General features: G+C 43.3%; 1 protein-coding gene across 1 annotated transcript; it reads right to left on the reverse strand.

The window, feature by feature from the left end:
* Positions 1-15697: 15697 nt before the first annotated feature.
* LOC134457567 (uncharacterized) lies at positions 15698-52710 on the reverse strand. Its single transcript, XM_063209576.1, has 7 exons — positions 52696-52710; positions 52374-52612; positions 52128-52245; positions 17907-17972; positions 17590-17786; positions 17327-17486; positions 15698-16263 (listed from the first exon to the last, which is right to left on the reverse strand). Exons 2-7 carry the CDS (start codon positions 52449-52451, stop codon positions 16148-16150), a joined length of 735 nt encoding a protein of 244 aa, XP_063065646.1. The 5' UTR covers positions 52452-52612; positions 52696-52710; the 3' UTR covers positions 15698-16147.
* Positions 52711-72089: the final 19379 nt, after the last annotated feature.

A 72089-nucleotide genomic window follows, 5' to 3' on the forward strand; every position in this document is an offset into this window, starting at 1 on the left:
AGAATGATATGTGTACCGATTTTCATGCTGTTACTACCAAGTATCAAGAAGATTCATTAATATGGGTAGGCCATATTGGATTTGGCGGCCATCTTGAAAATGCTAAATTTTTCGCAACGCCTCCAATGCTAATATTAATCAGCATATCAAGAAGGATATGTGTACCGATTTTCATGCTTTTACTACCAAGTGTCAGATAGATTCATTAATATGGGTCGGCCATACTGGTTTTGGCGGCCATCTTGAAAACAATGCATTTTTTGCTACATCTCCAATGCTAATATTAATCAGCATATCAAGAAGGATATGTGTACCGATTTTCATGGTTTTACTACCAAATATCAGGTAGATTCATTAATATGGGTTGGCCATATTGGATTTGGCGGCCATCTTGAAAACGAAGCATTTTTCGCGACGCCTCCAACGCTAACATTAATCAGCATATCAAGAGGGATATGTGTACCGATTTTCATGCTTTTACTCAAAAGTGCACGATAAGGCCCTTTTGTGTGTCCCATCCGCCGAACTAACTCATATACAATTCATCCAGACAATTAGCTGTGGAACTCAGACTGTGAACACTGTGAAAACCAATTTCAGTCTCTTGCCATAGCTGATGTTTGTGAATCTGGCAAAATGGTGAGGGTTTTGGGAAGAATGTGTGTGGTCTTTAAACACTTTCATCTATGACTGGGGCACTCTTGAACAATGCCGAAGGAACATTTCACTCCTAATAAGCATCATCGTCAGTTATTGAGGTAGAATTTATATATTTCTCTACAGTTGTTAATGTCACACCTCCCTAAGAGATGGTCAAGGTGTGAGTTCTGTGATTCTATCTCAAAAAGGCTTCTCTAAACCGTTGCAATCCAATGACTCCCACTCACCAAGGCTATTCTGCCACAGCATATCAAGAGGGAATTTGGCTATTGTAATGCAGGCATGTAGTGCCATGTCGGCAGTTGTCCTCTCTGGATGAGTGAGAATGGACCGGCTCAGCACAGTGGATGATTCTTTGGTCAAATTTGCTTGAAGACAGTGCAAATTGTCCAGAGTTGCTGAAGTGTTCTTGATAGAGCAGATGTTAAGACTATACATGTGTTTAAGCACATCTCAAATGTTGACTACACAAAGCTGACTGTGAGAAAACAATGCCTTTGGCAGTGAAATTCTGCCAATTGAAAATGTTCAATTCAATTCTGTCTAGCTATAGTCGATAGCAATCAATAGTTCTCTGAAATATTATAGCCTAGTGTTAAAAAGAAATGAAAGGTTTGGTACTTTTAACCGTTTTAATGCCAATGTTATTTGGTGAAAATGCTTGATGTGAGCGATTCTTCCAGTATTCAACACGCATTGCTTGCGCTATATGGGCCAAAACATACCAAGGTGGAACAGAACGGTCACGGGACGAACGCGGTCTTTCTGCTTAGTTTCAGCCGGCGTGTTTTTCTCTGCCTTTCACACTGACAGCGTCGGCATGCGCGGCTAGTCCTATTCAAAATCCTCCCCACAGCCAAAGCTAGCATGCTACTCTGCCATGCCGGCGTGGAAAATACGCTCAAGTTCTATTTTCCAAATGCGGCGCGGCGCCGGCTCCCGCGCCGCTGACGCAAGACTACCGCCGGTTGGTGTGTAAGGACAGATAAGTTTCAATGTATTTTCACCGACGCCGGTAAAAAACGCTGCCGTTCCGCGACGCTTTACCGCCCTAGTGTGTAAGACCCCTAAGGGCCAAAACATACCAAGGCGGAACGGAACGGTCGCAGGACGGACGCGGCCTTTCTGCTTAGTTTTGGCAGGCGTGCTTTTCTATGCCTTGCACACTGACAGCGTCGGCGTGCGCGGCCAGTCCTGTTCAAAACCCTCCCCACAGCTAAAGCTAGCGTGCTACTTTGCCATTCATTTGAATGAGACACCGCCGGTTGCTGGCGTGAAAAATACGCTTGAGTTCTATTTCCCAAATGCAGCGCGGCGCGGAGCCGGCTCCCGCGCCGCTGACGCCCGACTACCGCCGGTTGGTGTGTAAGGACAGATAGGTTTCAATGTATTTTCACCGACACCGGTAAAACACGTGGCCGTTCCGCGACGCTTTACCGCCTTGGTGTGTAAGACCCCTAAGGATGCAGCACACACCCCAGGGAGGCAGGGTTGCCAGATGAGCCTGATGATTTTCAGTTCAAAAAAATACACAAAATCCCGCCCCAGTCAATTGATTACTATGGGCGGGTTTTTCTGCTAAATGCCATTTTTACCCTCACACGGCCATCCTAAGCAGCCCAATCTGGCAACACTGCAGGGAGGACAAAACTACCTACTAAGTCAAGAAATAACTTGGATCGCTCCTCACCTTTACTTGATTTTCTGGCCAAATCCATGGATAACAACACCCAAGACCATTAATCCATTAATTAAATCCATTATGAGGTGTCCCTCAGGTGCACTTTCTGACCCTGAAGAACAACGGCGGACTAGCGATTCCTTCACTAGGCACAGTCAGTCAAGGACGGTATGATTTCAGTCTTTGAAAATTAAAGTTACTACTAATTACTGTTCTCTGTTCTGTATAGTGTCTACGCACTGTGTAAAGTACTATAAATGTATTTTTGTTGTAAGGTGCTGAGAGCTGCATAGAGGGTCATCCGCCAAGCTCCATCAACACATACTGAGATTGTCAACTCTCCTACTCCTCGTCCGTGGGGAAATCGGAACGGAGGATGTGTTCATGCTGGGGGACCACATTGAGGACACACAGTTCGGGATTGACAACTATTCCTCGGATTTGCTGTCACTGGTCCTATCTGGGTGTCTTAAATCAGGATGCATCACATTGCTAAAATGGCCTCTATTGAATTCTAGAAAGGCAGCACAAGGACGAAGCTTTGTAAAGCAGTCCTTTCACAATCCTGTGTGTGTCCAGTTTTAGCAAATTAGCGACTTTTTGATGTCCCTGGCGACTTTTTAAAACGTGCATTTTCAGTGACAAATTCATTGTTTTCAACATGATTTTGACTCGGCGCCACCGTCAGAGCCGTTTCCCATGGATAAGCAGGGCTGCAGATTAGTAATGTCGTTTTGAACGAGTCTTTGAAGTGAACGAAGCGAACTAGTTCCCCGCCTCTCATTCACTTCGTTCATTGGTGAATCACCAGTCTCTGTCACTACTGTCAGTCAGTAGCAGAAGTGGTCGTCCAATGAGCATTTTAATCTGCGCAAAGGGGCGCCACTTTATCTCTAAATGTGATAGCTTAATACTATCAGAGCTTTTACACATATTAGTCCATAATTTAGAGCTCAGTAGCTCACCTAGTCCACAGTTCACAGCTCTGAACGAGCTGGCTGACGGTACCCATCCATTTGTCAGTTTGACGCAAGCCGTACCAACGCATTCAATTCATTTTCAATGAAATGCGGCATATCGTCGTTACCGGACTCGCAATGCATGTTGGGATTCCGGCACGGCGAGCGTGGGTCCGGTGGCACGTCAAAAAGTTGAGCTCTCCTGAAAGTTATGCAAATTAGCAGCGGCTGACGGACTGCGTTACCCAATGACTGTTGGCACATGAAGATGTCCCATGATACCTGTGGTCATCACGAAGGTGCATTTTCCCTCCGTCAAAGTAGATTTTTGACATCTATCGAACTTTTGGATGTACAAAATATAGACTACAAGCATTTATGTTGCATGTGCTTATGATGCCTGGGTTTAAATGATTATGTTCGATTTCGACCATAAGCATAACAACACCAGGCCAAGCTGTGTGTGAAAAAAACACATGTGCCGAGTTCGGTAAGAGCATTTTGAACTGTAATTTAGGGGATAGTTGGTTTGCTATATTGATAAAAACGGTTAGAAATGTAGATTGATGTACTTCCTGTATAAAAGTCCCGGGCCACGCGAGGTGTAGTAGCAGTGTGTCAACACTGGGACATCCAGTACGTTGAGCTGCTATAACGTAACGCTATAGTGGATTTCTAGCCTGAGCTCTGTCGGCACCTTATCTGTCGCTTTGGGGTCCTAGCTCAGTTGCCCTGGTAACAACTGTAAACAAAAGGCTGCAGTTAAAGTGGTAGTTCGCTATTTTAGACATTAAGCCCTGTTTGTGTGACTTCTGGGGTGAAGTAGAGATGTTCTCATCACAATTTTGACATTTGGTGCTGAACGGAGCATTTGGGTATCCAAGACTGCAGCCCCCCCACCTTTACATTGACTCCAATAGAGCACTCAAGCAATCGATTATAAAATGGCATTAAACTTTTGTTTGAGAAGACATGGAACTCACCGTGTGGTCAGTGGTAGACAGCGATAAATTGACCCGAAAATTGCAGCGAAACATGCCTTCTAACTGTTGTTTAGCATTTGGCGGACCTATTTTTCCCCAGACGCCGTTGAATAGCAGTAGACATCCAGCCAGTAGGTAGCGATAGTGTGTTGTTTATGTAGCCATCAAGGAGCGAGGTAGAACGGCTATCTTTGAGCGGGACTGGCTACAAAAACTACAGCTTGCATACAAACCATAGATAGTAACGTAAACAAACGCACCCCCATTTCCGGTCGCGCGGAGTAATACTAGTCAAACCAATACAATCAATGAAGACGGACAATAATGAATATATCTTCTCTGGAAGCGTATTTCGCGGTGATTTTCGAGCCAACGTATCGCTGCCCACCTCTGACCACTCGGTGAGTTTCATGTCTCTGCAAACGAAAGTTTAATGCCATTTTATGATTGATTGCTTGAGTGCTTCATTGGAGTCAATGTAAAGGTGGGGGGGCTGCAGTCTTGAATACCCAAATGCTCCGTTCAGCACCAAATGTCAAAATTGTGATGAGAACATCTCTACTTCACCCCAGAAGTCACACAAACAAGGCTTAATGTCTAAAATAGCGAACTACCACTTTAACTGCTCCGCTCCCTGACAGGATTTTTTCCTTCATTCATTCATTGAGGAGGATATACCTGCAGAATATAAGGTAACTGGGATATGATATATACACACACACACACACACATATAGTCTAGAGGATATGTCGAAAAGATGTTCACTTCCGGAAGAAAGCACGAAAATTGGTATATAGGGGGTTTTGGGGATGCTGATTCCAATTAGAAGCGGTTCCACGCTCACAAACTAAGGGATCTACTTCAAAAACACGAAATCCAAGATGGCCGCCATCGTAAAAACCTGTATTTGTTTTGAGCCATAACTTTGGATCTGGTTGTTATATGAGCATGATCTTGGTGTCAAAATGTAGGTTTTGTGGCCCAATAATTTCATTTAAAGGCAATATAAGCCTCTAACTAAAGTTATGACAAAGATATAGGGTGCAACAATTGCAGCAATCACATTGACGCATTTGTGTGAACTGTGCTGATTTAAGAAAGCGAGGCATGATGGTTTATGTTAGGCTTGGTGTATCTTATTCTAAGGTACTAGGGATTTGTAAGTATGTATTCATCTGGACTCAAATACAGTGTTGCCAATTTGGCGACTTTGTCGCTAGATTTAGCGACTTTTGGACCTGGCGACAAAAAAACACATCTGGCGACTTTGGCCACTTTTTGGTGAATCTGGCTACTAAAAACGCCCATGCGATCTATACCAAAACGTAAAAATACGTTTTTGCATTTAAATATCATATTTTGAACCTACACCCTTCAATGGACAATATATGTGATTTTGGTAGCTCTGTGATGGACATAAATGACAACATTTGCAGTCAAAAGTTGTTTGATTGTTATGATGTTTGAGTGTTATGATTTGGATATTTTAATTTAACTTACCAAGATGTCTGGATGCCAACCCATGTCGCCTACCGTAGACTATCTGTAATAGGCTCCTAATAATCGTGCTGCCTGCATTGATTTCCCTAGTACGGTCACTGTAGCATGTGTTGTCTCTGACTTCACGCAGACTTCACAGAGACCATTATATCGTGCCTGGAGTATCTTGAACTTTCTGGACTTGCTAGACCTTTACCAGATCCTTGGATCCAAATGGCACCCGAGATGTGATTGGAGTAATGCGCTCCGATTTGGACGTTTGATCGCCAAAAAGATACGTTTCTGTGTCTTCCTGTATGTGAGAAGCCAGGGGAGGTAGATGGACACTCCCAACTGAGATCGCTCCCGGACGTGTAGTCCACTAGCTCCGTTATATGGCGGTGGGATCGATAGTCTGGCTAGTGGGAGCGAGCCGACCGGGGAGCGTCCTGCGTTGGGAGCGACAATCAGGGAATCGAAGCCAGAAGCTAGCATGGCTACATATCATATGGATCGGATGGGCTAGGCTACATCTAAGCATCATATCATTTGGATTTGTTGTCAATGTTGGGCTATTATTTCGGGAGTCATCGGGAGCTATTTTAGCAAATGTCTCACCCTCTGCATGTGTGCAAAGAGTTTGTGTTCTGTCCACGTGAAAAACGGGGACTTCAAAGGGCATCGATTGCCGGTGTCGTAGTGTGACAGAGCAGGAGGTGTGCTGCCGTATTCGTGAATCGTGCTATGTTGTTGTTTCCCTAGTACGATCGGTTGCGTGTATTGTGTCTGACTTCACGCAATAGGTAAACACAGAGACCATTGTATATCGTGCCAGGAGTATCCTGAACTTTCTGGGCTTGCTACCTTTACCAGATCCTTGGATCAAAATGGCACCCGAATTGTAATTGGAGTAATGCGCTCCGATTTGGAAGTTTGATCGCCAACCAGATAAGTTTATTTGATTATTCACCCCCATGTTGAACTGTCTTCCTGTATGTGAAAAGCCAGAAGCTAGCATAGATGGCTACATATGGATCGGATGGGCTACATCTAAGCATCATATCATTGGGATTTGTTGTCAATGTTGGGCTATTATTTCGGGAGTCATCGGGAACTATTTTAGCAAATGTCCGACCTTCTGCATGTGTGCAAAGAGTTTGTGTTCAGTCTGTGTGAAAAACGTGGATTTCGAAGGGCTTTGATTGCCGGTGTCGTAGTGGTATAGAGGATTCCCTGATTGACGCTCCCAACCCAGGACGCTCCCCTTTCATCTCGCTCCCACTAGCCAGACTATCGGTACCACCGCCATATGACGGAGCTAGTTATGTTGTTGATGTTAGTTTTTTGTTTCTAACCCTAACCCTAACCTTAACCCTAAACCTAAACCTAACCCTAAATTGCTTATAAATATAATCGGGTGGGACTACACGTCCGGGAGTGATAGAAACACCTGGGACTGCACGTCCGGGAGCGATCTCAGTTGGGAGTCTCCATCCCCCACCGGTATAGAGCAGGAGGTGTGTCTTGACGAGCAGGAAGATGCGTGTCAGAGCTAACCTTGCACCAAATTGTGATTAAAACCAACTCGTCCCCTTTCAAACTCGTCACCAGTGTTGCCAAGTCCGCTTATTGGGCTTCTTTTTTTTGAGCAGTCGCTTTTAATTTTATAAAGTCGCGGGTTGCGGTTTTTTTGGACTTGTTCTTTTCAGGGTTGGGCTTGCTGTTTTCTCCTGCTCTGGTGGTGATTTGAATGTGTTTCTCAATGGCAACTTGTTTTTTCTCACTCATCCTTACAAGTGACCCTACTACAATATTGTTAACTCCCACTTTCTGTGGTCACTTGTGGGGATTTTAGCTGCCACGCAGATCCCCACAAAGAGCAAGGTCTTCCCTGACCAGGCACGCGACTGACAACCCACCCTTTCTGTCGCTTCTTTTGGGCTTGTTTTCACGACGCCCCTCAGTCGCTTCTTTTGGGCTTGTTTTTAGGACGTCAGTCGCTTATTTGTCGTAGAAAATCTGGCAACACTGCTCGTCACATTCTGAAGAAGCGCACCCTTCACAAAAACCTCAATATCTCCGATTGTAGCTGAATTCCATGGATACACCATGGTTCCCACACGTCCTGGAAAACCTGGAAATTTAGAGATGTGTTTTCAAGTCCTTGAAAGTCCTGGAAATTCACCAAATGTCCTGGAAAAAAAATATTTGTCCTGGATTTTGTTTCCTTTAACTTTTTCCCGATTTTGTTTGTGGTATAATTTTTACTCTTCTCCGAGTCTAGACATGACGATTCAATTTATATCCACCTATTGAATACATTATTACACACAGTTTGGTCAGGTTGCCATCTTTGATTGCACTTATACACAGTCATATTCTTTGACTCAGTGTTGCCAAAAGTCGCTAGTTGGATTGCTGAAAAGTCGCTAGCTGATATCATGGCGTTATATATCTCTCGAAAACCTGCTTACGGTCATAATAGGCCTACAAATAGGCAGTGCTAGCACCTCCTTACAAAAAATTGTAAAATGCATTGGGTCAGGTGTAGTCCGAGGACATTGCTTAAAGACACTGTGTTCATGGTCAGTGGGTGCAACGCCATAATGGATAAAATCTGAACTCTGTAACTTCGCAAAATTGGTCAAGAGAGGAGATCCAGTTGTCAGTGTTTAATGTAATCCCTCCTATCACTAGTCTCCTTAGTACTAACTGCAGAAGAAGAAAGTGACTCTGCATTGTGTGTCGCTGTGTATGTCCAAATTGTGGGTCCGACGGACAAAATATCTGTCCTGTATTATCCAAAAATAGTCCTGGAAATGTCCTGGAAATATCCTGGAAAATGATTTTTGAAAAAGAGTGGGAACCCTGATACCCGCTTCGGTTTAGCGTGGGTTTACTCGGCAATAAAAGCTCGTAGAGACACACCGTTTTCACCTACTAAGAGGGCAGCGTCTCCACTTTCAAACGAGTCATAACATATTTCAGTGGCCCTATCACATAATACACTCTGAGTCTACAAAAAACGTCAAAAAAGGGCTTAGAACACTGGTATTCTACGACATAATTCCGTGAGCACAGCCGGTATTCAATGTGTTAAGTGACAAAATCATTGTTTTTCAACATAACTGCAGCTCTGCGTAGCCGTGCACACATCTTTTCTAGAGATTTGCGCTGCGTGCATGATGCTGTGATGTCATACGTAACGTCATCTGGCGACTTCTAGCGACTTTTTTTTCAATCAAGCCATATTCTGTTCACTCATAAAATTACAAAAAAAGTTATTTCTGGAAGAAAATAAATCAATAATAATAATACGACTGCATTTCCGGAGAGACAATGCTTGTGGCTTATGCACACACACACAGAGCTGTTGTATACACACACAGAAACACGAGGGAAAGAGATAGAGGTCTGAGTGTGTGTGTGTGTGTGTGTTTGTCTCTCTGTGCGAGAGAGAGAGAGAGAGAGAGAGAGAGAGAGAGGTGTGTGTGCGTGTGTGCATGTATGGATATGCTTCAGGTGCAATTCAGCAATGGGGAGAGGTAAGGGTGGGATTCGAACCTGCAACCCTCTGACAGACCAACACCCTACTCAGTAGGCCACTGCCACTGACTGTATAGAGTGGCCGCAGCAGCATATTAGGCCACGGTTGCCCAGGTGACAGCAGAGGTCTAAAGTTCTACAAGGCTGCATGTGTGTGTGTGTGTGTGTGTGTGTGTGTGTGTGTGTGTATGAATGAAGATTCTAAAGGTGACAGTTTGGCAGTCAATAGCTGAGTAATATGTGCAGCCTTATTTTTACGCTGTCATATCTCCAAAAGTTTTGCAAGTTGTTAGATGATATTGACACACAAAAGGCACAACCCTGCTCTTCATGTCAAAGCTAAGATCACTTTTCTAGGCCAAATGGTTCAGTAAAAAAAAAAGACATATTCAGGCCTATGCGCTGAGCTGTTCACACATTTGTTTCTAAGTGAATGAGGTCACATCATAGGGATTTTAAAACTGTTCTCTCTGAAACATTTTTAAGAGTTGGCTTATGATCTTCACACAGTTTGTATTCAGAGCCAAGACCTCTCTGACAATGCCTTTACCTAGTCGATACCTAGTTAAAAAACCCAGGACAAGTCACCTCTCACTCTAACTGCCACAGTTTGTGACATCATCTTGACCATTCTACCATTCATTTCAATGAGGGGGAAAACAGAGAGAAGACTGAGGAAAAAAAGTCTGGTGAACAAATGAAAGGGGGTAGGCCAGCGAAAAATACACCACCCTGGGCCCTTTTCGAGCCGTTCGTTTTGGCACTCGAACCGTGTCTCTATCTCGAACGCTGCAACGATTCAAAGCCGCCATACTAATGAATGGCGATTCCCATAGGCCGAGCTGAATGGAAAAATGTAGAATTATAATAAACTCTTGATGAACAATTAGTATGCTTTCCCGCAAGCATACTAAATAAACTGTTGGAGAACAATTAGTATGCTTGCTGGGGGCAAGCAGAGGCCTTTGGCAAGCATACTAAATAATACTATAGGACTATTTCATACATGGTAGACACACTCATCTGCTGTTATGAGGACATCTCTGTCATCTGGGAACTGTCCATTTGTTACCAGCGTAGTTATCTGCATTTGCCAGAAATGCCTGCCAATCTGGTAACAAATGAACAGTTCCCAGATTTGGACTACACTACCAAAGATGCAGTTTCCAAAGATGTATTCCAACTAGAGGTGAAGTGCAGCTGTACTAGTATTTGTTCAAATAGACCTGCCAGATCTCGGTGCAAGTGCGTGGAGGCAGAGTTAAAGTGCACAGTCACACGTCTGTGTAAGTGCACATGCAATTTCTAAGACTGACCACTGACTGTTTTTGCATCTGTCATAGTTATTGTAGAGTGGATTATTAAGTGTTAGCCCTATGGTCTTCTGTTTGCTTTTTGAATGCAAGAAAAAAATGATATTTCCCATAGTATTCATCATCATCGTCATCATTATTATTATTAGTGATTTACTTTCTTCCAGATATAAAGTTATGAATAAAATGATGGACTGACTGAAAAAAAAGCTGGTACTCATGATCCTAAATTCATTAACTCAAAGATGCAAGTTGGGTGCTAAATATCACATAGGCTTTATGCAGCCATATTTGTGTATCGGTATCCTACGTATCTGTGTGCTTCAGGGATATTCTGAACAAATCAAGTAAAGTGATAACCCAGGCTTTATTTACAATAACTTGTAACAATAAGTTATGTTTCATTGCAACTTTGAGGGCATTTCCACCTTTTATCTTAAAAAAGCCCGGATTTAGCTGTCCATTGGCTAAAAGTGTGTTTATTACATAGTGTGTCGTTAATCTGGTAACCAAATATTTAGCTCACCGGTTTCTCCTCTTCATGCTGAATCCATACATATCTCATATATTAAATTTGGTTTAACTAATCAAAAGTAATAACAGTTTATATATTTTAGAGCGCCCCCCGCAGGCCATTTTGTTATCTGTGTGTTTGACACTCGAACTCAAATTGTTCTATAGACCCTAAACTTCAACTTGGAAGTGAAAACAAAACTTTAACACCAGTTTGAAATGACTGAGCCTAATACGACCCCACTAAAAGGATCTACAAGTATAAAAATATAGCTATTGCAATAGAGCTCTTCAGCGTTGACGTCAACTTGTATGCGGCGTTTGGACTACCGGTTCCATGGCGATTTTTTACATTGCAAAACGCCATAGAGATTCAGGTTTGGCAAAAATATAAGTTGCATGCCAACAACGAACATTAGCGTGTCCCCGCATCCCTTTCTCATTAGTGGAACGGATCGTATCATCATATTGGTGTATTCACATGTTAAATCATGACGATTTTAATTCAATATTGCTAACCCCTTTCTGATCATTAAAACTTCCGAACTACATACTTTCCTTTGGTTGCCATGGGTACAACCCTCCGCACGTACATGCCGGCGCCGCTTCTGTAGTCGCCAAAAGTTTCCGGGTTTAGCATATGGACGCAACATCGTATTTATGTCGAAGTTTGACACAAAATGATCAACCATGTCATACCTACAGCCTATTTTTAACACCCTCGACCGTTTGCGGGGGTTCGCTAAGCGCGTGCTTGCACTCGGAGCTTATTTGAAACTGGCCCCTATGCATTCCCAATGGAAGCCGGAAGCCGATAGGAACCAGGAAGTCCTTAAATGCTAACATGAAAGACTACAATCTACTACATGCTTCCGCGTTACTGAAGAACTCTATTGCGGCCATCTTCAATTTCTCAACTTTGAGGTGAATCCTTAATATTTTGAAGCTCAAATGGCTTACTCATGACTTCAGCGATAACCAAAACCTATAATTAGTCATCAAGATCAATATTCTAGTGCATATTCATCCAAAGTTGTGGATAACTATAAATTTGGCCATCGGAGATGTCAGCCATCTTGGATTTCTCGATTTTCAGTGTGGTACCTAGGTTTTGCAAAGCAAAATGACTCATAAATTAATTCAGCAATCCCAAGAACCCACATTTAGTCGCAGAGGTCAGGATTATATGACATACTGTATGCAACCTAAGTAATGAAGAATTGTTCATTTGGCGGCCATCTTGGATTTGTCCATTTTGAGGGTGATCCCTTGATTTTTGAGCTTGGAGCCGCGTCTTATCGTAATCAGCATACCTGAAAACCTTTGTATACAAATTTTCATGCTTTCTTCCGGAAGTGAACATCTCTGCCAAAAATCCTGACATATCCTCTAGACTAATATGTGTATGTAAGAAAACTATTTAACGTCATAGACTAACCTTGTATGTAACGGTACATCTAAAAAGTATATTTCTAAAGTTTTTAGTCATTAACGTTCATTTAATGGGTACATGCTAGCATTAACTTACCGGCATTAAACAGTAAGATACCTGCCAGCTTATCTATGTGTAGTGTACGGAGTCATTTACATAATTATTAGTTATTGTGAGAAAGACGCTAAAGTTTATTGAATTTGTGGGATTGTTTTAAACCGTGTCCGTCAGATCTGAAGATGACGCTTCTTTCTGAGGAGAAAAAAACGTATCTTCTTTTGAGGGAACATAATTCCTGAACAGCGCTATTTGTCATATCAAAGCTACTCATCTGTCAAGTTAGTTCATGGGTAGCCCATGTCGCAAGACTGCCCTTTGAATGCAAGACAAATAAATGAATAAAAAGATGGGCAAGTAACTCGCTCAACCAAGATTGAAGCGCAATTGGTTGTGTCGGTCAAATCAACAAATTCACGATGTAACTTCCTCAATTTGACTCACTTTGACAAGCCCAGTGTTAAGTGACAGGTAGTCTATTCTTACAAAGTCTAATATAGAGTTTGACTTTTCATTTTACTAGATGTACATGGACATGTCGGTGGTGGAGGTGGAGGAAGAGGAGGTTGCCCTCGCCCTCGTCCGAGACATGAAGCCGGCGCTGGAGTGGGTGTGTCAAAATATGGAGAGGATGGTGGGGCTGGTGGGGACACCAGCCTATTGTCGCCTTGCCCCAGAGGCACAAAGGGCCGTTGCCTCCACCCTGGAGGAAGATGAGGACCTCAGGGATCTTTTTTTTCTTTCGTTTTACAAATTTTGATGACATGGACAATTTTCTTTTTATTTTGAGGGACACTAGGGGGCTCTGTGTCAACGCCTGTTTATGGCCTACATAATAAAATATATTTGATTTAAATTGACTATCTTGCTTCGTCTCTCTGTCTCCCCCATCTGGGCACTTCAGTGCTATTCAGTATGTGAAACCACAGGTTTTATATTTTTTTTAAAAAAATGTTTTGCGGAAGGAACCTGTCCCGTGAGCCAATGCGAATAACAGGCTCTATATATATCAGGTCAGGTGGTAGTGGTGGTGTACCAGTCTTATCATCGTAGCCTTTCGGACAGCCTTTGAGTTGCTGTGTCTAGGCGGAGTTTTGTCGTTTATTTCAGCTTTCAAAATGTTGCGTAAACAACAGCTATACTTCAGGAAATGTTTTGTAACTTTTTATAAGGACTTAAACTTGCAAGGTGTGCATTGATCACGTTGCAGCTTGTGCAGTTTAAATTGGTCATGCATGCGGTGGGGAAGCAGGTAAACAAAATTCGTTCTTTTAATCATGTGAAGTCTGTATGCCGATGTGAATTTGCACATTGTCCATGTGTTCTGGCTTTGGCTGCCACTTGTGCCCAGACGGTCTTACCGTAGTTGGCTATTACTCTCCGAAGCCACGTGCTTGAATGCATGCAAGTATTTGTGTAAGGGCCATGCCGTGATAGTTTTTTTTCAATAATGTAACGACCTATGGTCTAGATTTTATGTTAAGTGTGTTATTAATTGCATGTTCTCATGTTCTATGTGTTTCCTCTTTACCTTGTCCCCTGTCCGTGTGTCTGTTATCTGTTTGTGGTATTCTGCATTCTGGGGGGCGGGGGGCTAAGGGTTAGAATGTTGCGAGTTCGGATGTTCGAGTGGTTGTCAAGAGTTACATGTATGAGGGTTTGGCGATACAAATAAACCTTCCTGAGGAATAGCAACTTCTGTCCTCGTCCTTCTGGTTTCCGGAAACGCTACAATTGGTGTCAGAAGTAAAGCGGTTTGTTTATTTTATTTTTTTTCCCTCACGTTTCATTTCGTTTAGGGTCAGGGACGTTTGGGCTAGACGAGTATTAATGACAGCTAGCCTCTGGCTTGTCATTCTTGTTCGTGAACGAGGAGCCAGTGAACTGACTCCAGCCAATGGTTTCCATGACCACGAATATACAACTTGACGTGGCACAGACAAAGGCATACTTCTAGTTGGTAATGCAACTTGTAAATGATCATTTATGTATGGAATAGCGGACGACGAGGTGTCCCGATATCAAGGGAAATAACGGCTGTGATGCATGTACGTGATTTCCATCCGCTTTCAACCTGCTCGCTCGCCTCGCGTGGTGACGTAGCATCGTTTCCCGGTCAAATTAGCTTAGCTAGCAAATGCTGTGGTCAAACAACCGTCTCTCTTCAATCACAAACACTGTATGTACAAATAAAAATGATGAAACATGAGCGAATATATTGGTCACCTTAACCCAAGTGTCGTTTATTTTAAAACCATCTGTGAAAAACGATCGGCAGATTTGACACCACCGAAATCAAAACAGCCTCCATTTTTAATATCCCAGTAGTGCTGGTGACGCACGTGACGTCATGGCGTTGAAAGCTCTCCCATTGGTTAACGCTTCGCGGTACCGTTAAATTGTTCAGCCAAGCTCAACTTTCTCGCCTCGCTCGCCCACCCTCGCTTCCCTACGTCACCACCTCTCGCCTCGCTGCCGCGTCCCAACGGAAAATAATGGGACGCCACGCTTGTACCGCGTTGGAAGCGCCCATGTAAATCAGGCGAAATGGACGAGGCGGAGCGTTCTAAACAGCCTGACGGCGCCGCCGAAGGGCTGTTCGCTTCGCCAAGTGCATTTTCCCTTGATATCGGGACACCTCGAAGGCCGCTATTCCGCTTATCACCCGGACCCGTTACCAGCATTTAAGTATTAATTTATTAATGTATTAATAAGTTGATCTAAGGCTCCGTGAGAAAGTAGATTCACCACTGCGCTTGGTACGTTGCTATGGGCACCACTTCCTAATCTACCCAGACAGCACACTTACGTCTTGCCAACGTTGGCAGGATGCTTTTTGCCCGATGTAAAATACATCGGCACGACGTCTTTGAAAGGACCGTTTGCTCATCGGCAAGATGTTGGGCAGACGTCGGCAAATAGGCGACAGGCGATGGAGAGCCAACGTTATGCCGATATAATTATTTATATTCCTACCATGAGCCGACGGTTGCCCGCCTTATGAGCTCATGAGCCAATGTTTAACCGATTTAATTACGACCTACTCGGCGCATCTCATTGAGCTGTGAGGAACCCTGGCGTTTTGAAGAAAATCATGTTTGGGATATCACCTGACAACCGCACTTCCATTAAGAAAACGCCAGAAAGTTCTCACTTCTGCTGAAGGGTTGCGCCGTTATCTGTGGTCGTCCGGAGCTCACTGAAACCAGAGGGCGTCAAAGTGATATCTATTTGTGGTGTAATAACAACAGCACATGGTATTGTGCAGCTGCACCAATTTACTCCATTGTAGGCTACCTAATGACTGTGTTATTGAAAAGCACTGAAAAACCTACAAGGACCCACAACCTCAATCCAACCTGTTCAGAATCAGCTTGTCGTAAGAGACGTGCATTGCTACGTTTACTTTATCGTCCTCAACTAATTGGCTAGGCTTAAAAGAAATACACGAGATGAAGATTGCAAGGAACATAAAACATTTATTTAAGATAAAAAAAAATGAAAATGAAAAAAACTTTGGCCTATCAAGTGCGCCTTCGGCGACCTCCTTCTCTATCCCCGCTCAGACGCAGCCAATTCTTAATGGCCGTCTCCACCTCGGCCTCCGTTGACGGCGCTGCTGGATTGGCCATCACAGCACCTGCACACACAAATAAAAAGAAACAGAAATTAGGCTAGGCATGGTGTAGTGGTTAAAGAACTGAATAGCAAGGCATGAGTTTGCAGGTTCGCTTTCCAGTCCTGCCATAACATATGGCCAAAAAAAAACTTTTGGATAGGCCTAAGTGTCAGCTAAGAGTAATAGTAGAAAATAATAATTCAACATGCCTTTACTGGGAATTCGGTTTAGGAATTGTTCTGGTCTGGGCATAATAATAAAATAATAAAGATAATAAAATAAAAAACATGCCTAAACTGACGGAATTGATCTTATTTGGGCATAATAATAAAAAATGATAAAATAAAAACGTGCCTCAACTGATGGTTAGGTTTAGGAATTGTTCTGTTTGGGCACATTTTCGCATGAAGATCACATTGTAAACATCCATATTGGTTAAAAGAGTTGTTGGCCCTGGAACAACGTTAGGGATGTTGTCCCTGGAACGACGTTGCAGATGTCGTCCCTGGAACAACAGTTACCCAAGGAAATTGCGACGACCCAAATTGTCCATGTTATAAGTGTTCTTTAAAGTAGGCCTACTGAAAAAATCAGACTCAAGTAAAAGTATTGGTAGCTCTCCAAAAAAACATCTTATAGGTAAAAGTCAACGTCACTGACTAAAAAGTTATTTCAGTTAAAATCTTAAAGTATCTGAAGATTATTGTACTTAAGTGGGCCTGCTGTAAAAATAAATGTACTGAAGTTGTTATCAGAAGTACAAGTAAAAGTAAGCAAGGAGATGTGATTGTGGACTTTGATGGTGGACTATAATAATGGAAATGGAGATGTGCACACACAACCAGACAGGGTCCGTGTAACGCTTAGCAGTGTATTGATCTATTTCCCCATATCCAGTGGAAAATAGGAAATTGAACTGGGTTTTTTTTTTTCAATTTCAAAGGTGTAAGGGTATGATTTTTTTTTTTAACTACTAAAAAAAACATTATATGTCAATTCTCGTATTGTTTGGTATAAATGATGGCAAACTCAAAACAGTTATTTTATCTGAGTGTATGTAATTGTATATTTTGCATGGACTTACCAAGGATGACCTGGTGGATGGGCCTGGCCTTAATTCCCGTCTTCTGCCCCCTTCCACACCAATTTAATTGTGTGGCAAGCTGATGCGTGAAGACCCTCGAACAGACCCTCCACACAGTGTCCTTTACAGACTTTCCGCCTGCCAGGGATAGTTGACCAATCTGTAAAAGCAAAAAAACAAAGACAAATCAGTTGGCTTGCTGCATGATTATCTGACAATAAAATGGGCCTCGTTTGCTTGTTTGAGACACTGTTGAGACGTACCACTTTGAGGCGGAAGACCCCGTCCGTCTTCAGTTTGTTGTCAAATATTGACAGCTCCTCCGCGGACCCTAACGGCAGCATGGGCAGGGTGATGGCCTCAGCAGGCCCAGGGGTGTGCCTGCTCTGCAGCAGGCGGATTATGTGGTCAACCTTCACCTGGAGTTCCCCCACCTGCTCCATAAGAAACCTTTCGACAGCTGCAGAAAGCAGGATGACAATGTGAAATACATGTGTAATTTTTAACTGTGGCGAGGTCTTTTCAAAAATCCAAATTCAAAACAATTTTATTGACGACTGAGCAGAGACATTGGCCATACCTGTGCATGGAGTTGGGGCGGCTGGGGTTGTTGTGTTTTGTTGTTGCCGCTGCTGCTGGACTTGAGCTGGAGGTATGAAAAGAGGAAAGAGTGACAAAGCAAGGTGAATAAGACAGCAGGCAAGTTAGTCATATGGACTTGAAAAGGGGAGCTAGAGGGATTGAGAAATATTTTTAATTTGAAGATTGAACATATTTGACTGCTATTTAGGCCTACACTTAACTTTACTTAAGTCTTAGCTTGACATCTTCTCAACGTTAACATGATGCCTTTTCATATACGAGCTGCACCGGCCCGTGTGAGATTAAAAATGGGGAGGGGGGGTGGTCACGTGACTGGCGAATCAGCTGATTCGGGTATCTGGTGTGCACAGCAGAGGGGTACCAGGGTTTTTGTGTGGGCACGCACATCGTTTTCAATACTTTGACACAGTGATCTGGGAATACGAAGTCATGTAAACTTAGCCTTAGATTGGGGTAAGGGACTGTTCGTAATTTACCGGGGGGGGAGGGCTGGCGCGTAGGGGGGGGAGGGCCATGATGAAAAAAATGAGGTGGAGGGGAGGGCCATGGCATAAAAAATCGGAGTTAGGGGGAGGGCCATGGGGAAAAAAAACGAATTTATTCTATTTTATTTTCATTTATTTTTTTAAATAATAATAAAAAATGCTCTGAAACACATCGCTTTGCTATGCAAGGTCCCGGGTGCATAGGCCTACTTTAGCACTGAAGCATGTATCTGTAGTCAAAAAACGATCAGCGCTGACCCTCTTTCACTTGCTAGTGCTAGGAAGGAACATGAGCGTCATAGAAAATGCCCGTGAGCAAATATCAAACTAGCTGAGGTGTAATAGGCCTATGGGCTAAACACTTTGGGAAGTTTTGACAATGAATTGGATGGGCATTTCCAGAGGAATTTTGGAGAGGTGTTGTAGTCAACTGGTGGTCACAGCTTCTGGTAAGTCATGATTTTATTTATTGGCACCGCCGTGTGCTTTACATCTGTATTCAATGGTCGCATAGCACCGCCGAGAGAGACGTTTGTTTTGTTCAGCTTGTGGTGTCAAGGTAGTACAGGGATTAAAGTTTTCCGTCGCTATGACGGATTTCCGTCAACTGGATTTTCGTTTGGACGGATTTCCGTCTTTATAATTCATGTCAATTAATTTACAATTTTTACTTTCCAACTGAACTCAAACCGAGAGCACTCCTGGTCATGAGAAGGGAAGGAGAGGTGTGTTTGGTGTACGGATTTAGTTATACACGCGCCATCACCGGTGGTGTCATACAACAGATTCACTCAGTAGTTTTGAGCCATCCCCTTTTCTTCCGTGTTCCAAAAAAATAAAAATAAAAAGTACACGAGCGGTCAGCAATTCGGTTGTGGCGCAGCGCGAGAGATTAAAAAAACAAATAGCCAACATTGTTGCTGATGGCAGAAAAGAAAACAAGTGTAATACTATGTTTAAAGTGCCATGAAATGACAATCATTAAATGAGTTGGACTGATATTCCAATATGGGCTAATAATGCATATGCATGGAATGCATAGCTTGAAGAAGGTAGGACACGTATGTTTCCATTATCATTGCACCTGCCGTGGCGGATAGTTAGAAAAAAATGAATAGTTTACTTCGACTGCGCATGATGTCCTTTTCATGAAGGGGTTGCCTTTTAAGCATTGTGACTTTTACTAACATTATTCATAGCTCTAATGGGACGGCTATCATAAGCAGCTAGCTAGGATATGCCATGCGTAATACCATGCCTTTCATCCTCAAAGTTTAGCGCGTTTGACTGGCTACGTGTAGAACTAGCTCTAGTTGTCTTTCTGACAACGGATAATGTACAGTCTCATTTGTAATCATAGCATATTAACTTTGTTGTTGCCGATATATATTTAAGAAATAAGTTAAAAATGGGTTGCATTTTACAGGGGTCACGGAGGATATCCCTGGCAGAGCCAATATTTTATGCCACGTCTTGCTCTGGGAAACAGTGTTCTGATGGGTGGACTCATGGTCAATAAATGCCGTTTCGGTGTTTCTTTCACTTTCAAGGCTTGTTGTAGGCTACTGTGTGATGCTATTTTTGCTAACTGGAGTAGTGTGCAGCAACAGTTGTGTGTGTGCTTGTTTTTGAGTGGCTAAACGTCTGTGCCCATCTTCTCGGACTATACGCTTCGTTTCAGTTCAGTTATTTGCGCACTGCGCACTCAGGACTGATGGGTGGGTGGATTGTCTTGATTCGAGTGGAAAGTTGCGCGACAAGCTTGGGAAAGTGTGTTACTTTTGTTAAACGATAGACGTATGTCTGTGACTGTGTCGTGTCCGCTTGTAGGAGAGAACACGAGTGCGTGTAGGAATCGGGGACGTTTTTTAAATCAATGGTAAGCGTGTGCCCGGCACCGCACATCGAGAAGCAAAAAAGTACCGGTAGCCATAGGCTTTCAAAACGGTAGAACACACGAGGGAGACTACAGGATGAATAGTGAAAAACATACAAAATAACCAACAACTAGTTTTCTCCCTCTGATTGCTATGACCAGTGCATTATTTTTTTTTAAATGTCAGAAATACTGCAAGCAATGCGCACCAGTGCTTTCACCAGAACAGTGTTTGCCCATTCTGATGGGAAAGAAAAATATAGCCTACTACTAAAAAAAACCCATAATGGGATCACTGTATCAACGCATTGCAATTCCAACTCAATAATTCTATGATATCAGCTAGACCATTTTGAAGCAACACTCATTGTGAATCCATTCTGCATAATGTTGTGAACAATTCATAAATAATGGGTAGATATAAGAGGAAATAACCAAAACATGAACCAAATTGCAGTTCAATGTTTGCAGTCTGATATAGTATCCATTATCCCTCCATTCTCGGCCATTTCTAGTCAATCTGGTGGCCTAGGCCTGCCCCTTTCCCTCTTTCCTTTTTCTTGTATTTAGAAATTGGCATCTGTAAACATAGCATTGTAGGCCTACATCTGATTGAGCACATCTGATCTAGTACCTACAGGTACATTCATACTGAGTGTGTATATAGGCCTACTGAGTGTATAATGAATATTCATTGTTAATGTGAAGTGTAAAGTTTTATGTTGGTTGAAGTTCTGATTTTGTGGCACTTTTTAGTTTTACTGGCGCCCTCAAGACATAGGCCTTTTCTGCTCTAGGCGACTGCCCTGTCTGCCTATGCCTAGTGTTGGCTCTGGCACCGTTCCTTGCATAAAACCAGTGTATGTTTCGTTATGAGGGCAGAGCCTGGCTACATTGGTTTTCGTTGGGTTACGGAGTGATACTCGATCGGGTGCCTAACCGGTAAAAAAAGTTCAGTCAGATGACTTTTTTTTGCTTTAATCCCTGGGTAGTAATAAAAGTGGTATTAACAGCGATGTGTTGGCTTGGGCATGCATCAACATACACGGTCTTAAACCCATTGGAGGAGCTAACTTGTTGTGAGGAGAAGTGTCATCACTGTGATCAAAAACGGACCAACTAAGCAAGGAATTAGGTGAATTTAAAGTGCGACGGAAGAAGGGAATGTCACCAAAATTGTGCATCGTGTCAGGTAAGAAGTGACTTGTGTTTCTTGCGGTGGAGATTGGATTCGTAGTAGCACATTGGTAGGCTAGGTCTTGCCTATTGCTGGTGAAGTCTATCTTAGCCTCGGAGTTGGCTATGGGGGGAATCTTTAGCACAGCCGATGGTGTGCGTGGCTTGTCTATCATAGGCCTATAACTGCTGCCAAAGTTGACCGCGGTGTGAAATGGCTGTGCTATTGTTAGATGTTTTGGACTTTTGTAGTGGTGGCGATTTGTTCCTTTTGCCTCTTGCTGCTGATTTGACCACCGTTTAGCGGCACCTTTTAGTGCGTCTTGAATGGCCAACGCCAAATGCAAACTAGGCTTTCACACTCTCCCTGTATCAATAGCCAGCAATGGCACCACCTGCTTTGGCGCTTAACCTAGGCTACTTCTCTCGCCGATCACAGCACAAACTCTTTGGCCGTCAGAGTGTAATCACATTCGGGAAGCAGTAGGCCTATCTATGCCTGCCTGTGTGTGCGTGCGTGCTTTTGTGCGCGGGCGGGGAGACAAGGCAGGGGTCCTGATCGTATGCATCTTGATACACAGTCGCAATTGCAAGAAAATCTAAATTGTTTGAAAGCCCGGTCACCTCTCACAAGTGCATCGCATAGCCTAGTCATGCATTTCTACTAATTTCACACATTGTAGAGACTGCCCATGGAGAAGAGAGAAACTGTCACGGCAGCGCGATTTGCTCTTGAACACGCCGTCACCTCCACATTAGGTGCGCGTTTCCCTTCCACAAGAAGAACTTAATAATTTTGAAGTGAAATGTTAAACAAAAAAAGGTAAAATCTAGTCATCCTTGGTTAGGCTACATAAAACATGAAGAAGTTAGTCAGATGGGATTCGCCATTCTTCATCTTAAAATTGATTAGAATGCAGGAAATTGCATCTAAAAAAAACTTTTTTTTTGGGAGAGGACTCCCAGACCCTCCGCTGACCACAGCACCCCCTGGTCAAAATGAGTCCCAGCGTCCCTGAAATGTGTCTTGGTGACAGTGGAGTTAAAAGGCATCCCATGCAGCCGCAGTGGTAGATTCTAGCGGCTTCTCATAGGTATCCACTGATATCGATAGCACATAATAGTGCAGACAACCGCCCTTGATGTAGGCTACTCTGACTTTTGTCATGATGGTTGTTCATCTACCAATTTTACATATTACATGTTTGTACCTGTAGGGGGAGGGCCATGGGAAAACAAAATTGAAGTGGGGGGAGGGCCATGGGGAAAAAATTGAGGTGGAGGGGGGGGGCCATGATTTTTTTTTTTGACCGGACTTCCAGCGCACCAGCCCTCCCCCCCCGGTAAATAACGTACAGTCCCTAAGAAATTGGGGAGGAGAGGGGAGGAAAGAGTGAAGGTCCATGTGCTTCGGAGAATGAGTCCATTTGACATGGAAATTTCAATTTCCATTCAACACACTTGGGCTGAATCTCAAATGGTGCACTTGTGCACTTTAGTGTTCATGTTTCAGTGCGCATGCCGTATTAGTTACGCACTGAAACATAGTGCCCGAAGTGCACAAGTGCACCATTTGAGATCCAGCCCATGTCTGTGCTCTTTGAATCACTGCTACACTCCTCATAGCCAACCCGGTCTCATCAGTATCTTCACACTGGCTCTTCGGCCCTCTTTGGGCCTGCTTAGTAGTTTTCTTATGGATTTCTTTGTTGGTTGTCTTTTCCTCTGCTGCTCAAGTGGCAAGTGCAACAATGCAGATCACCTTTTTTTTCTAACTTCTTACTGCACATAGGGATCTAAAAACAAGCAGGCTGTCTGATATGTGGTTGTTAAAGTAATATTTGTCTCATGCCAACATGACAATTCAGTGCATGTATGTGGTTTTTTTTTGTTTGCTATTTTTCTTTAATTTCACATTAACAGACTTGACTGAGTTGTCCAAGCATATGTAGTCAATGTCATCCAGCTGATAATAAAACTACTTCACTGGTTTCTGGAAATTCCAATGCATGTTTCACTTGACTCTTCAGTAAACAATGTCACAAATGTATACATGGGCACACACACACACACCGCCATGTGGCGTTTCTGAATATGTTCAATAAATGTGCGCTAGATCAAAATGTCGTCTTGTTTTATTCAGTCACTGAATTCATGCATTACCTTATAGTGTGGTATGAAGTGTCATTCCGTAGGATTTTTGTGCTAAAATTGATTTTTTTTGCATGATTTGCTTTGTTTGGGGTCCTACTACTGAAAAATGATGGGTGTCGAATTTTCTGACCCCGTTATACCCCTCCTCTATGGGGCGCTTTCTCGCCCTGGCCAGTATAGCTATCTTTGCTAATAATGATCACATTTTCACAATCTTGGTGTCAATTTCAGGGTTATTGATGATGCTGAGTCCATTTATGACAGTTTCATTTTGATCAGAAGTTGCTATTAGACATATTTTGTCCACCGACAAGCCTGCTGTGGGAGATATGACTACGATGGCATCTGTCTCATTGGATCTATGCACATCATATACATAATAAAGATTTCAATTTTATTAGGGTCAGTACTGTGAGAAAATGATGGGTTTCAAATGTATTACCCCTCCAGGGGGCGCCTTTTCACCTCGGCCAGGATACGTATTGCAACCATAAATGCAGCAATAAAGATCCTATTTTCACAAACATGGTGTCAATTTAGGGGTTACTAAGGATCCTGAGTCCATTTATGGCAGTTCTAGTGTGATCAGAAGTTGCTATTACACATATTTTTGACATTTAAAGGCTTGTCCACCTACGGGTCTGTTGTGGGAGTTATGACTACTATGGCATCCATCCCATTCCGTTACCCAATTTTATGAACAGTTTCAGGGTTTTCTATATTTTTATTAAAATAGATGACAATGAAACTGAGCAGCTCAGTTTCTAATTCACTTTGTATAAGGCTTGGCCGATTGGCAATATCAGGAGAAAGAAATCGTGATAGAAAAACAAAACTGTTTAACAGAAGATAAGAATTGTCTACTTTTGTGTGTAGACCAAAGGTTTCCAACGCTACCAGAGCAACTAAAGTCATTATTTCTCTATGGAGGGTCGGGGAATAAAGTAACCAAAGTGAGTAATTTGTATTGACAGTGACTACCAAAGAATAATTGGACTCGATAAACGAATAGGACAAGGTGTTCTGAAATGCATGAACAAGTCGGGTGGGTGTTATTTACCTGATTTTGTTTAAAGTAAATGTAGAGTAAATGTTTGGTTTGCCATTTACTGTAGAATTTTCTTCTTGGAGCAGGTGTCACTCTTTATTATTTGAACCTCTGAGGGTGCTGGCCCAAATATTAAATTCAATGTTTCAAGAAGGAGGCCGCACCTTGCATAGCAGTGTTTTTTATTGCACAAACGTGTTTTGGCGTGTGCCTTCTTCAGTGTGCAACCATTTACTGTACAACCTTAAACTCCTAGAAAACACCCCACGGGACAGAACACCTTCCATGGCACAGTGCTTGTAATGAATCAAAGAGATGAAGATTTAGTTGCCGTCAACCAACTCCTTGTCATCCCTGAGAAGCTCCCCACATGCACCACATTTGCAGCTACCAACCATAAGAACTAGGCCAGTTCAATGCACAACTTTCAAACAAAGAAATATAGACAACAATATTTTTAACGCCTTCAGTCTTACATGGGCACTTGCTAATTATTTAGCAACAGATGCGACCAACAGTACAGCAGCAGAATGTACTGAATAGGAAACTGACCGTGATTATCTCATTCTGTCCATAGATGAACAAACACCCAAACATGCCAAGAAGTTGGTAAAACATAAAGTTATCCATAGTTAGACAGCCACTAAATGTCTACTGATATCCCTGCAATCTGAGATTTATCGCCTGACAAACTCAGAGATCATTGCTCCACTTTCAAGACCTACCCTAAATTATGCAACCCATTTTCTGTTCTGATGTTGACACAGGGAATCACTGCTGTTTTAGTAGGTCCTGAGAGGAGAACTCTCATCATCTCTGATCTTGACCTTTTCCAAAACACCTACGAGCAGGTGTTATGCACATAGGTACAGTATGCAGTGTTTGCTGCAATGCGTGCTCTTGGCAAAACAACTGATGCAAGTGGCATTGACACATGCTCAATTGAAAGAGAATCATACTCTTCAGCAGATCTCCATGGAGTCTTTGATGGGAAGCATACAAGTGGGCCCTTGAATATCACATCACAACTAGTCTGGCTATTATGATGACAAGAGTTCATGCCATTTCCTCTGCTCATCCCCTTGAATCTATTCAAGCCCAAGTGTGTGGATTTCAATGAGGCTCTGCATCTGCACAGTCCAGATGCATTGCAATTGTACAGTAACACCCAGTCCTATTTGGAAACCTCTTCAAGCAGAAGACACTTCAGAGTTTGCTCAGTTTCTTATACAACACCTGTAAGAACAAGTGCTTGTCGTCCAGTGGACTGGGCATGTTATCCGGCTGCCTTGGGGAACCTTATCAAGTACTTCTTTGCATATGATCTCCTGAGTTATGCCCACCTCTTGGCAGTCCATCTTGCTCAAATGAATGCTTTGGAACAAGATGATCCTATTACATGGGATGCTCTAGGGTAAGGGGATTTTGTTGCGGCAAAATAAAAGGTTCCCTTTACTCATTTGTTCACAGATCAGAACCTAGAGCATAAAGGAAAATGAAGGAACTTCATGGCGGCAAAGTAGGATTGAGTCAGGATGCCACTGCCCATGTCTTGTCACCACAACACCACATATTGCTCATATTGTGATGCACTATTTGGACAACTTCCCTCAACCCAGTGCGAAATTAACACTACCAGCTTACGGGAGATGTTGCCATCAAGGGCAAAAGCTGTGACGATGCAAAATTCAGTTGAGCTCTACAGGACTGTCAATCCATTAATGTCTCCCTCCATATCATAACTGATGAAGCTAGCCTCATGCATGCTGTTGAAAGACTAACTTACAGGTGAAATGCTGGTGTCCCTTCGAATGACTGAACCAGGAATAGTTCTAATTGTTGATGCTATGGCTGAAACTGGAGTTACATCTGATCATATCTTGAAGTGATATAGTGTATTTCCTAAGTGCACCTGTTTAGGAGAAAAAAATGAAGCAGCAATGCTTAATGACCAGCACTCCTCAGTGAACAGTTGTTTTTTGTGTCTACCCAGTTCTGCCTTAGATAGAAAGAAGTGGTTGGGTTTTCAACGAAGGAGTGTAAGTTCAAGCGGGCTGTTTACTCTTCATGTTCATGGTATTTTGTATACATGAGTTGATATTACCATTACAGTACATGATCTTTTTTTACCTCAAAAAATGTTAGGTTGGAATATTAAAATTGGAATGTTATAAATGGTTGCTTAAAATGGTAAAAAAAAAAAAACCTCAATGGGGCCTTTAACTCCAACCCAAAAAGTCACTATATGAAACACAGTTACTGTTGTTGTTCACACACAAATTACATAGCTGGTCAGCATCATCTTCCTGAGTGCACACAACCCCCTCTGGTTGGTTAATATTTAGTCTTTATTTGAAGAAGATCCTGGTATATTCATTTTCAATCGTGTTATTGACAAGTTTGACAACTCTTTGCCACTACCTAAAAATGAGTCATAACAACTTCTGATCACACTAGAACTGCCATAAATGGACTCAGGATCCTCAATAACCCCTAAATTGACACCATGTTTGTGAAAAAAAGCATCTTTATTGCTGCATTTATGGTTGCAATATGTATCCTGGCCGAGGTGAAAAGGCACCCCCTGGAGGGGTAATACATTTGAAACCCATCATTTTCTCACAGTACTGACCCTAATAAAATTGAAATCTTTATTATGTATATGATGTGCATAGATCCAATGAGACAGATGCCATTGTAGTCATATCTCCCACAGCAGGCTTGTCGGTGGACAAAATAGCCTTTAAATCTCAAAAATATGTCTAATAACAACTTCTGATCAAAATGAAACTGTCATAAATGGACTCAGCATCATCAATAACCCTGAAATTGACACCAAGATTGTGAAAATGTGATCATTATTAGAGATATGGGTTCGGTAGCTATACTGGCCAGGGTGAGAAAGCGCCCCCTAGAGGAGGGGCATAACGGGGTCAGAAAATTCGACACCCATCATATTTCAGTAGTAGGACCCCAAACAAAGCAAATTATGCAAAAAAAAAAATCAATTTTAGCACAAAAATCCTACGGAAGCTGTTAATCAGACAATTCATATCACACTATTAAAGCGATGGTTCGGAGTAGAATCACCCTAATGCCATTTGAACCGTGACACCCATCCACCTTTACACCCGAAGTGTTTTCTGCCGCAGGCTTACATCAACAGAGTTGCCGTGTTATTCGATGTTTATTCCGGTTAGCTTGACTCAAGCGCATATGGATACTGGGCACCGTCTCCAAACTTTCCCCACAAAAATAACATGTCATGACACCAAACTTCTGCAGTAGCACAAATATGGTCTGTACTCACGAAACGAAGCATTTGGAAGTTTGGAAATAGTCCAGGAGTTTATTATTATCAACACAAGCCGAATAGCTTCTCTGCTGCTAAAGCTGCGCCAACGTTACTTCCGTCATCTAAGACAAGCATGTAAGAGTCCTCAACGAAGCTCATAATATGCACAATGAAAAGTGAATTCAGCATCAGTATTGATAACGAAAATCCTTGTCTAATTGATAGTAGGTAAGATTTGAAATATCTTTTAAGTATTGCCTTGAAAATATAAGCCTTAATCACAATTCAGTGAAAACTTTTTTAACACTCTCGTCTGGAAGTTTGTTGAAGACTTTTACGGGCTTGTCTCATATGACGGAAGTAACGTTGGCACAGCTTTAGCAGCAGAGAATCTATTCAGCTTGTGTTGATAATACTAAACTCCTGGACTATTTCCAAACTTCCAAATGCTTCGTTTCGTGAGTACAGACCATATTTGTGCTACTGCAGAAGTTTGGTGTAATGACATGTTATTTTTGTGGGGAAAGTTTGGAGACGGTGCCCAGTATCCATATGCGCTTGAGTCAAGCTAACCGGAATAAACATCGAATAACACGGCAACTCTGTTGATGTAAGCCTGCGGCAGAAAACACTTCGGGTGTAAAGGTGGATGGGTGTCACGGTTCAAATGGCATTAGGGTGAGTCTACTCCGAACCATCGCTTTAATGCCTTTTGTAGGACTTGTCACATTTTTTAATCGTGTGGTGCACATTTCAATGATGAGCTCTGAGCTGCAGAAAGTTTCAACTTTGTGATCTGCTTTGCATGACCAACATGCACAAATAGGACAAAGACATATGGCAGGAGAGACTGCATTTCAGGTAGTCTTGATTAGGGTAGAGCACGTGATGAATTGGCCCATAAATCCTCTATGCGGGCATATGACCTGGACCGCCCTCGAGAACATGACAAAAGTTCCCACGTCTGCTTATGAAATTACGTAGGCCGGTGAGATTTGCCGTGCAGCCAGCAACAGGTGCATGCCCAGAGCGAATTTGAGGTGGGATCTGCGAACGCGATTATTGACAACGCCAAACACAGTTGCAGCCGGTTCGGGTAGAAGTAGGCTAGCTCTCCGACACAAGGTAGGATGGAAGGACGCTTTGCAAATGGTCCATACGACTCCAGATTATGATCGGTTAAGCATCGCTTTGTGATGAGACCCCGATGATCGGGGTTTGATTGGCAAACCATCGGAAGAGTGACCTATTCAACACTTTGCAAATGATCGGGGTTAGGTTGGCAGTCCATCGTAATGCCGACTGCAGATTATGATCGGTTAAGCATCGCTTTGTGATAAGACCCCGACGATCGGAGTTTGATTGGCAAACCATCGGAAGTGCGACCTATTAAACAGTCGTTTATGCCGCTTCTATGCCGATCCAAAACCGACGTTATTAGTGTAACTCGTACAAGGCAAAAAAGCTTTCGATGCTTTGCCGATGGTGCCGATGTTTAACCAACGTCGGCAAGACGCAGCGTGCTGTCTGGGTAGTGAGACGCGCCTCTATCGGAGGCATAGCCTGAGGACGCGCGCAGAATGTTGGGGTGACTTGACAACCAAATGCGATAGAATTGACGATTGGGTTTTTGACTTGACAACGAGATGCAATAGAATTAGTAACGGGGTCTTGACTAGACAACCAGATGCGATAGAACTAGTAACGGCACTTCGCCAGAAAGTTAGAAAAGAAGCAACTTGGACGCCCGCATGACATCATAGGTGTCCTGCTACCGGGGAATAAAGGACACCTGCGCAGCCAATCAGAAGACGTTCCGTCTGCTTACTGGGTGATAATATTTTTTAATGGGTGCTACTGTTCAATAAATAAAATTAATCTGCAAAATAGGTTTCAGGTGATAGGTGTAGACACGAGGAGCACCTTAGATCTGAGCGCAGCAAGAACGAACTGTGTTCAGCCCGCGAACGAGACCAGCCTGGGCGCATAGCAACAGTCTCCATGACCACGAATAAACAATTTAACGTGGCAGAGACGAAGGCATACTTTTTTGTTAAAAGCAGCTTGTAATTGAGCTTTTTTAATGTGTCCTGCTATGAAATAAATAATATTGTAAGGCAAAATGAGTTAAACTGATATGTTTGGACAAGAGAAGCACACAGGCAAAGTAAGAATGCCCCCCTCCTCCTCTCGTTCACTGAACTAGTTCGCTCGACATTCACCCCTTGCTCTCTTGCATTGTGGTGTGACGTAATGAAAATGAACTGAACGAACTGTGAACGATCGAATTCCTCAGCAGAACTGAACGAAGAGAACGAACTGGTGGGAATGAATCGCCATGCCCTTCACTACTGCAGATTAGCTCTGATCTCTAGTGATGTGTCACGAACCGTTCAGCTCTAAGAGCTGGCTCTTTGAAGTGAACGACAGGAACCGGCTCTGCAATGGGAGCCGTTTTGTGTTTTTTTTTGGGAGCCGTTTTTGTCTTTCTGTTTGTTTTGTCCTTCTCTCTCCCTCCCTCTCATTGTGTGTATCCTCTAAAAGTGCCAGTGGATAGAGCAGGTGTTACAGACACACTCACAGCGATCAGAAATGCATAGTATGTATTAATACCTTTTTAATTTACTTTGTATTTGGGTATGTTGGGTCATTATTAACGACTGATTATGATAAAAGTGTTGTTCATAAAGGCTTTTACACACTAAACACTGCCCAAAGTGCTTCACAATGTCAATAATGAAACAAAATGTTGTAAAATAAAATTAAAACTTTTAATTTACTAATTATGTAAACATATAGAGAGCCGTTCGGGAGCCGAAAGAGCCGGCTCTCCATAGTAAAAAGAGCCAATAGAACCGCATCTCAAAGAAAAGCCGAAAATCCCATCACTACTGATCTCCAAATAGTAGCTAGCACCGCCTATTTATACTGTGGATGAAGGCATGTGGGCACGTTTTCTGTAGATCTGCGTGACGCCATGACGTCTTCTAGCGACTTTGGCTGATATTTTTCTTTTGGCATGCAAAACTGTGTGTGTATGTCTCTCTCTCTGCCCGGAAAACCCAGTTTTCAATAATTTTTAGTAAGTCCAATAAGTTTCTCGTCGCAGTAACAACTTGAGTTTGTCTCCACCACGTACTAGTGTTTTTACAATTTCAACCATTTGAATTTTCAGGCTAAAGGGCCGTACACACACGTCGCTGCTATTTACTCGCTACTTGCTCACTCGCCTACTTGCCACTCGCTCTGGGTGAATTTGTTTACTGGTTGTCATGGTTCCCGCTGTCCGCGCCAATAACGTCCGTACGAAACAAAATGTAGGCCTACGCTGTTTAACGTTGATCGTGTGCTGTGCACAACCATGCATATGAGCCTTTGAAGGTGTACACTGTATGTATTTTCCCCAACACTTTTAACCAAAGTGTGATGGCGTGCAGAAGTTGGGTGGTCAGAACACCACAGGGGCAACGTCACCTGTCAATAATCTGTATTCTGCATTCCAATTGGTTACTCGCTTAACTCGCGTCGCTCGAAGATAAAATAAGTTTATCTCGGAACCCGCCCACATCGCATCGCTTGTACTCTCCTCGCCTACTCGCCAGCGAGACTCGTAGGAACTAGGGCTTTGACTTGTGCCCCAAAATCATAGTCGAAGTTCGTTTCTAAATTAAAAACGATATTCGAATATATTCGAATATTTATCCATATTTTTTACCATTAAAATTGCCCCAGTTAGACCTGATGTCAAGCTGAAGTTGTTCTTTCCCCCAGTCAGTGAGTACTGTAAAAGGCTATTCCAACCAGAGATGTAATTCTAGCCTAATGGCCCATTAACAACATGCATTCAACCAGCCATTATTGTTTAGCAATCGTTCAGCACTTATAAGAAGACGGTACTTAGAGGTGTGAATGCAGATTAAAACATGGCAAAGCTAGCAGCCATGTCAAACTTGTAGCCCAAGTTAAAATTTGAATTGGATCATATGGGAATCATGAGAATTGAGCACACAGCACCAATATCAACAAATATGTATTTATTTTCTATCACTAATGACGGACATTTAGGTAGTGTGCTTGTAGGTCCAGGTAAGATGACTGCCTCGTCTAAAAACGAACATTACACAAACTAGCAGTGCGCTAAAAACATGCTAAAAGCATGCTAACAAAATCATCACCTGGAGTCTGCCTGATCTGACACCCAGACCAACGAAGCTAATTTGGTCAAAATCCAAAAAACAAGAAGTTATTATCTTACTCTTGGCGTAATCACAGGTACTTGTGGGTTGAATCACATAATTCCAGAAACTCGTCAACAACTCCAGAAAGTAATGTGATGATGCTTTGTTTATTAACTATAGCCATTCACTTGAATGGAACTCTGCAGCACTCATCTGCTTATTACTCAGGGGGAGACTGCCTGCCTCAAGTCTCCTGCAACGGAGCACGCGACTCTCCTCAACACAGCTGTAGCGATTAACCAGCCATGGAAAAAATTGGAGACTGGGAATTGCGATGTTTACAAGGAAATAATTTTAATCAATAACAATGAAATACCCCAAAAAAGCAATACCCGTGTCAGATTCGAATATTAATGGACAATTAATATTCGTTCGAATGTCTCGAATTTTCTTAACATTCGACTTATATTCGAATATCGAAGTCAAAGGCTTAGTAGGAACACGTAGACATTCTATTGACTTCATCCGCTGAGCGAGTAACTAGCAGCGACGTGTGCTTAAGGCTTGAATGAGGAAATAGACCATGCACCTTTTTTTTTTGCTTTTCATTGTCTTGTAAGAAAATAGGGCCTAGATCTCAAGTAAAATATGTATGTTTTCTTGTTCTTTTGTGTTACTGCCCTGAAGAAGGCACTCATGACGTTACACATGGGCCTTGTTTTTAATATGACCATGTAGGACTTATCAAATTAATTAAGACATTTTAAGTTGGAGTGCCTTAGCAGAGAGATTATGACCACACGAATAGACCAGGCATAGAGGAATAGACCAGTGATTCTCAAACTTTTTCAGACCGAGGACCACTTTGTCCCCCCAAAAATGTTCAGGGACCACCTGTCAACTGAATTGACAGTTGACTGGTGCTAATTTGACACTGTTCATTTTGATGCCAGTGTTGCCAGATTTTCTACGACAAATAAGCGACTGACGTCCTGAAAACAAGCCCAAAAGAAGCGAATGACGGGCGTAGTGAAAACAAGCCCAAAATAAGCAACCGAAGGGGTGGGTCGTCAGTCGCGTGCCTAGTCAGGGAAGACCTTGCTCTTTGCCGGGGTCTGCGTGGCAGCTAAAATCCCCTCAAGTGACCACAGAAAGTGGGAGTTAACAATGCTGTAGTAGGGTCACTTGTAAGGATGAGTGAGAAAAAACGAGTTGTCATTGAGAAACACATTCAAATGACCGGCAGAGCAGGAGAAAACAGCAAGCCCAACCCTGAAAAGAGCAAGCCCAAAAAAAAACCGCAACCCGCAACTTTACAAAATTCAAAGCGACTGCTCAAAAAAAGAAGCCCAAGGTCGCTTATAATAAGCGGACTTGGCAACACTTTGATGCAGATCACTTAGTTTTTATTCACATTTGCAAGCCTGTCTTGTGGTGAAAATATGACTTCTGGCAGGTTTGGCTTTGTAATAATGTTACAAATATAGACTAGTGCTTGCTTGTCTTAGAAAAGTGGAAATTCCCTCGCGGACCACCTGAGCTCTGTCGCGGACCACACTTTGAGAATCACTGGAATAGACAGAGACCAGGAATAGAGTGCTGCAGGAAGCTATATGAGCGATCGAAGAGACTAGAGTATATCCATACAGCAGGGATTAAAATTAACTTTTTTCTACAACCGTCCCAAAAATGTTCATATTTTTTTAGGGGGACCATTCTCTGCGACAGTGAAAAGACTGACATATTTTTGAACGGGGGGCTTGGGGGTTGTCCCCCTAGAAAGTTTCTTAGATGCTATTTCATGCATTTTAAAGCATTTTTCTCAACCAGCTGTCTGGCTTAATGCTGTGCCGGACATCGGACAAGGCACTGAAAAGACGGACAGTCCGTCCTAAAGACAAATGTCTGGCCACCCTATTGGTTACTGTGTTATATTGAAACATGGTTAAAGTAATAGCCTAGGCTTATCATTGACTGGAGGTGTTTCGTCACACATTTCATTGATTCGAGTAGACTTGATCATGGAAATGTCCACGTCGTTAAAACAACAAGCAATGAGGAGGATCAGCGACAGCAGCTCCTGAAACAGTCTACATAAAGCTGGGCTTACACTGTGCGACTTTTGCCCCGATTTGGCACTCGCACGACTTTTCGAGAGTTGGGCCGATTTCTTGCTCTATCGCAGGTCAATCGTGAGTCTCGCATCGTGCAGTGTCAGGGTTCCCACACGTCCTGGAAAACCTGGAAATTTAGAGATGTGTTTTCAAGTCCTTGAAAGTCCTGGAAATCCACCAAATGTCCTGGAAAAAAATATTTGTCCTGGATTTTTTTCCCTTCAACTTCTTCCCGATTTTGTTTGTGGTATAATATTTACTCTTCTCAGAGTCTAGACATGACAGTTCAATTTATATCCACCTATTGAATACATTATTGTCCAAACACACACACACACACACACACACAGTTTGGTCAGGTTGCCATCTTTGATTGCACTTATACACAGTCATATTCTTTGACTCAGTGTTGCCAGAAGTCGCTAGTTGGCTTGCTGAAAAGTCACTAGCTGATATGTAAGGGTTAACGTTCGGCGAGAAGGTCGCTACCGTGGAATAGCAGCACGACAGAGAGAATCTTTAGACCCCGACGCGGAGCGGAGGGGTCTTGTTCTCTCTGAAGTGCTGCTATTCCACAAAGCGACCGACTCGCCGAAAGTTATCCCGCTTATTATATGGATATACTTAAATGATTCACACATGGCGGGGACATTTCTTTAGGCCTATTTAATGTTAAGTCTATTAAAGTTTTTAATAGTAGAGTCATATTTGGAGGTTCCGTGACCAACCTCTGGCAACAATGTTTTGATGATTGATTTGACCTCTATGGACCCTTTAAAAAAGATTTAGCCCCCATGTCCCTCGCAAAAATCCCGGGCTTTTTTGCTAGAGAGCCAAATTCAAAATGGCGTCCGGCGGCATCTCTAAAATAATAACTTTTGATCTGAATGACCTAGAATCATGTATGAAGGCACTTTTTCATATGAGTCAACCATGAGGATTCCAAATCTGACATAATTTTGGTTATAAAACTTTGTTTTGACAGCGAAATTCAAGATGGCCGCCATCTAGAACCGTTATTTTCGACCTTTTTAGGCCGTCACCGCCCAAAATGATCATATTTGGACTGGGAACCTCCCAATTTGTGTGACTCCATTTCTCATGTAAAGATATTGAGAGAATAGCTGATCTACAAGCCCAGAATTCCTCACATTGGGAGGCGTAGTGGGCTTGTAGATGGGCTATTTTAACAATGTGTCTTTTTTTAATAGGCTATTATTTGACAATTTGGCAGGTATTTTAGCATTGTTTGATGATTACTTTGGATGCAGTGATGGTCTTTCACTTTGAGAGTCCTTACATCATGACCCCCCCCACAAAAAAAACAGTGGGTCTTGACCCACAGGTTGAGAACCACTTATCAAGTAGAAAAACCCTTCACGTTTCACATTTTCCAAGCATTCTTGCACAGAGAGGCCGGTTGAGGAACACGAGGCAAGAGCTGCTGAAATGGAAGAAGTGCGCTCACAGCAGTGATCAACTTGGTTGAAGACAGTGTTCTTGCAGCTGGGGGAGCTTCACAAACTGACTGTGTTGTTGAGGAATGTGTGGTCTTATTCAACCCCAATGGCACATACAGGAAGACGCAGAAGAGCAAGCTCATCTCGAAGATCTCCCTCCACCCTGTTTTGATTTAAGAATCCTATCTTGCTCTAATTGACATAGGCATGATCTGGAGCAGGGTTTCCCAAACTGGGGTGTGTGCACCCCTAGGGGTGCACGGCCTGCCTTAAGGGGGTGCGCGAGCTGAATAGAGCAATGGCGGATATGGTCGTTTTTTTATCCAGTATTAATGAACATTAAGTAGTTTTTAATTGTATGGTGCATTCTATGCTGGAAGGATCCATCTGAAGTGTAGTTTAATTCCAAGGCTATTGGAAAAGAGAATTCCCCAAAAATGACTGTGCTTAATATGCAGTGAATGAGCAGTGAATCCATACTTGTGTGGCCATCAGATTCAGCACACCAAAATATTCGCTGAGGGGGTGCGCGAACCACATTGAAATGTACAAGGGGGTGCACAGGGAAAAAAGTTTGGGAACCCCTGATCTGGAGGATGGGAACTCCATCAGCAGAAGATTGGCAGACACAGGACGGCACCCTATACAAGTAGGTTGGGCTATGCCCAAAAGCTGTCATCCATCATCCTTGCCTTCTCATGCTCCCAGTATCATCGGTGCCAATGATCCCTACAATACACTATACTTAACAAAAGAAGACGAACGAGACCTGCGCATACATGGTGCACATACATACACATGCAATTGACAAGTTCCCATCTGCCAAGTCTTTCAAAATGTTATTGTGTAGTGTCAAAAACAAGAAAAAGACTACACCATTGAGCAGTCTGAAGCTCTTCACTGTTAATGATGGTCAATGACAGTCAGGTTGTAGTGGCCCTGTTGTTATTGATGCAGCTGATATACCGATGTCTACGGCAGCTTCCTGGCATGCTAAGCATTAAGAGAGACAAAGAGACGGTCCTCTTCTGTGACCTTTTGACAGAAGAGATGGCAGACAGCCTGTAAAACAGTGTAGCTGCACAATGCCATGATGCCAACTCAAGGTTCTATGAAAAAGGAAAATCATCAGTGTATGAGCTCCCAGGGTCACACCTATGTTCCCCGAGTCCTATGTCCCCCCGCCACCGGGGAACTTAGAACCCTTTTGTCAAAAAGGGGTTCTATTCCTGCTGCTTCCAAGTAGACTGCTGCCGCATGACTAGCGAGGGTTGTTGTTAGAGTTATGGTTAGGGTTAGGCTGCCACTGTTCGCAAACTTGACATGAAATACGCATGGCAACCGTTCGTGCAAGAGATATACATGTGAAACATCCTGGGCCATACAATGCGGGGAACATGGGACCCCTTTGAGGAAAAGGGTCGGTAGTTCCTCAGTCCCATACAAAGACCGGGGAATACAGGAGCCAGGGAAGCTATACGCTATACTCTCAACCATGTTTGAGTGGCGATGGGTGGTTCTTTAGTGTGGGGTGGCACACTAGATACGGCAAGTAGTTGGGACAGAGTTGGCATAAGCTGTCTGCATATGGAGGGAGACAGATAAAAGACTTTCTCTTCATGGTCTTCCACTTGGAAGCACAGGCTTCAGCCATGGTGCTACTTTTCTTGTCTGCATAGATCATCTGTATCGTGAACACAAGCAGCTTTTGTACTCCCTCTTCAAGGTGAACAGAGAGCAACCGAGAGTTGCTGCCTTGCCACAGAGCTCTTTATCACCTTATCATGTACTGATGATTTTCCTTTTTCATAGAACCCTACAGGTAAGTTGGCATCACACCCTGTAAAATAGTGTAGCTGCACAATGCAGTCTGCCATCTCTTCTGTCAAAAGGTCACGGAAGAGGACCGTCTCTTTCTCTCTCTTAATGCTTAGCATGCCAGGAAGCTGCCGTAGACATCGGTATCAGCTGCCTCAATAACAACAGGGCCACTACAACCTGACTGTCATTGACCATCATAAACAGTGAAGAGCTTCAGACTGCTCAATGGTGTAGTCTTTTTCTTGTTTTTGACACTACACAATAACATTTTGAAAGACTTGGCAGATGGGAACTTGTCAATTTCATGTGTATGTATGTGCATTACCATGTAGCCTATGCGCAGCTCCTGTTCGTCTTCTTTTGTTAAGTATAGTGTATCGTAGGGATCATTGGCACCGATGATACTGGGAGCATGAGAAGGCAAGGATGATGGATAACAGCTTTTGGGCATAGCCCAACCTACTTGTATAGGGTGCCGTCCTGTGCCTGCCAATCTTCTGCTGATGGAGTTCCCATCCTCCAGATCATGCCTATGTCAATTAGAGCGGAGTTTCTCTAAGTGGGGCGCAAGCCTTCCTGGGGGGGCGCGGATGCATCACAGTGTGATATCTGCCACCCCCCCCCACCCCCCCCCCAAAAAAAAAAAAGATTTCCTATATGGCCAATAAGCCAATATGTTTAAAGCCCCCCTCACCAACATTATATTATTCATTGTCATTGATTTGAATAGAATAGGAAATGAACACACATCTGCACTGCATTCGACTGCAGTCCCTCTTTGTTTTATCTCACCTTTCCTTTAATTCTGCGCAGCAATCGCAAAATCAGTTTGTGCAAGTACTGCTTTTGCTTAGAAACCATTTATTTACTAATTTACCTCAGGTCAGAAATAACTATGATAGCGCCAGCCAGAAGTGATTTTTACCCCACTAAAAGGGGGAGGGGCCACGGAGGCATCCAGACCCTCTGAGGGGCAAATGATGGGAAAAGTTTGAGAACGACTGAATTAGAGCAAGATAGGATTCTTAAAGGGACACTCCACCCATTTTGCATTAGGCTTTCCATTGATAGACACCCAGTCATACTTTTGAATGGTCTTTCAAAAATCTCTCAATTCCCCCTGAGATTGGAGAAATCCACATTCATCTCTTAACACTTCCTATGTCAATGATGTAAAAATGGTCATTTTGCATCATCGACATAGGAAGTGTAAGAGAGGTGGATTTCTGTTGAGACTACAAGCCTTTTTCCCACCTTTTCAACCCCGCCCATAGGGGGTTGGACCTAATGCTCTAACAGACCTATCACAGATCAGTGTCCCAGTGCTTTTGAAATCACTGGCATTGAGGCTCCAGTAAGCAGTGTTGCCAGATTGGGCTGTTTCCCACCCAATTGGGCTGCTTGGGATGGCCGTCTGCGGGTAAAAATGGCATTTTACAGGAAAACTCGCCCAATTCCCATCGACATCAATAGAATTGGGCGGGATTTAGTGCGTCCAGGCGGGTTTTGAGCATTTTTTGGGCTGGAAATCATCAGCCTCATCTGGCAACACTGCCAGTAAGTCACTGGCATAGCTGGAAAGGAGAAGCTGGAGCACACTGCAGCTTAATTTTCAAGACTTTATTTTGTGCACACACCCGACCAACGTTTCGGTGTTGCTACACCTTCTTCAGAGTCAAATGATAGCAAGAGAGAGACACACATTTCAGGACTTGACATTCACAGGTGATCCCACTTGGTTTGGCTAAATTGGTCTCATCTCATTGCAGGTAATTGACCCCACCCCCCAACACCAGGACAAGATTGCAGACAATTAGACAGAGAGGCTTCGTAGAAAGGCATTTTGGATTCATACTCTAAATTCAGTGGAGCCTCAGGGCATAAATGAGGAACACAATATGTCTTGCTCTCTGTAACAAATTGTTCCAGCATCGCGGCTGTGGTCTTCTAATAATTGTAGCTGTGGTTTTATTGACAATGTTCTTTGTGTATTGTTTTTTTCACTTTTTTATTTTGTTTTGGGAAGTTGGCAAGCTGTCTAATTGTCTACAATCTTGTCCTGGTGTTGGGGGGTGGGGTCAATTACCTGCAATGAGATCAGACCAATTTAGCCAAACCAAGTAGGATCACCTGTGAATGTCAAGTCTTGAAATGTGTGTCTCTCTCTTGCTATCATTTGACTCTGAAGAAGGTGTAGCAACACAGAAACGTTGGTCGCGTGTGTGCACAAAATAAAGTCTTGAAAACTAAGCTGCAGTGTGCTCCAGCTTCTCCTGTCCAGTGATGTCTGTCCCACTGTGATGCACCTGCAAGCAGGGTTGCCAGATGAGGCTGATGATTTCCAGCCCAAAAACTGCTCAAAACCAGCCTAGAAGCTCAAAATCCCGCCCAATTCTATTGATTTCTATGGCTAAAATTGGGCGGGTTTTTCTGCTAAATGCCATTTTTACCCGCACACGACCATCCTAAGCAGCCCAATTGGGCAGGAAACAGCCCAATCTGGCAACACTGCCTGCAAGCTGAGGGAGGGATGATGCATAGAGTCCCAAATAACTGGGTGTGGCCTGTGGAACTTGAGCATTGCTGTGCATTATGGGGATTGTTGTCATAAATCCACAAGCACTAAAAAGTCATTTTCTGCCTTTTCTTGGCCAAGAAGGCACCAAATTAGAAATGTATGTTACTATTCTACTATACATATGACCCACTTTCAGTAATATATTCATGTCTCCACCGGTGGAATGCCCCTTTAAATCAAAACAGGGTGGAGGGAGATTTTGAAGATGAGCTTGCTCTTCTGCGTCTTCCTGTATGTGCCATTGGGGTTGAATAAGACCACACATTCCTCAACAACACAGTGTTCTTGTAGCTGTACTGGGGGAGCTTCACAAACTGACTGTCTTCAACCAAGTTGATCACTGCTGTGAGCACACTTCTTCCATTTCAGCAGCTCTTGCCTCGAGTTCCTCAACGGGCTTCTCTATGCAAGAATGCTTGGAAAATGTGAAACGTGAAGGTCTTTTTTTTTTTTTTTAGCTAGATAAGTGGTTCTCAACCTGTGGGTCAAGACCCCCTGATTTGGGTGGTGGGGTCATAATGTAAGGACTCTCAAAGTAAAAGACCATCACTGCATCCAAACTAATCATCAAACAATGCTAAAATACCTGCCAAATTGTCAAATAATAGCCTACAAAAAAGACACATTGTTAAAATAGCCCATCTACAAGCCCACTACGCCCCACAATGTGAGGAATTCTGGGCTTGTAGATCAGATATTCTCTCAATATCTTTACATGAGAAATGGAGTCACACAAATTGGGAGGTTCCCAGTCCAAATATGATCATTTTGGGCGGTGACGGCCTAAAAAGGTCGAAAATAACGGTTCTAGATGGCGGCCATCTTGAATTTCGCTGTCAAAACAAAGTTTTATAACCAAAATGATGTCAGATTTGGAATCCTCATGGTTGACTCATATGAAAAAGTGCCTTCATACATGATTCTAGGTCATCCAGATCAAAAGTTATTTTTTAGAGATGCCGCCGGACGCCATTTTGAATTTGGCTCTCTAGCAAAAAAGCCCGGGATTTTTGCGAGGGACATGGGGGCTAAATCTTTTTTAAAGGGTCCATAGAGGTCAAATCAATCATCAAAACATTGTTGCCAGAGGTTGGTCACGGAACCTCCAAATATGACTCTACTATAATGTCAAAAGATTGTTGCTGCGCAAAACAAAACAGTGCCGTTGTGGAACACCGCTAGGCAACAGCTAGGTAGCCAGGACAACAGGTGTTGTCTATCACAGCAGCTGATTAGAGTCTTGTTGAAAAGTTGCTTTAGCAGTGAAAAGTCTTGTTGCCATTGACAGCGGTCTGTTAGAGACCAACCTATCCGTTATCGAAAAATAACAGACGTGCAAACTTTGGGGAGCCCCGTTGAAATGAATGGAGCATTCGACCGATGACGTCACACCATATAATAACATGGCGTTATATCTCTCGAAAACCTGCTTACGGTCATAATAGGCCTACAAATAGGCCGTGCTAGCACTTCCTTACAAAAAATTGTACTGCTATCTTTTTTGGAGATCAGAGCTTTCAGTCTCACTAGCCACTTTGAAAGCTAGTTTGATCTTTGGTGTGACAAATCACAGTAGTAGCATCAATTGTTTGTATGCAAGAATATTCCAGAGAAAAAGAAACTGGCAACAAAACTGGCTTGCAGTAAGACAGAAACCACTGGCCACAATGGTTGGTGAGCAAAAAAGTGAAAGTCAAGTCTTGTGGAGAATGCATTTAAATCCAAGTACACTAATTTTTGTGATAAGAGAGAGACTATTAAGGTATTAATTTCTGAGATAATGTGACGTTAATGTGAGTTTACATAGCACTTTCATTTAATTCCGAATAAACGTTTTCTGGATCAGAAAGTATTTCAATTGAACAGAGGCTGCACGTGCTGGGCTTGCTAAATTTGACATAGGGGTGTGGTCGCCATGCTCCAGCAGATTCCTACTAGCGGGACAGCTGGTGATCTTCAACCGCAACCCAGGTCAATACCTTTGGGCAAAGAACATAGAATGGATAAGAACGCTTATTCGCAGGAAATTGCATTGGCCACGGTGTAGTACGGGGGCGTAGCCCGGGGACACCACGCGCAGTGGATGCAAGGCCATGATCGATAACAATTGTGACACTGGAAACTCCGCAATTTGAATTGCATTGTGGGTGCGAGGAGCTGCTGCTAGTTCCGGCCCGGTCAAAATAGGATGTCCTGTCGTCAATGTTCAGTTTGTGGTTAAATGACAGCTGTCATTCAGCCTTAATTACAGCTGACACAAATTCACTATGTCCTATGACCTGTTCCACACTCCGGCCCTGGCGGTAGTGGCTTTGCAATTTACCTTGCCGCCAGTACTAAACAAATAACGTACATTGGATAAGAAGTATCACTCAATGGAAAATGCATTGGGTTAGGTGTAGTCCGAGGACATTGCTTAAAGACACTGTGCTCATGGTCAGTGGGTGCAACGCCATAATGGATAAAATCTGAACTCTGTAACTTCGCAAAATTGGCCATACTATGCTCTTATGACGTCTTTCGACGTATCCTCTTCCCTAACACACTGTACTCATTCATTACAACTCATTTCAACCTTAAAGTCACATTGTCTCTAAAATGCATTGTGTGTCGCTGTGTATGTCCAAATTGTGGGTCCGACGGATGAAATATCCGTCCTGACTTATCCAAAAATAGTCCTGGAAATGTCCTGGAAAATGATTTTTGAAAAAGAGTGGGAACCCTGAGTGTACATGGGGTAACGACAAGCGATTTCGCCTCACGATCGTGCAATCGCAGGGTCGCAAGAAAATCAAAACGGTTTGAAATTCTGGTCGTGGCTCCTGCGTAAATCACACAGTTAAAGTAGTTCTACGACCTGATTTGACACTTCACATGCACAAATTAATAGGGCCGTGCGATTCGCTGTTGAGTGCGACCTCATCTCCACCTCAGGTGCGCATGTTCCCTCCTCTGCAGACCGGGGAAACATGCCTGTCGCGTCGTAAGGTGGAAGCATTTCGCTCGCATCCGACTGTCGGCTCGTGTAGTCTGAGGACGTGAGCCGTGAGTTGTGAACTTTTAAACAGTGAAATTCCATCGTGCAGTGTGAGCAGAAGCTTAAGACCCACGAGTGAAAATATGGCACAGTGTATGCCCGGCTTAAAGGGGTATGCCACTATTTTGGGGCTCAGTACTGTTAAAATCCCTGCCCTAGGTTTAGTAAGGAGGAATTTGGTCCTATTTTTCACATCAGTGGCTGTCTTTGTTTTAGACTCCCTCTGGAAGGTGAAATGTAGCTAAGCTAGCGAGAGTCAATGTAAACACGTAGCACCACCCACTACACATGATTTGAGAAACATTTTTTTTTTTACTCCTATTTGACTCGCGATACACACTTGTTTATACCGAGTACACATAACAAAAAAAGGTCTCCTAATTGCCGTCTTGGCTGTTGGGATTGTTGGGACTATTTTTGCTGACCGCAGCCGTGCAGACTTTTACATGCCGAATTACTGCTGCTCCACAACAGCTGACGAGCTGGGCTGACGAGGAAGTTGAATCAGCTGCTCACGTTTAATTGTATTAATACATTTATCTTTATTATTTATCTAGTATGCCCATGAAAACCGTATAACAGTAGGAGGAAATGACATGCAACCATGCAAAACTTGTGTGAACCAGCACAATTCAACAAACTGAAAAATAAGGGCTGGCACTGACATTGAGACAATGATGCTGGACCAAAATACTACCTCTCTTGGCTGAATCGGCCACCAGAAGTTAGCATGGAGATCGATCCTGCAAGATGTACAATTAGGCAAGGCTACTAACAACGGAGATGTTGTTTGTCTGAGCTGACATGTATCAAGATGAGCCACCTTCGATCGGGAGTTTACTGCATTACGATTGTGGCTGCTTTGTGGATTGTATCAAGATGGGCCATATCTTCCGGAGATTATTGAAGAGGAATTACACTGATTGTGGATGTGATTCATTGTTTATTACACATTTCACATGCTCTTTTCTGCGGGATCAACTCGAAAGTTGAAGGACACCGTTGTTCCGTTTACAAGCCTCAGACCGTAAGTATTGTGGCTATTATCACAGAGCTGTTTTGGTTAGCATACCGTGTACATTTCCCTCGATTGCAGTACTCAATGTGTCGTATCATGTCTGAACAGTAGCCTAACCCAAGAAAGGCGTTGTGTTGTCCCCCTCTTCCCTGTTGTTCTGTTGAGTCAGAGAACAGAATAATAATTTGGCCATAGCTTTCATAGCTGACAATCTGGAAAGCTGGGCTATTCATTTTAAGCGCAGAGTATGACTACTGAAAGCTGCCTACTGCCACGAGCCGCAATAAGAATGACTTCAATAGCGCTCGTCTCAACTCTTTTCGAAGTTGTGCTATGGTGGGACACAAAATCTATACATGGATCTAGACTAGGCTACTGTATGCACACATCTATTTACATTGGCATATAGCCTACTGTACTTATTCGAACTTGAGAAATGGGAGCAGTGTATTCTAGCTCAAACAGCTGTTTCAACTTCCTCGTTGACAGCCCAGCTAGTCAGTTAGTGGAGCAGTAGTAATTTGTGATGTTCTCCGTGCTAACTTCTGGTGGTGTTCGGTTCAGCCAAGAGGTAGTTTGGATGCAGCAGCAGAATCGGTGTGGCAATAGGCTCGGTCGCAACCACGCAGCAAAAGATTTGATCAAAACGTGATTTGCTTGGTCATAAAAAGGCGGGGATAACTGCGTCGCAGCCAAGCTGGACACATCAGGACGACGAGATTTCAACAGCGTCTAAGAAGGTGGGCCTATAGGTCTGTGGGTGGATCAACCTTTTTTGACAGCGGGTGTACCAGGTCGCCCTCTGGTGGAATGAAATCATCACGACGCTAATTCCATGACGCGCTTACCGACGTTGTCACATGCTTAAAAGATGCGAGTCCCTCTCTTACACCCGTAGCCTAAAGGAAACATGGCAGCCGCACGCTATGCAGCGTTTGTAGCGTTCTTAATTGATGAAGCAGAAGAGCTTGAGATCCCCCTGATGTTCCTTGAAAATCAGGATCGAAGGTGAGCCCTTTTCCAATTCATGTGTGTGAATTGGGTCCCTTTTTAAAGTATATACCAAGCAACGCATTGTTCCTTAAATAGTGAAGTATGTTGCCACAGGTGTGGATCTCAGTAGCTGAGCGGTAGAGTTGTGCTCTGCGAAGCCTGCGTCCGGGGTTCAATTCCCTAGCGTGGCCTCACGCGTTTTACTTGCCTTCAATCCATTTAGTCAATGTCAGCCAATAATGACAACAAATTAATTATTTTTTTAGTACATGGTTGTCAAGTGGTATAGCGTCAGGTTAGCGTATAGGAACTCAGTGTTCGAATCCCCAGTGTAGCGTGTTGAATTTTCATCCTCGGTCAATGTAGTCAGTGTTCTTTAGTCATGACATGAACCCCTTACCCATTCTTTTTTCAGTTTGTGTTTTGGGATCTAAGTCGTTATTCAGACGGGACATTCTTAAAATGTAACACAATTCATGACATTCACCATAAGGGACTTGTACCGAAATTCAATTCTTTGATGGAACCGAATTAAAAGCTAAGGTTCTACTTAGCATCGAAACGTGCCTTGTCTGTCGGTTCCACGTTTCGGTTCCTGAAGTCTGACTGTCAGAGCCATCAAATGTGTTTAAGCACGCGGCCATTTCAGCCAACCACAAGTGTCACAAACTGACCACGCTCCTCCTCTTCCCGTTTCGCACCTCATTTAAACGACTGATAAGACAGCTGATTTTCAACCAGCTGATTGTACTACTTGAGAAACAAAAACATGCCGTCGAAAGCGTGGCTATATTTCAGGAAAGTAGATAAGGAAGGAGCGCGCAGCAATATCTGCGATAAACTAATATCATGTGTAACGGGGTAGACCTGTCTACGGTCAAGGTGAGCTTTGTCCCTTGCCAGCTCCCGTACTAGTCTGACGTCACAAACTCGGCTAGCTGCTGAGTGGCTCCGCAGTAAGTGGCGGCTAGCCCATTGTTTTATAAAAACAGCTGAAAGTGTACAGTTAGCTGGAGCCCTCCCGGTGTTTGGGATTTTGTGCTGGCGAACGCTGCACTCTGACTGAGCTAGTCAGAGATCCTGGGATGGCCAGCCCCAGTTGTGAATACATATTTGTCAATGTGGAGGTACGTGTTCATGTAACTATGTATGATGTGTGTTCGCTAAACATTCAGACTGGTGTATTCACTACCATGTTAATCTCTAGGGGAGCCAGAGATTCTCCCGTGGTGTGCGACCTGTCGGTGCCAACCTGTAACTCACGCTCTGTCCACCTGCGCTGAGGTATGTGTACCCGTGTGTTATGTTAACAGATGTTCTATAGGCCTATATTAATTATGGACTTTCATTCACTGATGTTTGTTTGCCTCACCCCTCAGAGTGTGCCGTCGAGGGTCGGCAACATTGCTAACTGCTGTTTTGTCCCTGCCCAATTAGTTTTGCTTTTCTGTTGTTTGTTTTTGTTTGTTTAATTTCCGCCCGGCCGCCTTCCCCCCTCTCCTGGTCTGACTAGTATTGCTGCTGTTAACTAGGCCTACCTAGGCAATAGATTTACTCTGTTGAAGTTCTATTCTCTCACCGCTTTCAGTGCAGGCCCCGTGACTCCTTATGCACTTGTAGCTTTAGGGGTGACGTGCACAGTTTGACGTGTAAAGACTTACTGATTGAATCACTTGCTTGCAGTGGAAAGACTTGCTGTTTAAATCACTTGCTTGACGTGGAAAGACTTACTGATTGAATCACTTGCTTGCAGTGGGAAGACTTACTGATTGAATCACTTGCTTGCCGTGGTAGCCTATGCCTATGCGCATATGTGTAAATAGGAATATTGTAGACACGGGTTACCTGCACTGATAGTCTCATTGAGTTCTACCATATAACCTCAGACCTCCCCCTCTGCACAATCCTGTCCCTTTTTGTTTCTGGCGGTCCAGGAGTTTTAATGTATGTTTATTTTCTTATTTTAAATATGTGTTAATAAAGAAAATACTTTTTATTTTGAAACAAGAAGTACACGTCTCTGTCTACGTCTATCCGAACCTGTTGTGCCTTGGGTTATCATTGTCTTCAATCAATACTCTGGGTGGCGAAATTCCCCCAGTGGCGTAGTCGTGCAATTACACATAAAAAGGGGTAATTATTATTTTAAGGATAATTACCGTAAAAGTTCCACTCTGCTACACATGCAAGAATGGCAATACATCCAACCTGTTCAAACACTGCTCTTGCATTCGATTAACTTGCGTGCAGAGAGTTGCAGCATCTTTACAACGGCAACACACCGTCAACCTCAACTATGCCTGCTGCAATACCGTCAACCTCAACCATGACCTCGACTCTTCAGGAAGATGTCTCTGACTCCTTGGAAACATGTTTTTCCATGAAAAGAGCTAACTTAGAAATAACTGGTCTTGTGTTGGAGACGTAGCCTACAAATGTAGCCTATTTAGACCGTCGGTTTAATTCGAGGGAACAAAGAACACAGCGACAAAAAAGATTTCCTCTATCCGGCTGGAGAATAACGCCATTGTTTACTTGAAGTAGCGGCCGCTTAAGGTTAAATAACTGTGGATTGAAAGAACATAAAAACGTTCCGTAAAAAACTGTAAAAAGCTAAGAATCTCAGCTTTCGAACAAGCCCTAACATATGTCTGTAGGTCTAGGTTAAGGAGATCGCTGGCTGTTAGGAAAAAAATGACGAGATAAAAAAAATGGTTGGAAAGCGCTATTTTTTCACTTGCAACAGCGGCCGCTTACAGTTCAATAACTTTTGATTGAAAGAACATAAAAACATGCCGTAAAAAACTATACAAACCTAAGAATCTCAGCTTTCGAACAAGCCCTAACACATGTCTGTAGGTCTACGTTAAGGAGATCGCTGGCTGTTCGGGAAAACATGACGAGATTAAAAAAAAGGTTGGAAAGCGCTATTTTTTTTACTTGAAACAGCGGCCGCTTACAGTTCAATAACTTTTGATTGAAAGAACATAAAAACGTGCCGTAAAAACCTGTAAAAAGCTAAGATTCACAGCTTTCGAACAAGCCCTAACACATGTCTGTAGGACAGGTTGTTTTTACCACTAGAAAGTGGCAATCTTGGGTCTCTGTTTTGGTAAGCTGTTGACAGACTGGGTAGCGTAGGCTACATTAAAAAATCATGTCAGGCACGCTTGACATAGGATTGGTAGGCCTACCAGAAGTGAAGCTGCACCGTACAGCAGAACAATTTTAATCAGACATGAGTACATTTATCAGTATCAAAACCGTTTATTATACTTGCCAAGCCATGCGGAGAGGACAACTTGCAGCATGCAATTAATCATGAATGGCGTATAGAATTAAATGCCTTTAACCCGCCATTGCTTAAGTCACGATGAGCGCCGCCTTGTGGCAGGCAGGGAAACTCATGATTTACAGACCCGTTACGCCATCTACTGGCCACTTTGGGTAACTGCAGGTTTAATTCAGGGTTTCTAGGAACCGAAAATGGAACCGTTCTGGTACCGGAACCGAAACGAAGGAACCGGAAATGGAACCGGAACCGAAAATTGTCAATCAATACCCAGGCCTACCCATGAAATCTATCATTACCACTCCAACCACTTAAGACACCACCATGGCCACATGTAAAACAATATTGCATGTCTCACTTCACTTTCTATTGCTAATACTATTAGTACACCTACACTTTCAGAATGAAAGACATAGGGTTCTGGATTGACATTTGCTTGTGGGGTGAATGTGTGATGGCCACAGGCCTACTAGGCGTACTTGCATCTCTGTTCAGTTCAAATCAAACACACAAGTTGTAACATTAATAATCATAAACTGAATCACCTGTCTTCTTCGTTTCAACAGAGAAGTTCCAAAAATCCAGGGGTACGTGGATGAGGTGGTCCCACGCTACAGCCCTGAACAATTTCGCTCACATTTCAGACTCACTCGACCACAAGTAGAGGTGTGTATCTGCTGCTAGGTACAAATGTAGCATACAAATGTTGCATACAATGTCGACTGTAATTCACATATTAATGTTTATCTATATATTTCTTTCTCACTCAGGATGTGCTCCTGGCCCTTGGTCCTGTCTACCAAAACCATTCACACACAAAAATCCCCATAACACACTCCGTTCTAGCGTGTATTTGGACACTGTCAAACCAGGAGTCATACAGGGGTGTTGCTGACAGGTTTGGCCTAACCAAATCGTGCCTGGCAACTCACTTACATGAGTTCTGTGCCATGGTTAACACCCAGCTAGGCCATTACATTAGCTGGCCAGTGGGGGAAGCTTTGCACTCTTCGGAATTGGGCTTTGCCCGGGCAGGCTTTCCCCACACGGTCTGCGCAGTTGACGGATGTCATATCAACATCCCCAAGCCTGATGTGAACAACCCCTTAGCCTACTACAACCGGAAGAAGGTTTATTCAGTCATTCTCACAGGGTTTTGCACTAGCAATCGTCGGTTCTGCCATGTCACGGCAGGTCACCCTGGCAGCTGGCATGATTCCAGGGTGTTCGGCTTGACACCAGTGGCAGCAGCCCTAGAAACAAACCCTACATCTGTTGTGCCACCTGGCATGTACATCATAGGTGACTCCGCATATACTCTACTTCCTCAATTAATGAAGCCATATAGAGATAACGGACACCTAACAGCAAGGCAGAAGAGATTTAATAGAAAGCTAGGTGCAGCTAGGGTGGCGGTGGAGCATGCCTTCGGCCTCCTAAAAGGCAAATTTCGAAGGCTTCGCTGTTTGCAGATGGCAACAATAGAACATGTCAGCAGCACCATTACCACCACCTGTATACTCCACAACATTGCACTCCACCCCGACGACCGCGACGACCCTTACGACCCCGACACACCCCATGATGACCCCCCCTTACAACCCAATGACCCCCGTGCAGTCGCCATCCGAGATGCCCTCTGCAACCGTTTATAATCATCCCCGGTACACACACACACACACACACACACACACACACACACACACACACACCAACGGAATCAAACTGACCTCAGCATTGGGTCACACAACTTGAACCCCCTCCCAGTCATCGCTTGTTCTGCTGATGAGGGCCTGACCACTCTGTTGCATTGGCCATGAACCTGCCTGAAATGGACAAACATGTGAGTGAACTTTTTATATTCCTGTCATTGATATTCTTCATAGAATAACTGCTTACATATTGCAATCAAATGTTGTCACTAATTATTATCAGGGAAGTGTGTGTGTGTGTGTGTGTTGGGGGCTGATGATGGGAATTATGATTAATATTATTGCAACTGTGCCACTAATTAAGGTGTGTGTTTCCCCTCTATGCCTCCTCCAGTTGCTGACATGACACTTCTCATTATCACCGACCGTGGACATGGGGGGGCAAAGCTAAGGGGCCAAGACACAAGATGGACTGTTCCTGGACATTGCACCTGTTGAATGATCAGCCTTTGAGTATGAAACCGGACCCTACATCAGATGGCTGAAATGCCACATTTCTACCGAATATTGCTTTTCTTGAATGAGAATTAAATCAGTCTTTTGACATATCATTGATGTTGCATATTTATTCAAAACAGGTACCAAAATAGTCTATGGCTTCACACTTTAAGCTCCATGAGGCAGGGTTCATTCACACTCCAGGTGAAAATGTTATGTCTACCTTTTCCACTCCCAAAAGCATGGCAAATACGGACAAATAACAACAGGGCTCTAAATGAACACCAGCCAACTGACATTTCATTTTGGCTGGTACAAAAGACCAACTTACTAGCTAGTTTGACCCGTAAGTGAATGAGTGTTTGGCTAGTAAGATGTCATCCACTAGCCATTGAAAAATGGCATGGCACAGTATGCAATACACTTCTCACATTTTGGCTGGTGATGGGAAAAAGCTTATTTTGAGCCCCAGATAATATCCCAAAAAAAGCAAATGTCAGAAGCCTGAATAGGCCAACCCCAGGATATGCACACGTGAGCTGGTGGGAAACATGCAACCATGTGCAACGCTATTCACACCCTGTCGTGTCATTCTGATGTAACAATCACCTTGTTCCATTACTTGGTCCAAACATTCCTTATGTTCATTGGAGGTCCAAGTTTTGGGAGCATAACCAAAGAAAATGGAATATTGTACAAGAACGACCACTAACTTTTCAGTCCTAATGAATAGGCACATGTGAATGTGCATTATGAATTGTATAGACTGGGTACTACTATTGCACAGTACACCTTTCAGGGGGCATTGACTTTTATGCTAAAAACAAAAACACTATACTCATGCACTGAAGAGGTTTCAACCGAACCAGACAGTCAGATATTTCTAAACAGTAAGTCACATCTTTCTTCCTTTGCAATGGGAACCATCTACATGCATGCTGTTACACATATCCTGCAGTATATTACACATGTATTACATATGCAATGTCCACTCAAAAATGTGTTTCACTCTTTATTACACAAACTGCTCAATGTGTGTAACAGTGTGTGCTGTGAGTCCAAGATCTGTTGTTGATTGTGTATCATGTGCTGTTGTGCTTGAAGTGACTGTTGGTGGGATTGTGCAATATCAGTGAGTGAGGAGGAAATGGTGTCAAGGCGTGAGATCAGTTTCTTCTCGAACGCCCTCCGCCTCCTCTCCTTATAGGCCTTCCACCTCTCCAGATCTGGACGGGCCAGCGACTCAATCACTGTCGTTCTTCTTTCTGCATGTGTTGAGTATTCATCAAAGAACGACTCCTGAGTCGCTGGCCGCAATCTGGAGAAGGTGGAGGATGAAGAGGTGGAATAAGGAAGCTGAGGCGGAGGGACGAATGAAGATGTAGATGTGCGTACTGGTAATCTGGATGTGGATGCGCGTGCTGGCAATGTGGATGTGGATGCGCGTGCTTGTAATGATGATGTGGATGCGTGTGCTGGTAATGATGATGTGTATGAGGATTGTGCATGTGGTGAAGATAGACCTGTTTGTGATGGTGATAGTGATGATGATGATGGTGCTTGTGGAAAAAGTGCAGTGGAGACTATGGTGGATGGTGGAACACTGCCCACCCTGCAGGTCCCATACAGCTCATCCATGTGCTGTGGATAAAAAGAACAAGAATAAAGAACAAGAAACAAGATCAAATTCTGGACATGTTATGTCTGGATGTGTGGGAATGGAGGAAAACAGGTTTGAAGCAATACGGTAATCAAAACAGTGTACTTACATCATAGTATTCCCAGGTCACCCTCTCCTCTCCTGTCCGGCTTTGTTTGTCCTTTGTGCGTTTGTATGTGGTGAGCATGTTTGTTATCTTTTTTTTAATTGTGTCCAATGTGATGATGTAACCGTAGCTTTCAAGGTCCTTTTGTATGTGCGTGTAATAACTGTGTTTATTGGTGCAGTATAGATGGTGGTGTGTGCGTTGTGAGTCAAGTATCAGTAATGTGAGTCTGTGACGGAGATCTGTGGAGGATTACAGACACATTAGTCATGAAATTGCATTTGTGGACATCTACATTGTATGAATACATGCATATATAGCATACCTGATGGTAGGTGCTGTAGGGCAGTGGTTCTTAACCTGGGGTGCGGGCACCCCCTGGGGGTGCGCCAGACATTATAGGGGGTGCGCAGAATGTTGTTTGTGTTGAGGTTGTGACCAAAATTCTGCTTGGAAACATTATAATTAGGCCAAACCTAAACCAAATTGAAACATGTTTTGGTCCCCATTTAAAGTCATTACGGTTTTCATTAATATCTCAGGCAAAAATCATTGTAATACATTACTAAAATCCTTTTTTAGTTCTTGTACACGTTATACATGCTAGCACGGCTAGTCTTGTGAACAGGTAAGGGGGTGCGCTGAGAGAAAAACGTTAAGAACCACTGCTGTAGGGTATGGAGAGTAGAGGGTGTTGGGACGGTTGACTGGGTCTGACTGGGACCTGCAGGGTGGTTTGGTTGTGGCATCACTGGTTGTGGTGGTGCTGGTGGTGGTGGTGCTGGTGCTGGTGGTCGTGCTGCTGATGCTGGTGGTGGTGGCCGTGGTGTTGGTGCTGGAGCTCGTGATCCTGTAGGTGGCATCAGGAGTGGTGCTGGTGGTTGTGGTGCTGGTGGTCGTGGCCGTGGTGTTGGTGCTGGTGCTGCTGGAGCTCGTGGTCCTGTAGGTGGCATCAGGAGTGGTGGTGGTGGTCGTGGTGCTGATGCTGGTGGTCGTGGCCGTGGTGTTGGTGCTGGTGGTAGTGGTGCTGTTGCTCGTGATCCTGTAGGTGGCATCAGGAGTCCTGCTGCTGCTGGTGCTGGTGCCCATGATCCTGTAGGTGGCATCAGGAGTCCTGCTGCTGCTGGTGCTGGTGCCCATGATCCTGTAGGTGGCATCAGGAGTCCTGCTGCTGCTGCTGGTGGTGGTGCTGGTTGTGCTGCTGCCAGGTTTTTAAACATGTATGAAATCAGGTTATATTATGGAGCTAATAAATATAGTGCATTGTACACATGCATGGGATTTGCCCGGAATTTGCAAGTAGGCCTACTCATTGTAAGCGTGATGTGAAGGTTATAGTATGTCATGTATGATTTTTTTGGACGAATCATTATTTAATTGCTCTTTTACACCTCTTCAGTAACATCAGAGTTTTGTAAGACATCCTATTGATCCTAATGATCAGCAGTAATGATCTCAAAGCAAAGGACAAGTCTTACCTCTTTGGTGCTGAAGTGCCCGTGCATTGTGCAACAGTTGTGCCACGTACTGAGGATCTACAATTAAACAGTCAAAGAGTTGCATATCCATTAAATTGACTGTTTATTGTTTAAAATGCCTGTGAAACACGACTAATATTACTTACCGCTAGTAATGCGAGCAGCAGTCTCTTCATTCACTCTAACAGCAATGGCGCCTTGGCTGTCCTTTAGGATGATTAAGCCTACATTCTCCATGTTTGCGTCTGTTGTCCTTGGGATTGGGCCCTTTATATAGGCCCATGGCAATTAGCTTGTTACCTGTTGCAGCTGAAGTTAATTAACCCACATTATTATGGACCAACGACTGCCTCCTGTTAGCAGAAAGGACCTGGGTTTTATTTCGGATGATGTTTGTGTTTTGTAACACTTGTACATGATGTGAGCTATGAAATCCAATATTACTTCATAGGCCTACTTTGTTTTCTTAATAGTGGGCAAAATGAACATTTTGTATGTTTGTGGCCCATTATATGAGCCTTGGGCCAGTACTCATATAACATGATGCATTTGTTTCAATCAGGGGGTGTAAAATAGGTGAGATTGACCTAAATGACGATGACTGATTGATGTGTGCTCTCATCATAAAGAAGCTTCACATCAGGGTAGGCCTACCTGAGGATCCTAATATTGCATGACATTTAGTCAAGTCAAGTGTAATTTGTAACTTTGACATTGCATAAGACCAGTGTCCAATGTGCAGTTTAAGTAACAAGGCCGACAGGCGGACAACAGATGCGTCCCTCTATGCCAGTTCCAACTATGCCATTTTCCCCCCCAAACGCCCCCCTGGCCTCCTCCTAGCCTGTCAACGCCCCCCGAGGATGTACTTTTTGTTTATTGGTCATCATGGACACTCCAAATATTGTGGCAGGCAGCAAAATGGCGAGACATGGCTTTATTTTTTGCAGTTTAGGGTATAATAAGCTTATCATCATTCTTGGATTTGGAAAAGAACCATAGGCTATGATTTGAAATTTCACATAGCCTAGATGAAGTAGGCTACATTACAAATTACCAGACATTTATTAGGCCTAACAACCTTTAGTATCACGCCATTTCAGCATTATGTGCATGTGGGAAAGAATCTAAACATCGACAAATAATAAATAAATAAAACCGTTTGGGTGAATCATGCGCTTATGGGTTCACCCTTTAGGTGAATTATGGACTTTTTTTCAATACCAGCTTCACCGTCAAGGCACAAAGCAGTGAACTTCCGTGCCAGAGTTTATCAAATGCACACGACTGCAAAGCAATTACGAAAGACGCGTTCTCTCCTGTACTCTCTCTGAGCGCAACGAAAAGCACCTGTGGGGTACGAGCCTGCCAACGAAAAAACTTCCCTACAGTGAGTCCAATATGTATTTGATCCCTTTCTGATTTTGCCGGTTTGCCCACTAATAAAGACATGATCAGTCTATAAATTTATGATAATATGTATTCAAACATGGAGAGACAGAATATCAAAAATAAATTCCAGAAAATAACTTAAAATAATATATTTTAATTTATTTGTATTTAATTTAGGCAAATAAGTATTTGACCCCTCTAGCTAAAGAAGATAAAGTGCTTTGTGGCAAAGCCCTAGTTGTCTAGCACTGAGGTCAGATGCTTCTTTTAGTTGATGACAATGTTTGTGCATATAGTAGAAAATATTTTTGCCCATTTTTCTTTGCACATTATCTCTAAAACATTAATAGTTTGTGGCTGTAGCTTGGCAAATGGGAGGTTCAGTTCTCTCCATAGAATTACTATAGGGTTAATATTTGGAGACTGTCTAGGCCACTTCACGACTTTAATATGCTTCTTATTGAGCCACTCCTTCGTTGCTTTGACTGTATGTTGTGTATTATTGTCATGTTGGGAGATCCAAAAATGGCCCACCCTTCAGTGTAGTGGTGGAGGGAAGGATGTTTGCACTCAGGATTGCACATTACATGTCTCCCTCCATCCATTCGTTGACGATGTGAAGTTGTCCTGTGCCTTGGCCACACACACACCCTCAAACCATAATGATACTAGTGGAGTCGTAATAGGCTCAGTCATTTCAAATTGGTGTTAAAGTTTGGTTTTCACTTCCAAGTTGAAGTTTAGGGTCTATAGAACAATTTGAGTTCGAGTGTCAAACACACAGATAACAAAATGGCCTGCGGGGGGCGCTCTAAAATATATAAACAGCTATAACTTTTGATTAGTTAAACCAAATGTAACATATGAGGTATGTATGGATTCAGCATGAAGAGGAGAAAATGGTGAGCTAAGTATTTGGTTACCAGATTAAAGACACACTATGTAATAAACACACTTTTAGCCAATGGACAGCTAAATCCGGGCTTTTTTAAGATAAAGGGTGGAAATGCCCTCAAAGTTGCAATGAAACATCATTTATTGTTACAAGTTATTGTAAATAAAGCCTGGGTTATCACTTAACTTGATTTGTTCAGAATATCCCTGAAGCACACAGATACTTAGGATACCTATACACAAATATGGCTGCATATAGCACCCAACTTGCAACTTTGAGTTTATGAATTTAGGAAGATGAGTACCAGTTTTTTTTTTTCAATCAAGCCATCATTTTATCCACAACTTAAACATTTTATATCTGGAAGAAAGTAAATAAATAATAATAATAATAATAATAATAATAATAATAATAATAATGATAAATGGAGAACATCATTTTTTCCTGCATTCAAAAAGAAAACAGAAGACCATAGGGCTAACATTTATTCCAATACTCCACTCTACAATAACTATGACAGAGAACAGATGCAAAAACAGTCAGTGGTCAGTCTTAAAAATTCCATGTGCACTTGCACAGACGTGTGCACTTTAACTCTGCCTTCCTGCACTTGCACAGAGATCTGGCAGGTCTATTTGTACAAGTACTAGTACAGCTGCACTTCACCACTAGTTGGAATACATCTTTGGCAACTGTATCTTTGGTAGTGTAGTCCAAATCTGGGAACTGTTCATTTGTTACCAGATTGGCAAGCATTTCTGGCAAATGCAGATAATAAGAACGGTTTTCATTCCTGTCAACTATGCTGGTAACAAATGGACAGTTCCCAGATGACAGCGATGTCCTCATAACAGCAGATGATTGTGTCTACCATGTATGAAATAGTCCTATAGTATTATTTAGTATGCTTGCCAAAGGCCTCTGCTTGCCCCCAGCAAGCATACTAATTGTTCTCCAACAGTTTATTTAGTATGCGGGAAAGCATACTAATTGTTCATCAACAGTTTATTATTATTCTACATTTTTCCATTCACCTCGGCCTATGGGAATCGCCATTCATTAGTACGGTGGCTTTGAATCGTTGCAGCGTTCGAGATAGAGACACGGTTCGAGTGCCAAAACGAACGGCTCGAAAAGGGCTCAGGGTGGTGTATTTTTCACTGGCCTACCCCCTTTCATTCGTTCACCAGACTCTTTTTTCCTCAGTTTTCTCTCTATTTTCCCCCTCATTGAAATGAATGGTAGAATGGTCAAGACGATGATGTCACAAACTGTTGCAGTTAGAGTGAGAGGTGACCTGTCCTGGGGTTTTTAACTAGGTATCAACTAGGTAAAGGCATTGTCAGAGAGGTCTTGGCTCTGAATACAAACTGTGTGAAGATCATAAGCCAAGTTTTAAAAATGTTTCAGAGAGAGCAGTTTTAAAATCCCTATGATGTAACCCCATTCACTTAGAAAAAAATGGGCTCAGCTCAGCTCATAGGCCTGAATATGTCCATTTTTTGACTGAACCATTTGGCCTAGAAAAGTGATCTCAGCATTTACATGAAGAGCAGGGTTGTGCCATTTGTGTGTCAATATCATCTGGCAACTTGCAAAACTTTTGGAGATATGACAGCGTAAATAGGCTACACATAGGCCTATTACTTAGCTATTGACTGCCAAACCAGAGATTCTTTAAGTCTCTCTACTCTCTCTGGCCAAACTGTCACCTTTAGAATCTTCATTCATACACACACACACATGCAGCCTTGTAGAACTTTAGACCTCTGCTGTCACCTGGGCATCCGTGGCCTAATATGCTGCTGTGGCCACTCTATACAAGTGGCCGTGGCCTACTGGGTAGGGTGTTTGTCTGTCAGAGGGTTGCAGGTTCGAATCCCACCCTTACCTCTCCCTACCCTCCCATTGCTGAAAGGCACCTGAAGCATCTCCATACATGCACACACACACACACACACACACACACACACACACACACACACACACACACACACACACACACACACACACACACACACGGCTGGTAGCAGAGTGGGGTGAAAGTGCTGAAGGTTATGCTCTTTCTCCGCCCAGTTGTTTCACACTGATGTTTCAACACACACACACACACACACACACACACAAACCCACAAAATCTCTCTCTCACACACGCACACCTCTATCTCTTTCCCTCGTGTTTCTGTGTGCGTATACAACAGCTCTGTGTGTGTGTGTGTGCATAAGCCGCAAGCATACTAATAGCATTGTCTCTCCGGAAATGCAGTCTTATTATTATTATTATTATTATTATTAGGGCCCGAGCACCGGAGGGTGCGAGGCCCTATTGTTCTTGCAATGTTTTTTATTATTATTTTTATTATTTTTATTTTTTGTCTTCTCACCACTTGTCGGGCCCATTTTGAGGGGGTTGCCATGCGTAACTTTGAACGAAACTCGGCACAGGTATTCGGTATGTGGGCACGATGGACTCCAAAAAAGCCCCGCCCCCAAATCGGTCCACGGGCTCTGTAGCGCCCCCCTGAAAAAAGGCCTATGGGCCGGGACCGGCATAAAGTTGAAGCTACGGACTCCAATTTTTTTTCACTTGTATACCTCACTAAGACAAGCAAAAAAGCCTTTGAGATGCCATGTCCACACCCAACAGGAAGTGAGGTAATTGGACTTAAAGTTGAACTTTTGTCAACTTTTGACATACGACAAAATTGTCATACCATGAACTTTGATGTACTCCTCCTGAACCGTACACTTGTTCGGTTTCGTTTCAATTTGTAAATGATCTTAAGACATTGCAGATGATATATTGCGAAGGAATTTTTAATATGTTGTAAGAAAACAAGATGGCGGCTTGCTGAAGTCCGATGACAAAATCACAGAAAATGTGCTTCTACTGTGCCCTTTCTGAGGGGGTTGCCATGGATATCTTTCAACATTGCTTCGCACAGGTGTTTGGTAAGGCAGCACGTACCTCTCCAAACAAGCCCCACCCCCATCTCAGCAAATGGGCTCTGTAGCGCCCCCCTAAGTCCTGGGCCTATGGGCCTGGACCGGCATAAAGTTGAAGCTACGGACTCCAAATTTTTTTTGGGTGTATATCTCACTAAGAGATGCAAAAAAGTCTACAGGAGGCCATGGCCACACCCAACAGGAAGTGAGGTAATTGGACTTGAAGTTGAACTTTTGACATATGCCCAAATTGTCATACCATGTACTTTGAAGCACTCCTCCTGAACCGTACACTTGTTTGGTTTTGTTCCAATTTGCAAATGATCTTAAGACATCGGAGGTGATATTTTGTGAAGGAATTTTCAATATGTTGTAAGAAAACAAGATGGCGGCTTGCTGAATTCTGATGAAAAAAACACAGAAAATGTGCCCTTTCTGAGGGGGTTGCCATGCATATCTTTCAAAGTTATTTCGCACAGCTGTTTGGTAGGGTAGCACGTACCTCTCCAAACAAGCCCCGACCCTAACTCGGTACATGGGCTCTGTAGCGCCCCCTTAAGTCATGGGCCTATGGGGCGTGTCCAGCATTAAGTTCAAGATACGGACTTCAAATTTTTTATGAATGTGTATCTGACTAAGACGAACAAAAAATGTCATGCAGTGACATGGCCAAGCCCAACAGGAAGTGAGATAATTGGACCTCTTATTGAAACAGGAAGTTGGCCACTATTTTAGTTTGCAGTGTTTTTAAAACAGTGCAAATGCACGTGTTCATGCATATAATGAGTATAAACCTTTTTCTATATGCCTACTATATCAACCTGATATAGCGCCACCATATGGTAGGCAAACGAACTGCAGTAAAAGTGGATTTCTTAAATATCTTTATCTCGTGATCGAATGTCGTACAGACTCCATTTTTGTTTTGGGCAGGATGTGACGGGATTTCGGGCGATGTGCCTTGAACCGTAGGTGCGAGGGCCCGTCATCGCCGCTCGCGGCTTTAATTATTATTATTATTACTGATTTATTTTCTTCCAGATATAAGGTTTTTTTGTGATTTTATTTGTGAATAGAATATGGCTTGATTGAAAAAAGTTGATACTCATGATCCTAAATTCATAAACTCAAAGTTGCAAGTTGGGTCCTAAATATCACATAGGCTTTATGCAGCCATATTTGTGTATAGGTATCCTAAGTATCTGTGTGCTTCAGGGATATTCTGAACAAATCAAGTTGAATGATATCCCAGGCTTTATTTACAATAACTTGTAACAATAAATGATGTTTCATTGCAACTTGGAGGGCATTTAGACCCTTTATCTTAAAAAACCCTGAATTTTGCTGTCCATGAGCTAAAAGTGTGTTTATGACATAGTGTGTCTTTAATCCGGTAACCAAATACTTAGCTCACCAGCTCCTCCTCTTCATGCTGAATCCATACATACCTCATATGTTAAATTTGGTTAAACTAATAAAAAGTTATAGCAGTTTATATATTTTAGAGCGCCCCCCGCAGGCCATTTTGTCATCTGTGTGTTTGACACTCGAACCCAAATTGTTCTATAGACCCTAAACTTCAACTTGGAAGTGAAAACCAAACTTTAACACCAATTTGAAATGACTGAGAAAAATTGCACATGCCTACGACTCCACTATACCACTTTCATGCATGATGGTGAGGAGGGTGTTCTTGGGATCATAGACAGTAGTACTCTTTCTCAAAACACATTGAATTGTGATAATGCCAAACATCTTGATTTTGGTGTCATCTGACTACAGCACCTCCTTATCATAACCTAAATCAGTCTGATGTCCGTTGGCAAACCTCAAGTGGGACTGCACAGGTTCCTTCTGAAGTAAGGGCCAAAACATACCAAGGCGGAACGGAACGGTCGCAGGACGGACGCGGTGTTTCTGCTTAGTTTTGGCCGGCGTGCTTTTCTCTGCCTTGCACACTGACATCGTCGGCGTGCGCGGCCAGTCCTATTCAAAACCCTAGCCACAGCCAAAGCTAGCATGCTACTTTGCCATTCATTTGAATGAGACACCGCCGGTCGCCGGCGTGAAAAATACGCTCGAGTTCTATTTTCCAAATGCAGCGCGGCGCGGAGCCGGCTCCCGCGCCGCTGACGCCCGACTACCGCCGGTTGGTGTGCAAGGACAGATAGGTTTCAATGTATTTTCACCGACGCCGGTAAAAAACGTGGCCGTTCCGCGACGCTTTACCGCCTTGGTGTGTAAGACCCCTAAAGGTTCCATGTGTGCACTACAGGAATTTAAACCTCTGTGGCATTAAGTGCTACCAGTAGTTTTCTCAGTAATTTTGGTCAGTAGCTTTGATATCATTGCCTAGTTCATACCGTATAGCTCTAGGGTGATTTCTTTCTGTTCCCATAATTATCAAATCCCTACAAAAGGTCAAATCTTGTATAGAACCCCAGACAGGCTGATGGATAGTCATTTTGTATTCCTCACATTTTGGAAGAAATGCATCAACAACTGGGTCATTAATACCCAGTCTCTTTCTTGTGGCTTTGCAGCCCATTTAATCTTTGTTCAGGTCTAAAATCGTGTCCCTGATATCATTTGACCACTCTTTGGTCTTTCCCATGCTGGTGAGGTTGGAGTGTGACTGATTCACTCATACTATGGACTGATTCTGCTGATTCAATGTGTCTTTTATGCATGTTAGTATGTACAGGTGTCGTTGATTCAGATGACAAGTTGATCGGAAGTGCCCACCTGGTCTGTGGGCCCGGAACTGTAATCAGTTGGCAGGGGATCAAATACTTCTTTTGCTCGATGAAATGGAAATAAATTAATATATATTCTCTTCAGTTAATTTCTGGATTTTCTTTTTGATATTCTGTCTCTCCATATTAGAATACATATTATCATAACATTTATTGACTGATCATGTCTTTGTTAGTAGGCAAACCAACAAAATCAGCAAGGGATCAAATACATATTGGACTCACTGTATGTAGGCTACGAGTAACACACCGTATGTCAACCGTATGTCAAATGGCCCAGCTGTCTACTTGTTGTTCGAGTGAAAAGGCAGAACTAAGTAGCCTAAACTTGCTGGGAATATTAAAAGGGGGGCTCGTAGGCTACATACAGACGTCTGAGCCCGAGTTTGTGGACTGGGGAAAAGCGGAGGAAAATGTGAATGTTATGAAAGAAAGAAAAAGTTAACCAAATGTTACAGGTACGTTTAGAGGGAGAGCTGCGCTGCGGGTCAACTAATAACAGTTCCATGTCGTGGAGCGTTATACATGCAAACGCCAGTCTATCCAAGCACAAAGGAAAATGTGAATGTTATGAAAGGAGAAAGCTAACCAAATGTTACAGGTCCACGTTTAGAGGAAGAGCTGTAGGCTATGCGCTGCGGGTCGCCTGTCAACTAATTACGGTTCCATCTCGTGGAGCGTTGTGCAATGCAAACGCCCCTCTATCCGAGCACAAACATCTGTGTCAAAAACTGCCTGCCTACTTCTAAATAGTTAATTTCCGCTAGTTTCTGACGAACCAAAATAAAGTTCCCTCCCATTGTCCAAACGCAAAACAATGGCGAAAATTGAATGCCCCCCTCAGTTGTCTCTCAATGCTTTGTCAGTAAGTCTTGCCTGTTTGGTAACATAGCATACGTTCTGGCTTGCACGCATTCGCTCCGGTTCAAAATGGCAACTCTGCCGCCTTGTGGCCACAGGAACACATAGCATACGTTCTGGCTTGCACGCATTCGCTCCGGTCCAAAATGGCAAGTCTGCCGCCTTGTGGCCACAGGAAGGAACAATTGAAGGAATGCGTTTCAGACACAATTGAAGGAATGCGTTTCAGACGGACGGACGGACGGACAGACAGACCCTCTTATAGAGATGCTGGGACGCATCTAAAAACATTAAATGAGACATTGACAATAATCTCTCTCTCACACACACACCCCAACGCTGTCTTGCACTGCACACTGATTTCCATACTGTATCTTTATTGATGTTTCAATCGGGATTCGAACATGGGATATATAACATAGGCTATACACAATTAGGGACTGTTTTCCCAAAGACACGTGTGTTCCTCACTGCTTTCCGTGGAGGACACATTGCGGCGGCACAGTATGCTGTATTTGTTTAGATCGTGATTGTTGCCGCTATTGTCGGCAAAGGAGTGGTCTAGAGGTAGTGTCTCAGGTTATCACCCGGTGAATTAGGGTTCGAGTCTTCGGTAAACGATGATTTGGCTTCCGTTTCATGTAATAATTCAGTTAATTAGTACTCATTTTGGGCTTTTTCATGTTTTGGGACCAAAGTCGTCATTCAGATAGGACAGTTTTAAAATGACATGAGAGCACCAACCCATCTTGCAGGAATTAAACCCAGGTGTTCAATATAGCTTTACCATGGCGCGCCAACCACAAAGGCCACTCTGTTTCGTGCACTTACATACATGAAGGACAACACAAGTACCTCGCAAAAGGTCTGTTTCCACATTCACCATCAGCAACTAAAGACTTCCTGTGTTTCGATGCAGTTTCGAACCGGGGACATCACGAATGGAAGTCAGGCGCGCAACCACTACTCTAACCGTCGGGCAGGCGGCCCGCGGAATAGTACTGGTTTTGTAACCAACGGCATACACACCTAACGTGGCGAAGATGGAGCATCTGACGACAGGGTGGTTTGTTTCTCTTTTTTACTGTTGTAAGTGGGTTGTGCGACCATACATATGGATGATACCACTCTGAGTATGCAGCATTTGAGCATGAAATGCATTTGAGCATGTAGAAAATGAAGCACGTTCAACTACACACACATGAATCACATGAGCTATGAACACCAATCACGGCAGATTCCTCACATCATGGAGGAGGTCTTCTGCCCAGCGCAGTAGGTTTCTGCTACTGCGTGGCTGTTTGACAAAACTTTTGTTCCCGCGATGGTTCAACGCCATGTGACACGACTGCCGCGCAGAGGTCACTCCCTTCAACTGCGTCGTGAACGGCAAATTCTAACCATGATGCTTCACGCGGACACACTGAGCATGCTCACTGCCTAGCAAATTTTCAACCTCGTCAAAAAGACGCCGTCAAGAACGCCCTTGATGTTTCTGCATACACAGTTGCCGCCCGAAATTCTTGAAATTATCTTCCTGGAGGCTGTCCAAGAGGAGGGTGATGTGGCAATCGCCAAGCTGGCCAGGACCTGCTGGACGTTTTACCGTGTTGTCAGCCACAGAGACTTCAGGTCAAGGGCCCACCTCCAGTGGCTTGATAGTAAGTGCTTTTATGTCTTCACATTTGTCTTAGTAACATATGATTCACTTCCTTGCCTTGTGAAAAAAAAAAAAAAGTTGGCGCGGTCCACCACCATAACCGCCTTTGGATGATGTGTGGCACGAATGCCACAAGGCCTTAGGCCGCCAAAACACCTCAGGCCTCCTCTCAGGCTCTCACCTCATGAGAGTAACAGAGATGGAAGGCTGAGGTGGAGGTGGTGGTGGTGGCAGCAGCTGCAACAAAAGCGCATCTGCCAGTGGCCCTTTCTCAAAAGTTAGGCCAAGGACACTTGGAAGTGCATCAGCCTAATTAGTCACGCCCAGTGATTGGATACTCCGCAGATTTCACCAATGAGTATCCAATCACTGGGCGTGAGTAATTAGGCTGATACACTTCCAAGTGTCCTTCCCTTGCTTTTGAGAAATAGCCAGTGTGTGATTATGTACGCCACCACTTTTATAGGGTGACACCCCAATTGCGCCACGGATAGTCTGAAAAGACACAGAAAAAGAGACGCACAAAGAACTATATATATATATATACACACACAGCAAAAAAAACACGTAACACCAGCTGTTTTGACATGAACAGTCTGTTGGGTTATTTTAGAGGTCAGGAAATCTATACACTGTTACAAGTTAACTTCTACTCACTTCTGAGCGATATTGTGTTTGATGTTAACAGATTTCTTTTTTTTCCCCCATTAGGTGTTGTCGAGTGGAGTGCCCATCCTGCCTCTTTTGTGGAAGACTACAGGGTAGGGTGTGGGGTGGAGGTTTGCGGGGTCTGTGAAAATTTCTACAAAGAATATGGAGATCCAGGGTTCAGGGGCCGGGGTAGAAAGGGGGAATATCTCGCATTTTATGTTGAGGACCCATACCCCCCTGGCTACTGCTCCATAGAGTGCGCTCTTGTTAATGGGCATGAGTGTGTGATTGATGACTGGTGGTGAATGGGATTTGTTGTGTGTGTATGTGTACCTGTGGGATGGCTCTGGAACAGTCTATGTGTGTGTGTGAACCTGTGGGATGGCTCTGCATGTGTATGTGTGTGTGTGTGTGGGCGCGGGCGGCGGTGGTATAGCAGGACATTTTCCTGACTTTTCACCAGCATTGTAAGGACGGCGATGTTTATCAGGAGATGAAAATGTCCTTGTAAACATAACATTATAACACCCTTTTCTGACTTCCAAATGACCCCCCAGCACCTTTTTGTAAAATGTCCTTATAACCCACTACAATGTCCTGGTAAACATAACATTATAACACCCTTTTCTGACTTCCAAATGACCCCCAGCAGCTTTTTGTAAAATGTCCTCACAACCCCCTACCTGACATTTCTGTGTGTGGAGTTGTACGGAACGTTGCCCCCTATCGAGCCAGCAATGCCACTGCAGCCTATACACATTCCCGCGCAAGTCCATACACAGGCATACACAACAGTTCGAAAATGGAACATTGCCTCATTTCCCTCAGAGCATTGCTGCATGGATTGCTTGCTGCATGGGAGACGACTTCACAGCGACCACCACCAGCCTTCTCGACATAAAGTAAGTGAAATATAGGCCTACAACTGTCTTCACTCAAATAGTTACGTAATCTACTTAGTAGGCCTAGTGTTTACATATCTGTTTACATTTGTTTTGATCAGAAATCCACTGCTTTCACATCATGTGCTAGCCAGAAGTTGCAGTGATAAACTAACTGACTAGCTTCCATGCGGACTACACCATAGGACACCTTAACGAGATTCGGTATTAGGTAATTACAGTCGCAGTCGGGTGATGCCTGCCTGGATGTTAATCGCATTCGTGTTGTTTTAAGGTAGGCCGCCGACTAAAGCTGTAGGCGAATGTCTATTGCTGGCTGTGCTTGCGGAAAAAAAATCAGTGCTGAGTAGCCTGTAAGCATAGCAAGGCAAGGCGTCACTACCACGCAGTAGTAGTTGGCATGTGTTTTGTAAACATTGTAAACATGGACCGTCATCTGCAAATATTCGGGAATAATGTCACATCAGTTTGCATCTGATTTGGCCAGCGTAAACTTTTGCAAGGTAAGCTACCCTTGTAGCTGTTAGCCAATGTCGGTGTCAGCAGCAGGTTATTCCAGTATCTCTAACGCTAATAATAATAAGCTAACAAGCGAAGTAAACATGGTTCTCTTAGCTGAGGCGATTTTGTCTAGCTCATTACATGAACTGTAATCTGCAACTCTTTGGGAAAAGTCACCCTTGTAGCTGAGCGAATCGAGATGATGTCAACAATGTCAATAGCTAACTAATGCAGCCCAACTAGCGAACAACACAATGTTCTTCAGTGGGGTTTATTTCATTTTAACGATTCTCCTTGCCGCGCCATGATAATAGGGAATGAGAAATAGCTCACGTCACGGACACCGGTGTCGGTACCTCTATCACACAGTGAACCTGCTGCTGGACCTTCAGAGGTGTACGCTCTACACAGCATCGTCTTGTAATTGCTCCCCCTCATACTGTAGATGGAAGGCCACACTTACTAAATAAGTATTCAAGTCTTTATAATAAATGCCTTTTAATATGGAATTCCAGGTGTATGAGACTAAAACGTGTGCTATATTTATTTCATACTTTACTTGTTTCCATTCAAGTCTTCATATGAAATTGAATTGGTATTCAATAGCAAATTTTGATTAGTAGCTTAAAGCTGCTATGTTACATTTGTGTGTTGGTATACAAGAGAAAATGGTGTTATGCATGGACGACATAGTATGCAAGAACACATTTTGACAACAGACTGAGTCTATGATGTGGCCAGCGGTGGCCTAGTGGTTAGGGAGGTGGACTTAATATCAGAGGATTAGAGGTTCGAATCCCACTATTGCCTCTACCGACACCTCTGTCCATCGCTGAATTGCCCTTGAGCAAGGCACCTAACCCCACATTGCTCCAGGGACTGTAACCAATACCCTGTATCTAAATAGCTGTAAATCGCTTTGAATAAAGGCGTCAGCTAAGTGCAATGTAATATAATGATGTTAATGATGAAATGCATTTTAATACGGAATTCCAGGTGTATGGGACTTTAACGTATGCTATATTTAGTTCATACTTTATTCTCTTGCATTTCCTCCCCTGAATTCCATCACCTAGCCTGGGTCATCTGAGGAGAAACATGCAAATCTCTTAGACACCCATGGGGATGTTATGGATGTCGATACTCAAGTAAGTAATGTCCGATGTTGTATATTGATGTCATGTGTCACCATTTTTGAGATTGAGACAGTGACCATGCAAGTATGCACCTGAACTTAAAAAATTCTACACTCTGTTGTATTCCCTTCCCTGACTACTGCCATCTAGTCTGGAGCAACTGAGAAGGACGAGGATCGTCGGATTGTGGATGCTCAGGTAAGCAGTGTTTGGTTGTGTATGCTGATTTTTTATTTGTTATCCCCTGTGTGTTGGTGTCCAGGACTGATGCAAGTGCAACAACCAGCATCAAAGCCCAAAACGGGGCGTGGCCGCCTGTGATGTGTGAAGAGGGCGCCCTGGCCCTGAGTCATCACAATATGCTAGTGGTGTGCCTCGAAAGTCACAACATTCAACATGGAGGTGGAAAATCGTGCAGCAGACAGTATGTTTGATGGCCCACAGCCATACAATTTTGAGCCCAGGAGGAGAGAGAGGGGACAGGGTAATAGGGAGAGGAATACCTCTAGGGGCAGGAATGATGGACAGAGAAGGGAGGTAGAAATGTGGGCTTTACAAAATCAGTGGCGAATTGGCCAAAATAGCTGGTGAGTGATAGCATTGTCACTGATGCTATTTGTTTACATTAGTGATGCTTACCTTCGTATAGATAAAATAAATGGTTTTGTCTTGATTTTGAGTACATAAGTATACGCTTCTTGTCTTTTGAGGTCAACAATTTGTGTCACTAAATGCTTAGTGCATAATAATTTATGTTCGTGACGGCCGACATTGCCACATCTTTGCTAATTTCGGCACACCTTGCAGACGTCAAATGAAACATGGTTAGTGCAGTGTTGCCAAAAGAAAATCAGCCAAAGTCGCTATGGGCTTGCTGAAAAGTCGCTAGAAGTCGCTACGTATGACGTCACAATGTCACACACGGCGCGCTGATCTACAGAAAACGTGCCCATATGCCTTCGTCCACAGTACAAATGGGCGGTGCTAGCTACATTTTGGAGATCAGAGCTTATCTCCAGCCCTGCTTAACCGTGGGAAACGCTTCTGACGGCAGCGCAGAGTCAGAATTATGTGGGAAAACAATGAATTTGTCCCCGAAGATGCACGTTTTAAAAATTCGCCAGATGCACCAGAAAGTCGCTAGATGAGTTTTTTGTTGCCAGTGCCCGGGATTCACTGCGGTCGGTGCGGCCAGCCTTTTAGTGTTCATTTAAATTTGTCATACCGGTATGCATATCCCAAGGAGCCATTGTGGTAGCTTTCAAATATATGTGTGTAACAACAAGACTGATCTAATTCCAAAGTGTAGGCATAACATAAAAATGACAGTCCCAAAACATTTGGTGACCATATCAAAGATTGTGTAATCTCGGTTTATGTTGACATTTGGTTCCTGTCATACCTTTGTCCCATATCGCTTGCCGTAGCCTCATACAAGCAAATGCACATGTGTATTCCAGTGCGTATCACAAAAGCTGCCACACCGTAGTGCATCATGTGTCATGTCTCTCTACCCGCCACTGAAAATGCATTGTGTGGTGTCGTGGGGAGAGATACTTGCCGTGTCTCAGATGCCGCACTTATGGCAGTGCACTGACATTCAGTGCATAGTGCTCACAGTGCACTGGGGGTCTTTAGTGCATAGTGTTGTGAAAAAGTCGCCGCACTCTGCACTGTGCCCTGACTGGAAGTGACGGTTGAGCTAGCATTAGCTCACCAAAATATTGGTTGGCTACTGTTTACATTGCACAGAGTATTGTGCTTGTATTTACATTTTCTACATCCCAACTGGCAGCTATTTTGTGTACAATACTTGGCTTGGCGTGAAAAGGTTGGTGTCTCAGCAACATTACTTACAGAAATACAGGAGACAGTTGACCAAACTCTTCTACTGAACTGAACGTCACGTTTCTTCCGTTTTATTGTCAACATGGCGCCCGTTTAGTGCGTGAAGTGTCCATCATTCAAGCACTGCGTTTTCCGCCATTGTTAGGGCATCATCCGGGCGCTTTTCAGTGCACTGAACTAACAAAATTTTACTTTCAAAGCGCCCTATGCACTGAAATATAGTGCCCGAAGTGCACAAGTGCGCCATCTGAGACACCCCAAGTGATTTGCCTCTCAGAAGACAAGCGAAACAGTCGCTAGATTCGGCCAGATTGAGCCTGAAAAGTCGCTAAGTCGCTTGATGATTTTTTTTGTCGCCAGGTGGCCAAAAGTCGCTAAATTGGCAACACTGGGTTAGTGTCATACGATTGATAATAATCTGTTGTGTGCAACGCGACGACCAACCATCAACATTTAAGAATTACGAAACAGTGTGGTAATTATTTTGATAGGCGACTGTCATGTTATGTAGCGAAAACCATAAACGGCAAAAATACCAAACTGTTTCTTTTCAGTAAGCACTCGCAGTGTTTCGCAGCACCACGTACATTTGTGAACCGTTTCGTTATAGGTGTTCTTGTGGACACTGTGAGGCCATGCCATTGGCGGTGGAGAGCATGTGCTGTAGGGAGCTGGAGGTGTACTGATCGCTGGTGCAGCAGCTAGTGCCCTCAGCCAACATAGAACACCCCGGGTTCGAGGCGTGTTGTATCATCCCCTTTTCCCTCCAAGTGGCTGACCTGACTTTCCGCCAGGAACACGGCCCTCTGCGAGCCACCAGAACAGAGTAGGTTCAGTCATTTACCTTGCATTTACTATCAGCCTTAAATTAAATAAAAGTAATACTTCAACAAATCCATGAATCTTTCCATTATCATTTCCTACTGTAGGCAATTCCGATACACAGCTTACCGCCAGGTTGTGAGGTGGGCATATGGAATTCTGGGCAGGGAGCTGAGGGAAACTACAGTTAATCCGGTAAGTATTCACAGCACTTCACTTTTTTCACATTTTATTATCTTACGGCCTTATTCCAAATGCTACAAATGAATCTCTGATGTCAAAATCCTACACAAAATTATTCCATTATGACCATGTGCGACAATTTTATATTTTTCAGATTACCTTTGCAAGATCCTGATGATCCCGAACAGGCCTTGAAACAATTTATGGAAACATCCCTAAAACTCCCCAAACAAACAGTTGACCAAATAACCTTCCATCGCGTCCGTCTTCCCCCGCCCAAGAACAAACCAGATACACCACCTCCGATCATTGCCAAATTAGAACACTCCAAACAAAAGGAATTAATCAAAAGCAAAGGCAAATTATTGAAAGGCACATCTTTTGTGATGAATGACCAGTTTCCCAAGGAAATACAGGAACGACGGAAAATACTTGTGCCCATAATGAGAAAGTTTCGCATTAAAGGAAAGCACGCTGCCTTCTCCGTTGACACACATTTGTTTCATGATAGCAGAATCACTAGCTACCTGGCTTACAGAAACCAACGCACACCACCCGCCAGCGACAACCTCTCATCAGATCCTTAAAACCCTGCTCCTAGCTTGTAACTTTAAGTGATACTGTCCCATTTTTGGAAATGAGCTCATATTACACATCCCATTGAGTTAAATAATTGAGTTTTGCCTTTCTCCTGTACTTTGAATCGTTCTGAGTACGGCAGTGCAAATTTTACCTTCAAGCTAGCAGTTAACATGGACTCCTATGAGACCAGTTAGCCGCCAGCTGGTCTCATAGGACTCAATGTTAACGGCTAGCATGGAGGTAAAATTGGCACTACCGTACTCAGAGAACGGTTGAAAGTACAAGAGAAAGATAAAACTCAATGGGGCACCTAAGTCACGCCCTTCTACTTCCAATCCGTGGGGCTGGAGCTCTCAAAACGTTATTTTAGCTTTTGTGCAAAACTGTGTTAGAGACCACACGTGCGCCTCGCATATCTGACGTGAACCGAAGCACAGCCAACCCTACCGCTGCACCGTGGCTTAAGTGGCTGCACGTCGGACATGCGACGTCTGTTGTGTAGTCCAAATAATAGACTAGAAGCATTTCCAGAAAAAGGCCCTTTATAAGGGTGTTAGAAGCATTTTTTAGTAAAAGTTGGGAACCTAGTTTTCTAAGACAATTAGAGTACCCTGAATTCAGCTAGCCTGGTTCCCAAGCTGAATTTTGAGTTTTTGACCATGAAATGGGCAAAAAACAAAATGGCCGCCGAAATTCTTGATTTTGGGCAGAATATGTAGAAAGTACCACTTCTCCATGGAAATAAATGTGCAATGCTCACATATTTGCATTTATCATGTATTCCTACACTTACACAAAGGCAAATTGTCATGGCAAAAAGATAAAAAATACTATAATTATGCCATTCTAATAATAAGATATTCTCGTAAACTGGCATTCAATAGCAATAGCCTCCATGAAGCACATTATCATACAAAATTGTCATTCAATAAGATTTGGAAAGAAAAAGAGAGGCAAAGAAGATAGTATTATCTAAAAGACTAAATATTGGGACATGAATATGTCCCCTGTTCTTTGAAGGAGATGAGTGAGCCATCTCTATGGGAGCGCACTCTCAGCTGTAAAGCGTGTAGATGCGTAAAGCGTGCACAGGGCACAAGTTGTGT

The sequence above is a fragment of the Engraulis encrasicolus genome, chromosome 10 (assembly GCF_034702125.1).
Source record: "Engraulis encrasicolus isolate BLACKSEA-1 chromosome 10, IST_EnEncr_1.0, whole genome shotgun sequence".
Classification (NCBI taxonomy): Eukaryota; Metazoa; Chordata; class Actinopteri; order Clupeiformes; family Engraulidae; genus Engraulis; species Engraulis encrasicolus.

Bases quoted from the DNA above. Each gene is read 5' to 3' on its own strand.
- LOC134457567 (XM_063209576.1), bottom strand. From the start codon at position 52,451: ATGCTCACCACATACAAACGCACAAAGGACAAACAAAGCCGGACAGGA. The intron at 52,246-52,373 runs GTAAGTACACTG...TTTTATCCACAG, and splicing joins TGACCTGGGAATACTATGAT to CACATGGATGAGCTGTATGG. The intron at 17,787-17,906 runs GTATGGCCAATG...TGCTTTCTGCAG, and splicing joins CGCCCCAACTCCATGCACAG to CTGTCGAAAGGTTTCTTATG.